The sequence below is a fragment of the Pseudochaenichthys georgianus genome, chromosome 24 (assembly GCF_902827115.2).
Source record: "Pseudochaenichthys georgianus chromosome 24, fPseGeo1.2, whole genome shotgun sequence".
NCBI classification, from domain to species: domain Eukaryota; kingdom Metazoa; phylum Chordata; class Actinopteri; order Perciformes; family Channichthyidae; genus Pseudochaenichthys; species Pseudochaenichthys georgianus.
In genome coordinates, this window is record NC_047526.1 from 34815838 (window position 1) to 34886952 (window position 71115).

Here is a 71115-nt window from a genome sequence, read left to right on the forward strand (position 1 = left end):
AAATAAATGAACGCCGTTAAGTGCTGCGTGTTTGGTGTGTTTTGATGTTATGTTGCGGCTCTCCCCACGAGCCACGAGCACGAGGGCGGGTCGTAACCTTTATATACAGTCTATGGTCGTAGCCTTTATATACAGTCTATGGTCGTAGCCTTTATATACAGTCTATGGTCGTAGCCTTTATATACAGTCTATGGTCGTAGCCTTTATATACAGTCTATGGTCGTAGCCTTTATATACAGTCTATGGTCGTAGCCTTTATATACAGTCTATGGTCGTAGCCTTTATATACAGTCTATGGTCGTAGCCTTTATATACAGTCTATGGTCGTAGCCTTTATATACAGTCTATGGTCGGAACAGGTGGGTTTGAGGGATTTTGACCGCATGCTTTGTTGCCGCCTGAACTGTTCTGCATGTAAAGCACTTTGTGACGTTGTTTGGAAAAGTGCTGTATAAATAAAAGTTAGTATTATTATTTAAAACAATAGATCTCCTTTCTCTTTTACTGGCATTGTTTTCTTTCTGTTGCTTTTCAATCCACCAAATTGCATTAAAGTCTACAGACGTGTTTTTTTATAGCCTTTCCAAATCTGTTTCTCGACACAATCCGGCCACCGAGCTCTGTACAAAGTTTCTTCCACCCCGTAATATGCCATTGGTTACAAAGACTGGTTTAAAAATCCCTCGAACTCAATTTCATCGCGGGCCACGCGCATTATGGTTGCACTCAAAGGGCCGGTTGTAACTTTAAGACGATATAAATATATAAAATAATGTATTATATTACATTACTGCCTCTGCATTGGATGATTATCGGATAGGGTAATAACTTCATAATTAACTACGTCTGAAAGCTGAAGTCTAGGGCAAATAATTGCAAGTCTCTTCAGTGCGCATGTCACAAAATGAGATGCATTGTGGGAAAGATTGTTTATTGGCATTGTGGTTCTGTAAAACGGCATGTAACCGTATAATAAACATATTATATTCTTTGCAAGCTCTTACGGGCCACATAAAATGAAGTCGCGGGCCGGATTTGGCCCCCGGGCCTTGAGTTTGACACCCCTGATTTACACAGTCTGACTCAAAGCAAGAGAACTTGGAGGCACCCAAGCAACATTTCAAGCATCGTAGCAAAGTGTGAATCCTATAATGTTATTTCTTTTGAATACATTTGCAAAATAAACTGCCTTACTAAATCCCTGTTTTCAAAAAGGCTGAAACATTAAGTAGTGAGGAGGCGTGTGGTGCAGTGGGTTGAGCGTTGGTGTTGGGGTCAGGGGAGCACAGGTTCAAACCCCACTGCAGTCAGCATGTTGTCATGTCCGTGAAAAGCGACGAACAAGTGAACTGTGGAGGTCTGAATGCAATGCACCTTTCAGGGGAGTTTTCGGCATCTTCCTCATTTCATCTGACCTTCTCTCTTCTGTCTGGGTGTTTGAGTTCATCCGCGTTGGAGATGTGTGGAGAGTCCAGCAGGGCTCTGAGACAGAAGATGGAAACGCATTCAAATGTAATAAATGCATATAAATATGATGGTGAAAAAAGACTAGGACTAATCAATACTCTAAAACTACACATCTTAAAATACTCTATGTTTTAACAATGCTTCTAGACTCGGTCCCAATTAAAACACTATATGGTGAATCAGTGTTAGAAGTAATACTCCGATCCTTTCAGCACCCCCATGTGGACAAATACTGCACTGCAAGTAAAATAATACCATTAAAAGCCTAATTAGAGTTTTGTGTGTGAGTATTAACAGCAGCAAGTTTTCAAAGTAACAAGTGAGTGCTTCAAATATTTTATGACTCACATCCGGTTTAGCTTTTTTCATTTTGTATATATTTTTTAACTTAAATATACCTTTGTGCTACTACAGCATATATATGTATATTATATGTTTTATAAAGCGCTTCGCTCTCCTTATGGTTGAAAAGTGCAATGTAAATAAACTTACCTTGCCTCATGGTAGCCAACATCAGTTGATTCTCGCTAAGTAGCCAATGTAAGGCTTAGTCATCTTGCCAAATAGTGAGCCCACATGTATCTGTACTGCTAAGCCTTATGTTGGCTACCTAGCTTACTTCGTCTCCTTCATCAGCCAGCATCCTTGGTATGTGTTGCTCACTGAGTTGATTCTCGCTAAGTAGCCAATATAAGGATTAGTCGTCTTGCCAAATAGTGAGCCTGTGTTGATGTATGATGTTAGAACGGGTTTAAAAACGGTTCTTAATGATTAATAAAGTGTTTACAACCTAGCTATGATCCGTTATGAGGGTAGTCTTATAGTAAAGTGGTACCGAGTAGTTGAGCTCTGAAGACGATGCTGCTAATGACGTTAACACATTTGGGTGAAAGTGAATTAATTTACCAACAAAATAGGATTGTGTTAATCTTTTTGAGACATGGTGCTAAATCATGCAGCGACCTCTCATACGGAGTTATTACTCGGCATATTGTTGATTTATTTAGGAAGTAGACATTAGGGCTGAACGATTAATCGATTTTAAATCGAAATCGCGATTCGAGATGATGCAATTATCAAATCGCAAAGCCTGCGATTTTTTGTAACTTTTTTTTTTACACATTTGTTTTCTTCTTGTGTATCAGTCATCCACACCAATCAGAAGTGCTGTGCTCCACATGTACCAGCCATTGTTAACCAATCAGAAGTGCTGTGCTCCACATGTACCAGCCATTGTTAACCAATCAGAAGTGCTGTGCTCCACATGTACCAGCCATTGTTAACCAATCAGAAGTGCTGTGCTCCACATGTACCAGCCATTGTTAACCAATCAGAAGTGGCCCATGATAGCAGGTGATAGACAGATTGATCCGATCACCTGCCAAGTATCTTTGAAGGTGCCTGCCCTTTCCAGATGGCTTCCAATGGAGCTTTATATGGCTTGGTGAAAGCATCTGAGTCAGGTTAGTAATGCTCCATCACGTGTTTCTATTACAGGGTGAGTCTGAAACTGAAGCTCGACTTTAAAGCAACGGAAGTTTCATGTAAGTTTAGTTCTTTCACTCGTAGCTCGGGCTGCGGGGTGCTAGAGACGGGAGCACGTTGATGCGACCTTCCTAGCCGGAGATATGGCCGCATTTTACAATGAACTTCAGTTGGGTCGCTTAAAAACAAATATCGCAAATCGAATCGCAATATGTCAGAAAAATCGCAATTAGATTTTTTCCCAAAAGCGTGCAGCCCTACGTGTGACATGGAATAAGCGGGATAATGTCCTAATGTTCGTTAAGCCAATCAGCTGCGTTTTGCATGCACATCCTTTCAGCCAGTAAAGTGATATTTAACCCTGGCTACACAGTAGAGAACATTCCACATATCATACACATTAACATATATATTATGTTTTATTATCAAAATGCAATCAACTCTAACAAAATTATTGCAGGAAAAACTTTACATTTAAAGATATTAATAATGAACTCTGATGGATATTCTGCTTATGGTTTATTTCGTCAAACAAATGCCAATATCGCGCACACACACACACACACACCACATGCTCTAATCCAGTTTATTTTCCTTATCAGAAAATGGAACACGATCAAATTAAAAAGGAGAAAATAGGACAGAATTATGGTCTTTTTTTATACATTTAACTAAATATGCCACTCTATGCTAGGGTGTAAGTAACTCAAACTGATATAAGGTTAAATAATTTGTCTCTAAAAAAGGTAAAGAAAGATATTCCATTTCTCATCAGCCCTCAAAACGATATCAAAATAAGAACGAGCCGGTCTCCCTTTATCCCTCACTGCGTTCTCATGGGACAAAAGGCGAGGCGGAACAATAAGGTGTGCATGAGGATTAGCATAGTTAAGTTAAGTGGTGTCTGGGTTAAGGGCTTTCCACCTGAATCAACTTTTCCTTAAGTTAATTTGCAAAATCAAAAAAGGATGCATTCAAGGACATCTACCGCCTTGAGAAACCGAAAGTACACAACGTCACCTTGCCTTTAAGGATATTCCGTACCTGCGTTTAAATGCGTCGACAACGTGCGCGAAATGCCAAACTATAGGCGAACATTTGAAGAAGGAAAAAAAGTTCAGTTACGAACAAACAAAAAGTTGATTTCGGTGGAAAACCCCTGAGGCGTGAACGTGAACAATATGCACAGCACAAAGTCCAGCACTCAGACTGACGAGCGGGAACACAGCGGTCACATATGAGCAAAGGGAAAACCAATCGATATAAGAATTTACTTTCGGCATCATTACTGGTTTGAATCTGTGATGTCAGATGAACCACCTCGACAGCGCCCGACAAAATCTAAACATCCCGGGGACGGCTGTCACGGTTCCTTTTAGACCCGGATGAGGTTAATTAATCAATAGCGAAACGTAACTGAAAAGAACCAAAAAAATTGTTGATTCTGTCTTAAGTGGAGATTTAAGAGTCACACTCTTTATCTTAACTTTAAGTGTAAAACATCTCCCGTTTAACCGGCTTTGGGTTAATTGCATTCGCCTAAAACAAAAGCGTATCAATATGACATCACTGATTTAAACTCCATTCGGCCGAAATGACGCCTCTGGGAGGGATTATGAAATAAAGTTAAAAAGGAAATTACATTTTTTTTTAAGAATCATTTTTCCCCTAAAAATTAAAAGACAAAACAAGAAATAAATTAGAGAATAATTACAGGGGCGATTCATGCATTCCATTTAGCTCTCTTTGACGGATCGTCCCCAACCCCAGAGACGCTCGGGGTGACCGGCGTTTTCCTAAATGAACATCTTGGAGAAGAACTCTTAGTTTTTAATACAAAACAATTCAGCCGATTCCCCGTTATGTAAAACAGGACTACTCCGGGAAAAAAAGGAAGGGGAGGAAGATCTGCTACACCGAGGATGCATCCTTGTCCATTAGTGTGGTTCTTCTTCTTCTTCTTATTATTATTGACAATCCATGTGAGCAGAGGCAGGGACCGGCTGTATCGTCCTCCACGACGTCAGAGCGGGAAAAAAAAAAATCAAACCATGACAGCCTCCTTGGACTGCGTCACTTTAACACACACTCACACACACTGTCGCCGGCACCATGCGCCAGCAGTTAGTGGCGCTGCGCATGGACCGTAATGTTGGTGGAAGAAAGGAGGAAGAGGAGGAGGAAGAGGAAGAGGAGGAGGAGGAAGGCGGGGTTTGATCCTCCGACCCCCTTTTTTACAACGACCTGAGGAGTCATCGTGGGATAGAGCTCCACCGCGACCACAACAATTAAAAATCCAGCTACAACTTTCCGTATCTTCCTGTCCTGGGGGAAAAATTAAAAGGAGGAAACGGTGGCGAGGCGTGCGTAATGTAACCGGATCGGTTAAGGCCGTGTGTGTGAACATTTGGAACGCACCCCTATTTTCCTCCCATTGGTCGAGAAAGGAGTCCAAAACACACTCCTCGCAGGAAACCAGGGCAATAACAGAATACCGAGTTCACACACGAGATGTTACAACCTCCTCCTCCCTTATTCTTCCTCTTCCATCCCCCACCCTTATCTCCATTTGTCCTCTTCCTCCTCCTCATCCTCTCTTCCTAAGTGCCTCCTCCTGTCCTCCTCTTCATGGCGGCTGGTTGTTAGGAGCACTCCTCTCCGATGCGTTGGCACGATCGCCCCACCTTGCGGTCCAGCTTCACCATCTTGAGCACGGCCTCCTCTCGCCCGCGGCCCAGATGGTCGAACAGACAGTCGTGCTGCTCGGGGAGGCGGTGCAGCATACAGAACACATAGCCTGGGGAGGAAGACGAGGAGGAGGAAGAGTTAGTGAGGAAAGAAGTGACCCAAATATCGGTGCCGTTTTGTACTGGGGAAAATGTAAAAAATGGTTTTAGCGAAAAAGCATCAGAAAAATGTATTGAAAGCAAGCCTCTTACGTCTTCTCCCTCTGACTTGCACTGCTTTACTAGTTCATTGTGAAAGCACCAAAACTAAAATATATAAATATTGTCCGACTGCGTGTGTATAGTATATGGATGGTATACATCAGGGTTCATACACTTTTTCATCAATGACTTCTCCATGACCTTTACCTAATTTTCCATGACCAAAAAAATTACTCTTTCTCAGCGGTGCCACTGAACCAATAAAACAAACACTCGCGGACCACCTAACTCCACACATACCCAAATACACAGTTTTCCTATTACAGTTTCCAAATCGCCTGAAAATGGTACAAACAAGTAGCAACATGTGTGACGAAGGTGTTGCGCTGGGCTATGTCATGCAATCGAAAGTGAAACTTAAGCTCGCTCCATCGCGGAGATATTCCCGCGAGAGTGCAGAAAACTTAAATGTATTTATTAATTTCAAATGTGAAATTTTAGCAATATACTCACGGACCACTAGGGGGCGCTCGCGGACCACACTTTGAGAAGCACTGTTCTACAGGATAAGCAACTAAAATCTCTCACCAGCAAAACACCTCGACAGTTAAATGCCATTTCATTACTATACGGTATGTATTATCATTATAGTATTACTATTTCGGCGATTAGATAAAATATAAATTATATTTGATGCAACTTTAGTTACATTTCCATGACTTCTCCAGGTTGTTAATGACCGTAAGAACCCCGATACATGTCCACCTTCGTAATGTGTAAATACAATCATGATACTTGATTTAATGTAATTGTAAAGTTTGATGTCAGCACTTTGTTTGAGTCACAGTGCAAATCAATTATTTAAAATACTAATAGCACACATAATAAAATACATCTGGGTTTAAGAGGTTATCTAGAGGTTTGTAACGACTTTCGTAGTTTCATTTCAAACGATAAAGTAACACTGAAAGGTTGTTTTATACACTTGGTGTATTATCTGTTTAACTTTAGATTCCAGTGATTGAAACAAGCAGGAACAATTACTCAAGATAAATACTATGTAGAATCTGGACTTTTAACATTTGGGTTTTACGCCTATGCCTTGAATCAAACACGAATTATCTCGATGTCAGAATAAAGCTGAAGGCTGGCACGCTGTTTTTATCGAATGGTTTACGTAGCGTCTGTTTTTCACGTCAAACAAAAACAAGTATCTTAGCCAACTTTGTTCGGGTAGCCGTGGATATTAATAGGTACTTTTCCCAGAAATAGTTCCGATAGTTCCTGGGATGCTGTGTTCACACCAAAAATATCAATTTTTTTCGGGAACCTTTTCACCCCCTGCTAGAGAGGGACTTTCCTGGGAAGGAAAAGGTTCCAATTTCTGATTGGCTGGGCGAATTGCAAACCACGCCCCTTAAAAAAAATAAAGTTTTTGTGAAGCCGCCATTTTATTTCCTCGCATTAGCATTATTAGCATTAGCCCCGCGCACCAACGGAGAGAGACTAACTTATGGCAACACAAAATATAACGTGGGAGCGGTGGAGATGAGGAGGTGTCGGTGTTCTGGCGATTTACTCGGGGCTTCGGTTGGCGATTTACTGCCACCCGAAGCCCCGGAGTCCGGGGGGCCTCGGGTGGCAGTATACGCCGTGAAGTTGTTTGCGGCCTACCAGTAAACCCAAAGCAGAAGAAGAAGTGACGTCAGAGGTTCCCTCAGGGACTTATTCCGGTGTGAACGCGACCTACTAGATAGTTCCGGGGAAATAAAAGTTCCGGGGACGATTCCTGGGAAAGGTACTTGGTGTGAAAGCGCCTATCGACAGTGAATGTCAGTATTAACGCAGAGCTTTGCAGCGTGTTGGTACTGACCGCAGCGACAGGATCCCAGTTCCTGCTGCACCAGCTCTAGTTTGGTTTGGCAGCGGTAGCAGCGTCGGCGGTTCTTCTGCTTGGGCGTCCCGCGGGCCTCCTCTCCTCCTCCTCCATCTTTCTCCTCCGCACGGGGCCGCTTCTCCGGCGTCGCCTCGCTCTCAGAGCCCGACGCTGAGGAACACAAACAAAAAACAGCAGCATTAATATATGGCGGCGGTATTTGTGTTCAACATGTAAGAAGTAGAAAGTACAGGTATTTGTGTTCAACATGTAAGAAGTAGAAAGTACAGGTATTTGAGTTCAACATGTAAGAAGTAGAAAGTACAGGTATTTGTGTTCAACATGTGAGAAGTAGAAAGTACAGGTATTTGTGTTCAACATGTGAGAAGTAGAAAGTACAGGTATTTGAGTTCAACATGTAAGAAGTAGAAAGTACAGGTATTTGAGTTCAACATGTGAGAAGTAGAAAGTACAGGTATTTGTGTTCAACATGTGAGAAGTAGAAAGTACAGGTATTTGTGTTCAACATGTGAGAAGTAGAAAGTACAGGTATTTGAGTTCAACATGTAAGAAGTAGAAAGTACAGGTATTTGTGTTCAACATGTAAGAAGTAGAAAGTACAGGTATTTGGGTTCAACATGTAAGAAGTAGAAAGTACAGGTATTTGAGTTCAACATGTAAGAAGTAGAAAGTACAGGTATTTGAGTTCAACATGTAAGAAGTAGAAAGTACGGGTATTTGTGTTCAACATGTAAGAAGTAGAAAGTACGGGTATTTGGGTTCAACATGTAAGAAGTAGAAAGTACGGGTATTTGAGTTCAACATGTAAGAAGTAGAAAGTACAGGTATTTGTGTTCAACATGTAAGAAGTAGAAAGTACAGGTATTTGTGTTCAACATGTAAGAAGTAGAAAGTACAGGTATTTGTGTTCAACATGTAAGAAGTAGAAAGTACAGGTATTTGTGTTCAACATGTGAGAAGTAGAAAGTACAGGTATTTGTGTTCAACATGTGAGAAGTAGAAAGTACAGGTATTTGTGTTCAACATGTGAGAAGTAGAAAGTACAGGTATTTGTGTTCAACATGTGAGAAGTAGAAAGTACAGGTATTTGTGTTCAACATGTAAGAAGTAGAAAGTACAGGTATTTGTGTTCAACATGTGAGAAGTAGAAAGTACAGGTATTTGGGTTCAACATGTAAGAAGTAGAAAGTACAGGTATTTGAGTTCAACATGTAAGAAGTAGAAAGTACAGGTATTTGAGTTCAACATGTAAGAAGTAGAAAGTACAGGTATTTGTGTTCAACATGTAAGAAGTAGAAAGTACAGGTATTTCAGTTCAACATGTGAGAAGTAGAAAGTACAAGTATTTGAGTTCAACATGTGAGAAGTAGAAAGTACAGGTATTTGAGTTCAACATGTAAGAAGTAGAAAGTACAAGTATTTGAGTTCAACATGTGAGAAGTAGAAAGTACAGGTATTTGTGTTCAACATGTAAGAAGTAGAAAGTACAGGTATTTGGGTTCAACATGTAAGAAGTAGAAAGTACAGGTATTTGTGTTCAACATGTAAGAAGTAGAAAGTACAGGTATTTGAGTTCAACATGTGAGAAGTAGAAAGTACAAGTATTTGAGTTCAACATGTGAGAAGTAGAAAGTACAGGTATTTGAGTTCAACATGTAAGAAGTAGAAAGTACAAGTATTTGAGTTCAACATGTGAGAAGTAGAAAGTACAGGTATTTGTGTTCAACATGTAAGAAGTAGAAAGTACAGGTATTTGGGTTCAACATGTGAGAAGTAGAAAGTACAGGTATTTGTGTTCAACATGTGAGAAGTAGAAAGTACAAGTATTTGAGTTCAACATGTGAGAAGTAGAAAGTACAGGTATTTGAGTTCAACATGTAAGAAGTAGAAAGTACAAGTATTTGAGTTCAACATGTGAGAAGTAGAAAGTACAGGTATTTGAGTTCAACATGTAAGAAGTAGAAAGTACAGGTATTTGAGTACAACATGTAAGAAGTAGAAAGTACAGGTATTTGAGTACAACATGTAAGAAGTAGAAAGTACAGGTATTTGAGTTCAACATGTAAGAAGTAGAAAGTACAGGTATTTGGGTTCAACATGTAAGAAGTAGTAAGTACAGGTATTTGGGTTCAACATGTAAGAAGTAGAAAGTACAGCTATTTGAGTTCAACATGTAAGAAGTAGAAAGTACAGCTATTTGAGTTCAACATGTAAGAAGTAGAAAGTACAGGTATTTGTGTTCAACATGTAAGAAGTAGAAAGTAAAAAGTAATCAGAAAGATAAGTAGTGGAGTAAAGTACTGATACCAGAAACATGTTCTTAAGTACAGTAACAAAGTATTTGTACTCCACTACTTCCCAGCTCTGTAGGACGGGTTAAGAGAGCAGGAGGAAGAGGGCGTACCTGATTCCCGAGGACGTTTTGTGGGCGTGAGCAGCGTGCCGTGGGCGGTTTCTGTGGACGACATGCCTGCAGAGGGAAAACATGACAAGTGTGAGAAATAAAAAAAGTAGTTAAAGCGCCCCACCTGACTGAATATAGACTATGGCTGCACCATTTTTAAATAAATAATAGGCTGGTTTTTGACAGCATCATAAAAAAGTCAATTGTCCCATCTCACCTTCCCTCGAGCTGCTAAACGAGTGCGAGGGCTCTTCGGCCGACGGCTGCTCGGAGCTGCAGGGCGGCAACGAAAGCGACGACAGTGATTGTGATTGGCTGCTGCTGCTGCTGCTCGTCTCGCTACTGAAGACTGCTGATTGGCTGCTGACAGAGCTTTGGAGGGGCTTAGAGTCGCAGTCCTCCCCCGGCTTCTTCTCGATGTCTGGGGGCAAAGACAGAAGGTACGTTAGCTAGTAAGTAGGAGGAGGAAATATCAACGATACGACGGGATGACGGACAGATACAGAGAGGGAAATGTTGTCAATCTGTAAAGTCCACTGAGGTGTGATATTGGGTTATACAAATAAAGTTTGATTTGATATAAAAGAGAGAATAGAGACCACACAGAAACTTGCTGTATAACCTGGACCTTTTGGGTAACTTGTGTGCTTTTATTGTGGCTTGTGTGGTCACTTAATTTTTAAGATTCATATGATGTTTTAATGCTTTGTGATCATGTCTGGGAATAGCGCTTTATAAATACATTTTACTAACTCGTATGGTGTGTAGTACAGAAATACAGCCACACAACCTCAACAAGATGTATGATTGCTTAATAAAGATGCATCTAGCAAGAAGAGGACGTGAAAGATGTGTCCTCTCTTTGATGATAATGTCAGACGCTATCGATCCATGAGGTCATCGTCTCCTCTTTCCCCGCAGGGAGGTCAGCAGATATTTTTTCTTCTCCTCGTGCGGACTAACCCACTTCTGCTCTCCATCACTCTTGTGTTTCGAGTCTATTCTGAGCATCGCCGCCGCCTCCCAGACTCAGAGCCCTGAGGTGTCTACTGTCCTCGCCGGTTGCCATAGCCACAGACGAGGATGTCATTGAGAAAACTTTATGCATAGCCTGACAATGTCAAACTTTAAATTGGGCGTTTTTTGATTCTGCCCTTAAAAATATGACTGCTCTCCACAATAGGGCTGCAGGGTTTAAACCTACAAAATGGATATCAGAAATATTGTGATATATTATTTTCTCCTTATGACACGGCTTAGTTGAATACTTGATTCTCATTGGTCCATGTGGACATTCAGAGGTTGTTAATACTCGATAACACACCGCTGCTAGGCAAAATGATGACTGTTGCTAAGGAGGATCAAGGGAGAGAAGGAAAGAGGTTAAAAGACGGAGCGTTTAATGTCAAAGAAAATCAACAGAAGAAGACCGACAGGAAGTAAACACTAGCAGGAACAGCAGAAGAAGACAGACAGGAAGTAAACACTAGCGGGAACAGCAGAAGAAGACAGACAGGAAGTAAACACTAGCGGGAACAGCAGAAGAAGACCGACAGGAACACAGTATGGGCTCTAGCAGTGTTTAAGGACATATTAGTGGAAAAGAAACTAAACTTGCCGAGTTATAGAAAACCTTGATCAGTGCTGCCGTCATTTTAAGTTTTGTTGTTTTTAAATCGCAGTTCTAGTCGTTGGCACGTTGTTCTTAGCGAAGCAATACGATCAGTTTTAAGTCAATAAACTCATATTTGTAAGTCAAGTTCTTGGTTATTTAGTGTGTAATAAGCGGTAACAAACTTAGCCTTAAATTAAATCCTTTCTTCCTCTCAACTTGAGTGTTTTCCTTTAAATGGTGGATGCATCATTTTGGAGTGAGACGTCTTTCCATTTTCCAAGAATGCCTTCATAGCATAGTTAGCATTCCTCACGGTATCAGCTGGCACACCTAGCCTGAAGCTCCTGATCTCCGAGTCTCTGCTGTAAGAGAGAACAGCTCCGCATGCCAAGAAGAAACTCAAGAACAAAACAAACCAATGTGGAACCTGTTCCGCTGTTTGGATGTGACGCATAACCAGCTGACAGTAAGACAGTGGCAGCAGGGGGGAGAATATCAATGTCCTCTTCTGGTTGTTCTCAAAGGCCTGCATTAAGTAACTCTGTAGTCGAGAAGAAGTGTACATTTCACGTGATGCAGAATCATCTACGTAGCTAACTCTAAATAGCTTATAGGCCTCACATAGAGACGTGCAGGAATACTGACACGAGTTAGCATTTAGAGTTTTTGGTTAGATTCCCAAAATAAGGTTAGTGGTTAACACAAGATTAAGAGATTTATTTTTGTTCATGTGTCATGTGACCGTGCTGTAGTTCCTTTATAGCCCAATATTAGCCTCCTTTAGCTTAGCGGTGGTGACGTGAAGTCATGTGACCGTGCTGTAGTTCCTTTATAGCCCAACATTAGCCGCCTTTAGCTTAGCGGTGGTGACGTGAAGTCATGTGACCGTGCTGTAGTTCCTTTATAGCCCAATATTAGCCACCTTTAGCTTAGCGGTGGTGACGTGAAGTCATGTGACCGTGCTGTAGTTCCTTTATAGCCCAACATTAGCCTCCTTTAGCTTAGCGGTGGTGACGTGAAGTCATGTGACTGTGCTGTAGTTCCTTTATAGCCCAACATTAGCCGCCTTTAGCGTAGCGGTGGTGACGTGAAGTCATGTGACCGTGCTGTAGTTCCTTTATAGCCCGACATTAGCCGCCTTTAGCTTAGCGGTGGTGACTTGAACTCATGTGACCGTGCTGTAGTTCCTTTATAGCCCAACATTAGCCGCCTTTAGCTTAGCGGTGGTGACGTGAAGTCATGTGACCGTGCCGTAGTTCCTTTATAGCCCAACATTAGCCGCCTTTAGCTTAGCGGTGGTGATGTGAAGTCATGTGACCTTGCCGTAGTTCCTTGATAGCCCAACATTAGCCGCCTTTAGCTTAGCGGTGGTGACATGAAGTCATGTGACCGTGCTGTAGTTCCTTTATAGCCCAACATTAGCCGCTTTTAGCTTAGCGGTGTTGACGTGAAGTCATGTGACCGTGCTGTAGTTCCTTTATAGCCCAACATTAGCCACCTTTAGCTTAGTGGTGGTGACGTGAAGTCATGTGACCGTGCTGTAGTTCATTTATAGCCCAACATTAGCCGCCTTTAGCTTAGGGGTGGTGACGTGAAGTCATGTGACCGTGCTGTAGTTCCTTTATTGCCCAACATTAGCCTCCTTTAGCTTAGCGGTGGTGACGTGAAGTCATGTGACCGTGCTGTAGTTCCTTTAAAGCCCAACATTAGCCTCCTTTAGCTTAGCGGTGGTGACGTGAAGTCATGTGACCGTGCTGTAGTTCCTTTATAGCCCAACATTAGCCGCCTTTAGCTTAGCGGTGGTGACGTGAAGTCATGTGACCGTGCTGTAGTTCCTTTATAGCCCAACTTTAGCCTCCTTTAGCTTAGCGGTGGTGACGTGAAGTCATGAGTCATAAAGTGGTGTGAATATGTGGAGATTATCCAGCTGACCAAAACGTGTAAGTATCATAAACATTTAGATTTTTTTCTGCAATTATCCAAAAGCCAGTAGAAAAATGTCATTGGCTTTAAGTCGAGCAAGTCTCGTTTGAAAACCATTCATCTGCCGGTGAACAAGGGATGGGAGAACATTTCCAAAGACAGTATTTGTTTGTCATTAAATAAATACTTACCATCAAAGCATTTGGAGCAGAGGTTCATGGTTTCACTGGACCTGAAGACGCAGAAGAAAAGACATTAACGTCAATAACCTCCTCAGACATCCACCCGCACCGAGTCTGTACTTATTACTCCATGTGATGCACACCTAAAAGTGAAATGTGTTTAATCTGAAGACAACACCACGGCATCAAGGACAAAAGAGATGATTAAACAAGACTGTACAGAAATGAAACACATGGTTATGGTAATAAAGTATTTAGTTTCCCCCTTCCAACAATACCTGCGTCACATTTACGCAGTGTGGCTAAACATAAATGTGTGGAAGACTGACATGTGGTTCTGGATCCGTAAACACCGTTCCCAACACCTCAAATGACAATTATATCACATCCTGAACATCTTTCATAATCACTCAGGAAATCAGAGGGTTGGGAAGCAATTATATAGCGTTATAGAGACTTACAGGAGTAGCATGGTTAGTAGTTAGATAATTGAACAGTTGTACCATTGTTATCGACTTATTTTCTGTAAATACACTGATTAGTTCAACACTACTAGTTTCCTGCGAGCATGGAGACACATTTCAGGCCATTTCCCGTGACGTATTTTCACGGAGAATTGGATCTTTCTGCAGTCAAACAAGGGAACATTAAGCTATTCAGTCACGATTAGTGGGCTTAGCTCAAACCGACACCAGGTACCCTAACGACATTTTAACACCCATACAACACCTTTGAATATGCAAACAATGCTTGAAATGAATTGATAGGCCTAAATCTAATCAATCAGCGAGAACTTGATTTAGTTTCATGTAAGCATGGAGACACATTTCTGGAAAACTAAAGCCAGGGCTGCGTTTCACTTCTCTTATTTTCCATTTCCTCGCTCCTCGGGCTCTGGATCACCGGAAGTTGATTTGTCTGCGCCATCTTGGGTAGCGTCCCAGTGGCCTTATTTTTGCCGGAGGATCGAGGAACTACGAGACCATCCTCCGGTGAAATCCTTTTTTTTTTTTAAGTCAATTTATTGAACATGTCAGAAACAAAAACATACAACAATAATATATATATATATATTTGTTTCTTCTCACTCAAATTAATAATTATAAAAAAGTACAACAAAAAAACAACAATAATTCTCAAATAGTCATCACAAACGGACGTCGCTTCACGTGACGCCCCGGAGGAACGGACGTCCCATTGCTCTTAAAACTCATATCCCTGCTTCTCGTGGTTTCCTTGCGTCTCTCCTTGCTTCCTTGGTGGGAGGGACTAGTCGCAGGGAAACGACGCAAGTGAGGGACGCAAGGAATCAATTTAACCGAAGTGAAACGCACCCCATGTCTCGTTTACATTTGCATCGATGACTGGATCTTTCTGCAGTCAAGCGAAGAGTCACACATTAAGATATACAGTCCCGATTAGTGGGTTTAGCTCAAACCGACACCAGCTCTCCTACCCGTATGACGTTTTAACAATACATTTGAATATGCAAACAATGCATATAGATAAATTGATAGGCTTCAATTAGTCCAGAACTGTCTCCAAAGCATGCTAAGCTCAAAGTACAACTGACATGTGGAGGGGGATGTGCATCTTAGTCTGATGAAAGAAAGTCAACGAGCTGAGCCTCACAAGTCGAGTTTGGCATGTCCTACAGAGGCCACCGTACTTTCGCTTTTTGGCTACACTGTACTGGAAAGCGCTCCCAGCTGCCTGGAGGATTGGGGGGGGGGGGGGCAGGGGGTGTAAGGGATGCAGGTTTCACTTACAGAGTTCGGTCCTGCAAAAGCCTCTGTGTCAGTCACCTGTTTGGGTCGTGGCTGCAGTGAGCCAGCCTACTTTCCAACAAAGACAAGAGGGGTTTTAAACTTTCAGCCGCCATTTTACTGCGGCAGAAACCACAGGGACAGCATTTTGTTACACACTTTATTACTAGAATACTAAGATCTAAGCTTACTGTAATATGTTCCGTGTATTATACACATTTTTACAGATTGATTGTAGTTTTATTTTGTACAATATCTTTTTTCTTTACTTAAATGTTTATGTTCATAGACATATTTGTATTTTATCCTTTTCCTGCATATCCTTAAAATGTACTTCTCTATTTGAATAGAAATATTTTATTTTTAAATAAGGAGTAACTTTTACAAAACCCAATTTTCACAACTCAAACTTTAGACTCTAGTTTGATGTAGCTTTGCTGCGACTCAACTCGTCAATCGTCATTAGGTTTAGTCGTTCTCTGTAGAGGCATGATGGCGGTCGACAAATAAGTTTACTTAGTGAATTTAAGGTATTCATGGAGTGAGTAATTGATATAAATATGATAATTCCGAAGGTGAAATATTCCTTTAAAGTTCACGTAACGCACTTTAAAATCACAAAGACGATGGGCAGTTCTACAAACTGGCAAACCTCGGCTGGTTTTAGTCCTCAACTCGGATTTTTGTGCATATAGACCAGGGGTGTCAAACTCGAGGCCCGGGGGCCAAATCCGGCTCGTGACTTCATTTTCTGTGGCCCCACAAGAGCTTGCAAAGAATATAATATGTTTATTATACGGTTACATGATTATTTATAGAAGCACGTTGCCCATAAACTACATGTCCCACAATGCATCTCAAATTTGACTTTCTCAGAATTTGACTTTTTTTCTTCTAAATGTTACTTTTTTTTTTTAATGTCACTTCTGTTTTTTTATTTTGATTCCAGAATTTGGCTTTTCTTTTTAAATCATTTTGTGACATTCTCACTGAAGAGACTTGCAATTATTTGCCCCAGACTTTCAGACGTAGTTAATTATGAAGTTATTAGCCTATCCAATAATAATCCAATGCAGAGGCAATGATGTAATATAATACATTATTTTATATATATATATATTTATATGTATTCTTATATAGTCTTAAAGTTACAACCGGCCCTTTAAGTGCAGCCATAATGCTGATGTGGCCTGCGATTACATTGAGTTTGACCCCCCTGATATAGACCCTTCTTTCTCCTTGTTTTCTTATCTTTTTGTCGTACCTGTTCCTACTCTCCGTCATGTCTTTCTTCTCCCCTTCTCTTTAATGTGCATTCCCCCCACAATGCAGCCATTTCTGTCAGCTAGGAGAGCTGTCAATGGCGCACAGGCTCTGGAGGTTCTTCACATCATTGTTCCTACAGATCCAGGATCCAAACCTGCACTGAGGTCGAGGAAGAGAGGCTTGTTCCCCGGCTGGAGACACCTGAACGTCTACAAGAGATCTCACCGCCTATCCCTGCATTCCTGCTAGAGAAAGGGCCTCGGGCAAAGTAACAAGTGGACTTTGGTAGTGATCCCTCAGTACTAAGTATATACACTTCAGACACAGGCTTCTGGCTTTCTGTCCAGCACCACGAGGCAGACCAACTATAATCCAATCCACTGGAACAGCGCTAAGCACGGCCTCATCCACAAACTCTCCGACACAAGGTCACCAGAAACTGAAAATGAGACTTCGGGAAGATAGCAGATTTTTTCCTGGACGTTTAGACTGTACCAGAGCGCCTTATAAAAGTGGAACAGTGGTTTCATTCCTGGCCAATAAAAAGCATGAAGGACGATAACTCTGTGAAGCTTTGAAATGTTTAAACTATCAAATAAAAAAAGGCAATCTCGAGCAATTCAAACCGATTATATCAGCACTCGTGAAAAATGTATTTGATATGTATTTCATCTTATTCTAAATTGCATGTGTATGGTTTACTTAATCACTATTGTATTTCCATTTAGCACTAGTTGGAGGAGCCGAGGACTTGGTCAGCTACTCCTTAGTCAAAACTACTCACCTCGGGACCACACACACACACACACACACACACACACACACACACACACACACACACACACACACACACACACACACACACACACACACACACACACACACACACACACACACACACACACACACACACACACACACACACACACACACACACACACACACACACACACACACACACACACACACACACACACACACACACACACACACACACACACACACACACACACACAGAGAGAGAGCGAGAGTTCCTGATGTGTGCCACAGCTCAGAATTACTTATTTATAGGGCTGCTCAATTAATCGTATTTTAATCGCAATTACGATTATTACGAAAGCAACGTAATCGAAATAAAACGAGTTAAAGTTCAGGGTAATCAACTGTTAAAAACATACTGTTCAAATTAGTTCTCTCCAATAAATTGATGTTTTCAAAGTAAATCGTTTTTAATAATCGTGATATCAATTATCGACCCAAATAATCGAGATTATGACTTTTGCCGTAATCGAGCAGCCCTAGTTATTTATGTGCCAGATTTCAAAATGTTTAATTCTGTTAAACCCTTCTCCTTTGCTTCTAAACATTCACGTACAACTTGGGATCATTCTCTGGATTTGTTGCATGAGAGTCTTTGTGTTTCATTCCATTGATTTCTAGCTTCAAATCAAGTTGTAAAATGTGGCTAAAATACAACCAAAATCAGACTTTAACCTTATTTAAAGAATCCATTTATTGAATAGAGGATTCTTTTTGTTTCCAATAAGGATCTCCTAGAAAACAAAGTGATTTATTATTCGGAGATTTTTTCAGGAAACTCAAAACCCAATTGTTTCCATATGTCGCGTCCAGAGAGAGAAAAACATAAAATGTCTGCCATAAAAAGGGACTTAATAACCCGAACATAAACTAACATTTAGAAGGTAGACTTCTCAATATCCACATGACGACGTGCTGCTAAAAAGTGTTCCACATAAGAGGACCAAAGAAAATACCTATAATTATACAAAATGTACGCACTTTACAGAAGACAGACCCCCACTCCATCCTGCGGTACAGGTACGACGAGATGAGAATATTTGGATACCAACAGAAACGCTGCTTAAAACACCTCTAGTTAGGGCTGTGCAATTAATCGTATTTTAAATCGCAATTACGATTTTGGCCTGCCACAATTACGACGACAACATAATCGAAAAAAACGATTATTTTGCTTTGCTTGGTTGTGACAGCATATTTGATCTAATTTATTTTAATCTAATTTATTTGTATTTATCATATGTTTAGTAGCTTGTTGACGTGCGCTCCAAAATGTTGATCTTGTTTATTGGTATTTATTATTTTGATGTTATTTATTTAAATGTAAATATAAATGTATAATTTATTTTTTCATTGGTTTTTCAGTTGAATTATACGTTCAGGGTAATCAACAGTTAAAAAGATACTGTTCAAATTATTATTTGTTTTAAAGTTCAATAAATGGATGTTTTCAAAGTCAATGAATAATCGTATTTAATAATCGTGATATCAATTATTGACCAAAATAATCGCGATTATGATTGTTACCATAATCGCACAGCCCTACCTCTCGTTCATCAGGTGGCAGCATGCCGAGTGGAAGGAACAAACCCAGATGTCGGCCTTTAACCTTCAACGCTGTAAAAAGGACTGAATACAGACTGCACGTATTTTCAGCATTTCTCACATATTGCTCGATATTAGCCGAGAGGAACCAATAGAAGGGCAGAAATATGGGCCAATATGATGATATACTGCCGTGCCCCAACAACCAATGATCTTCTTCACACAGTTTTAGTTTCTGATAATGCTCGACTTGGTCTACGAACACTACAACAAAGCGCTTCTAATAATGATGGGGGGGTACTTTTACATCGAATGCTTCTCCTACATTTAGCTGATTTGACTGGAAATATTTCCAATGCAGGATTTACAACGTTATTCTGTTTTATATCGTTATACAAGTAATGTCTTGAGTTTCTGAATCATCGGTAAGAAAAGCAAATATCACCTTGGATTCGTGAAACTTGTAATTGGACATATGTCACTATTCTTTTTACCGTAGATCTGAAAACATCTTCCACCACGGGTTACAAATAACCCATGCTTTAAAAGCTCTCCATACTGAATTTTAAACCCTTAACAAAGATGAAGATAACCATATTCAAGCAGCTCTTTAAGAGGCCTTTGTTTCAGTGACATGTGTGGAGTGTGTGTGTGTGTGTGTGTGTGTGTGTGTGTGTACTTTTTACACTGCTATGGTCAATATTGCACTAATGTACATTCCCAAAGATATTGAAGTGACTGTTATTTTGTAAATATATTGATTGTGGTGCTTTTATCTTGATGTGTGCTTATGTATAAATGTGTCTGTTGATTGTGTGTGTGTGTGTACGGATGTATGTATATATAGGACATACATATATTTGTATTCGGGATTGTGGTAAACGGTATTTCGATATCTGTCTGTACACACAAACTGAAAGATTACAATCTAGTTGACTTTGACTTGACTGACGTATGTATGTATGTATGTATGTATGTATGTATGTGTGTGTGTATGTAGTGTGTGTGTGTGTGTGTGTGTGTATGTGTGTGTCAGCCAGGTGTCATTCTGAACAGAGGAGCAGGGCTGTAAATCACACATTGCTGCCATTTGTGTCACCTAACAATTGACAGGTGGGTTGCTGGTTCCAGTTTGCTTACTGGGCACCACAAGGCAAATGGGGCTGAGGGGAGGCTGAGGGGAGGGGGAGCTTAAGGGAGGTAACAAAATGACAAGTCATATGACAATGTACTGTAAAGATAATACCTCTAAACAAGGGGCTATTGTCTCACTGCTGCTATGTCACAGTATAGAAGTAGGTTTCCACAATAGAATCACCCATATGTTAGTATAATGGAAGTATTACAGGGGTTAGTGGTGGTTAGCATGACATGACAGTATCTTATGTGCTGCTGCTGCTGCTAGGCAATGTTACAACAGACACTTATAAAATGGAGAAGTCACGTTAGTATTCCGAGTAAAAATAAAAAAAAAGTTATATAAAGCAATGTTTCCTATGGGGTAACACATCAGACATCATTGAATCACATCCGGTATGCAACACACATCCACTGTTTGACAATGTAAAAGGGCTGTCAAATAATCCTTAAAGAGGTTTATAACCACTGCTATGTCAGAGGATTTAACCACAGGGGCTTGTTAATGCTTCAAATTGCGCTTTTCTTCGATGGGATTAAAGAAAACAGGGCAGGTTTTTTAAAGGAACCTGCTGGCAATAAATCATGCTGTATCTACGTGACGTCATCTCCTGCTTTACAAAGCGCCTTTAAAACACGATTTAAGACGATTAAAATACACATACGGTGTTTCAAATGATAAAGCGGGGTTATAAACTTAAAAACAATTAGACGTATAGCTAGTTTTTAAGATAGGAGATGTATTTATAAGCTAACTTCCCAACCCCCCACCCTCGGCCTGTACAACAGAACAACAACAATGGGACTAGTTGAACCCGTTGAGCGTATTTCATCCGGATTTACCTTTAAAAGCAAAGAAAGAGGGTTAAATCGTCTTTGTATTTGGTTAGAAATCTTACCCCCAAAAGCCACAGGGACACCGGGGAGGAAGAGTCGCCGGTTTGCTTCGTTCACTTGTGTCTCCCATGACTTCCAACAAAAAAAAAAAGCCGATATGGGAACGCGAGGCTGGGGGATGAGGCCTGGTTCTTCTTCAGTGAGGAGAACGAAAACGGCCCAAGTTAGAGAAAAATTAAAATAAGTCCTGTTTCTTGTTTTAAATCCACAATTAGGGTGAAAAAAGGTGGCGAACTCGGCCCCTTTTGGCGACAAAAACCATCCGTTAAGTCAAACAAAACGGCTCAGTTTAAACTGGAATAATTGAAGCAATCAGCTGGACGTTTGGGCGTTTCGACCGGGGGAAGAAAAGAGGGGTGTCGTGGTTTTACTCGACACTAAAAAGCGTATAAATCCCACAAAATGTCCATAAATGTAGATGAAACCCACTTGTGGTGGAGTTACATACCTCTAAAGGTACGCGAAAATAAAAGATACATGCATTGAGGAAGGCCTTCCCCTTTTAACTGTCAATCACCACCCCTATTTTACACGTCGCTGCTACGAAGGCCGGAAACGCGTCCATCAAACCAGAAATGTCAATATTGCCCAACGAGAGGAAAAACTGTGTAAAATACCTGGCATTTTTAATGCATATTCACATAATTAAAGAAAACTATAAGTCCTAAATGTTACATTTGATGTCGATGTGTAAACTTAAAATGTGTAACGGTTTTGACTGGCTTTCAAAATCCTCACTGTAATCTGGTAAACAGATTACAGTGAGGATTTTACTCTAATACATTTGCAATTACAAGAAACGTGAAACAGGATAACATCGTGGGCTGATATGCAATACATATGTTTGTGGTTTGTTAAAGTTAACCTTAAACGACAGCATGTAAATACTGTACATATATGTGTTGATTAAATTGTATTTAAAACAGCATTAACACTTCTAGATCAATGTTATAGAATTGTGGATGGATCAGCAACTATCTGGTGTCTTCCAGTTTTATTTAACCCACATTTATTGACTTTTTTGAGCAGCATAACACGCTGTAAACAGTCACACATTCTATCTTTGTGCTTTTGTGGTGGTGGAAAAGTAGTGCACTAGGGTTTATTGGAGTTTTAAAAAGGGGAAACTATGTGCTGAAAGATGCTAAATAATCTAAATAAAGAGAATTTAGTCAATACAAGCAACATCATTTAGATCACACATTGTCATCTGACCCATCTGTGTTTTAAACAAAATCACAAGTCAGAGATAAGTTAGCCATTTCCTGATTGATTAAAAGCTTTGGGGTAACAATTCTTCCATTGATCAGTGCCTTTATCTGAGATACATCCCACAAAGGTGCATCAAAGCTCTCTAAACTGTGAATCTATCCATATATATATATAAATATAATGCTCATCAGTTCTACAGGTAATCGTTTCATCCTTGCTTCTTAATTGTTCTGTCATGTGTGTTGGGCTTACACTGCTCGACGGCTTTCCTTCCCATCCATCCATTCATTGAGAAACAGAAACAAGACAATAGATCTTCAAAATTAGATGTTTTTTTAAATGTTTCATGACAGTAAAACAGCTCCTCAGCCAGCATTACACATCACATGTTCTAGAGAGCTGCCGGGGCATCAGTGCCTATAGCACGATGAACACGTGTCGACTGATCCCTGTTGGTCTGTAACAGAAGATACACATCAATGTATTGCTTGTATCAAAGAGCTCCGCTGAGGTTAACAGCAGGAACAAGCAGACGGGTGTCAGCGATGAACAATGTCAGTTGTTTCCATAATCACATTTTTGACAGGCAATGTATTGAACAAGAGGCAGTGAAATGCAATCACACGTCAACAGTCAAAACTAATATATATTAAGTAAAACTATACACAGACATAAAAGGTAGATGGGGGGTGGGGAGTGTGTTTTTCTACATGAACCTGAACAAACCCTTTTTCAGTTCTCGGGTCGGTTATTAAGGAAGACTTTATCAAACTACGGGTGCGCTTCTAAAATGTAGATGGCGATGATTTAAGAAGGCGTGTAGAAACATCGGCGGGACAGGCTATTCACATCCGATAAAAGAGTTCTGCAAGACGAACAACTCATAAGTGCAACATCAGGACACACAATAAACAAACCACAGCACTGATCGCTTAATTTAAAAACAAAACTCAAGAAAACACACACAAAAGACAGCGAGTGTTTAAATAAAATCAACATACAAACAGAAATCCAGCACTGAGCGTCAGTCGGAGGAGCCAAGCTGCAACCTTTATTTCTGAGTACTCGAGTAAAATAAAGTGCCGATAGCAGCTGCTCGTGTGTCCACTGAATAGAAACCTTCTTCCTAGCAGCACTACACAATTTGGTCCGAACCACTCAAACCCAATTTTTGCAGGCTAATTAATGTCCTAATCATTTGTGCTAAGCTATTCCAAGTGCTTCAAATACTAAATCCAGAACGCTGAACTCAATCTAGTTCAAGTGAGGTTTTTCTTCACGTATGCATTTTAATTATCAAAAGAGTCACACCAGATCAGGACCAGACTTTGTGTCCGGGTGTGAAAGCCTTTCAGCAAATACTTAACAGTGATTACTTACTATGCAAATGCATAATTGGATTAAGTGCAAATTGCATACAAATGCCGCAGGGTGCATTAGCTCCAAAGCTTTGGCAAACATTCGAACGATTTCATTCCAAACTTTGAAAAATACTCGACTGCTACTCTGTTCGCTCGATGGTATGCAAAGTGAGTCGTCGCTTTAAGACAGTTTTCTTAAAAAAATAGCTTGTTTATGGAAAAAAAAATCCATCTCTTTTGGGGAATATTTGCTCGTAAAATTCAGATAGCGACGCTTCCCTTCCGATACGGCTCCGACGCTCTTTGGTGGAGCAGAACGACCGCGTCTCCGTGAGGTCTTTGGAGAAGTACAAGATCTCACTTTTTCAAGGGAAGAATTTGCAGCTACAGAGTACCTTCACGAAAATGTTGGAGCAAAGATGTAACGCCTAACCTTCCGTTTCAGAACTGGGACGACTGGAGCCCTAAACGCTGCCGCTGCTACACCAGTCTCTAATGTTGCACTAATGACAGAAGTATCACAGGTGATGACAATGAGACGGTCGCCTTTAGCAGCGCTGTAGCAGTGCAGTCTGGGTGATGAAGGCTGTGCAAAAATGGCATTCTGAGGTGAGCGTTTTTCTCCCGTCCTCTCAACCCTTTCCCGACGATAGGCCCAGGTTTTAATGGTGGGACTGGGAAGAAGATGAGGAGGAGGAAGAGGGATGGGAGGGCTGGGAGAGATGGGAGGGCTGGGAGAGATGGGAGGGCTGGGAGGGCTGCAGGCTGTGTGTGCGTGAAGGTCGCTGGGGTCGCTTCTGCGGAGAGGCGGAGTCAGGATCCGAGGCGTCCAAACCCGGGCTGCCTTCATTCACGTCTGTGTCCAACTGGGCCGGAGACTCAAAGTGAACGCAGTGGAACACCTGAGGAGAGAAAGACCTGCGTGAGTCTGGTGAGAAATGTGAAGTCTTCTCATCATTATTAGCTTGTAGCAGAATTTGACTAGATTGCAAATGAGATAAGATAAAACAAGATGGGCCTTTACTGATCCCTGTTGGGAAATCCAGGTGTTGTAGCAGCAACCGAATAAGACAGAAACACAGATAGTACACATGGGATAATAACAATACAAATACAATAGGAATAAACATGTAGTAATAGTACGAGAGAAATATATAAAAGGTTAAATACATCAGGGTATATGCAGGAATCCTGAAGTCAGATGTAAGACCTTTTAAGACCCTTTCCATACATTTTAAGACCTCATCGCCACTTTGAGTTTTAACCGGTTACCTTGGCGACACACTTTACCTCACATTGACTATATACAGTATTGATTGTTCTTCCTCCTTATCTTCCAACCATTTGCGGTATTTTTGGAAGTTTAAGTATATTTGGATCTTTAAGTATATTTGGACCTTTAAGTATTTTTGGAACTTTAAGTATAATTGGAACTTTAAGTATATTTGGGTCTTTAAGTATTTTTGGAATTTGCAGTATTTTTGGATCTTTAAGTATATTTGGAACTTTAAGTATTTTTGGAACTTTAAGTATTTTTGGATCTTTGGACCCTTTCCATACATTTTAAGACCTCATCACCACTTTGAGTTCTAACCGGTTACCATGGCGACACACTTTACCTCACATTAACTATATACAGTATTGATTGTCCTTCCTCCTTATCTTACAACCATTTGCGGTCTTTTTGGAAGTTTAAGTATATTTGGATCTTTAAGTATATTTGGAAGTTTAAGTATGTTTGGAAGTTTAAGTATATTTGGAACTTTAAGTATATTTGGATCTTTAAGTATTTTTGGAATTTACGGTATTTTTGGAACTTTAAGTATTTTTGGAATTTGCAGTATTTTTGGATCTTTAAGTATATTTGGAACTTTAAGTATTTTTGGAACTTTAAGTATTTTTGGATCTTTGGACCCTTTCCATACATTTTAAGACCTCATCACCACTTTGAGTTCTAACCGGTTACCATGGCGACACACTTTACCTCACATTGACTATATACAGTATTGATTGTCCTTCCTCCTTATCTTACAACCATTTGCGGTCTTTTTGGAAGTTTAAGTATATTTGGATCTTTAAGTATATTTGGAAGTTTAAGTATGTTTGGAAGTTTAAGTATATTTGGAACTTTAAGTATATTTGGATCTTTAAGTATTTTTGGAATGTACGGTATTTTTGGAACTTTAAGTATTTTTGGAATTAGCGGTATTTTTGGATCTTTAAGTATATTTGGAACTTTAAGTATTTTTGGAACTTTAAGTATTTTTGGATCTTTGGACCCTTTCCATACATTTTAAGACCTTATCGCCACTTGGAGTTCTAACCAGTTACCATGGCGACACACTTTACCTCACATTGACTATAATGCAGTATTGATTGTCCTTCCTCCTTATCTTCCAACCATTTGGACGCAGACTTGCATTTCCCCATAACGATGTTGCTTAGCAACCGGCGTAAACGGACCTTCGCGCGCTATCGAGCAGTGAGCGTGATACGTCCGGTTCAGATGACGTCACACCCAACGGGATGCCATCAATAAACTACAGAATCACACGACACACCTACGCCATGATTACATTCAGGAAAATGCCGTTTCATACTTTTTAATAGCCTTCATTTTCGCTAAATTGATTTATCAACTTTTAATACTTTTTAAGACCCCGCGGACCCCCTGGATATACATTTATATTGCAGATAGCAGTGCAGGGTAAGTTCTGAGTGTATATATGACGCCCCCATCGTCCTCCATTTGGCTTAAAGACCTGGTATTCTTTAGAACACGTACCATCAGGGGATCTATAGACCGTTTAAGTGTCAGCGCGTGATGGATCATTTCAACAACCTCCTAACACTCAAAAACGAATAGCCGGAAAGCGACTTAATGTTATTTATTTACAACACCTTAATATTTGCTTTACTTTTTTTGTTATTCTCCCACTTATTCATCTATTTATTTACTTATACGTCTTTTCTTTTATTTATTTATTTGTTTTTTAACATGGAACCGTGCTCCTTTGATTAAACTTGTATCTCTAGGGGTTTCAGGGTAGGGGTGCACCGCTCGAGTTTTGCCTTTCTGAATGCAAACAGTTATAAACTGTACTGGCTCTTTGAGCAGGTTTTCTCTCACCGATCGTACGGTTAAATGTTTGTTGTTTGTTTTTCATGTATCGTGTCTTGATATTTGTCTGTTGACGTTACACATGGAGCTGCTGTGATGCAAGTCACATTTCAGACTTGATCTGACCATGAAAGTATTATCGTATCGTACACAATGTCCCATCTTTGCACTGGTTGGGTTCAGGAGGAACCACGAGGCACTTAGTTAAACATGTTTCCGTTTCCTTTCCCATTAGTAGACACAAAAAGAAGCCTGTGTGTGTGTGTGTGTGTGTGTGTGTGTGTCACCTCGTTAGCAGTGTTGTGAGTCCCGACAATACGGATGAAGGAAGCCGGCTGCTTATCAAACTTCAACGTCTGCCATGACCTGAGAGAGGGCGGTGAATAAACAAAACAAAATATGAAACCTTGTGATTGTATATCAGTTAACATACACGGATACGCTGGGGTAAAGACAGGAGAGGAGCCTCACCGACATGCCGCCCTGGTTCGATCCACCACCTTGGTCCACTGCTGCTGGGTGGCGGAGACCTCGATGTAATAACTGTAGGAGCGCTCGTCACAGTCCCACAGCAGCAGCCTGGACAGGAAGTGAAGGAACAATAAACACTACTGATCTCTTTCAAAGTAAACGTCTTATGACTTTGCTATCCATCTATCAATCCATCTATCAATCCATCTATCAATCCATCTATCTATCTATCTATCTATCTATCTACCTACCTACCCGTCTGTCTGTCTACCTACCTACCTACCTACCCGTCTGTCTACCTACCTACCTACCCGTCTGTCTACCTACTCGTCTACCTACCCGTCTGTCTACCTACCTACCCGTCTGTCTACCTACCTACCCGTCTGTCTACCTACCTACCCGTCTGTCTACCTACCTACCTACCCGTCTGTCTACCTACCTACCTACCCGTCTGTCTACCTACCTACCTACCTACCCACCCGTCTGTCTACCTACCCGTCTGTCTACCTACCCGTCTGTCTGTCTACCTACCCGTCTGTCTACCTACCTACCTACCCGTCTGTCTACCTACCTACCCGTCTGTCTACCTACCTACCCGTCTGTCTACCTACCTACCTACCCGTCTGTCTACCTACCTACCCGTCTGTCTACCTACCTACCTACCCATCCGTCTACCTACCCGTCTGTCTACCTACCTACCTACCCGTCTGTCTACCTACCCGTCTGTCTACCTACCTACCTACCCGTCTGTCTACCTACCTACCCGTCTGTCTACCTACCTACCCGTCTGTCTACCTACCTACCTACCTACCCGTCTGTCTACCTACCCGTCTGTCTACCTACCCGTCTGTCTACCTACCCGTCTGTCTACCTACCCGTCTGTCTACCTACCCGTCTGTCTGTCTGTCTGTCTGTCTGTCTACCTACCTACACTACTTCCTCTTTGTAAATCTGCACAGCTCTGCACTTTAATATAGTATTTGATTTAGATTGTGATGGATTGATGGATGTACCTGAGTGATCCGATGCTATAGGGCTGAGCGAGTTGGATGACGATGGCTCCGGAGCCCAGCTGGTGGCAGGTGTAGCCCGAGTCCCAGTCGTAGTTGTGCGTGTCGCCGTTGAGCAAGGCATTTCTGCTGCGGCTCACTCCCTCGATGACGCTGGCACACGATGCGATGGTCGCCACGTTCTCACTCGGCACTGCGGACAGGAGGTCGTGACATTGACTTGGGGGAAACCGGTCTTGCCAACATGAGTTTTACTGTCCTTTGAGATGTTCGTTCAGATTAATTACCGACAGTGAAGAATACATATATGTGTAACTAGTTTAGCTTGTTCCAGAGAAACTGAAACTGGACCAACAACCAATCACATGGATCTCCCTCCCCGGACACACAAGCACGCGGTTTGATTGGCGAGAGCTTGTACTGGCATATGATTCGATTGGCTGACGCTTCCGCCGAAGCTTCAAAAGTTGAACATTGCTCAACTTTCGTCGCGAGCAAATCTACGCTTCGCTCCCACAATGATGGATAGATAGATCTTTTATTTGTCATTGTACCGGTACAACGACATTACAACAGACTCAAGGTGCCAACACGCAACAACAAGACACTATAAACACAACAAGACACCATAAAAACAACAAGACAACATAAAAACAACAAGACAATAAATGGGACTTAAAAAAGACATGATCGGGAATATGTACATAAATAAATAATAAATAAATTAGATTGCACGATTCCCCTCGTATTGCTGAAAACTGAACTCGAGTCTGTTTGAAGGGAAGACATGGTACGGAAGCGCCTGCCTGAGCGCAGCCGTACGAAGTGCTCGTTACCCGGGTGGTGTGGGTCCTTGAGGATCTTGACTGCCTTCTTAAGGCAACGAGGTACCTCCAGGGAGGGGAGGGGGCACCCGACGATCTTCTGGGCCGAGTTGACGACCCTTTGGAGCGCACCCCTCTCTGCGGCCGTGCAGCTGAGGAACCGCACGCAGATGCAGTCGGTGAGGATGCAGTCGGTGAGGATGCTCTCCACGGCGCAGCGGGAGAAGGACAGAAGCAGCTCCTGTCTGAGGTGGTCCCTGCTGTGCCCTCTTGACGGTTGCCGTGGTGTCGGTCCTCCAGGACAGGTCCTCCGCCAGGTGAACGCCCAGGAGTTTGATCACCGAGACTCTCTCCACACAGCCTCCATCAATGTACAGGGGCTGCGTGACAGTTCGGCGAAACGTGACGTCACCCCATTCAAAGTGAATGGGCAGAAGCGGTGAAGCTTCAACGCACGCCGCCGTGTGGACGGGCCGTTAGTGTGTGTCGCTCACCGGTCCGTCACCGCGGGCGGAGCTGCAGGGTTTCTGCTTCACACACGTTGCATCCCGCTATCTTACTGTCTTTTTCGGACACCTTAAAATACTGCCAGACCGGTGAAGCCATGTTGGCGAGCTCGTTTAGCCGCGCGCAGAGAAAAGTGTCATGTATTTTACGTCATGTGATCGCCTCTCCTGACCGGCCTCGATAGAGAGCACCGATCACACTATTAAGAGTGAGCATCCCTAATTATTTGTTTTACTATGTGTTCTCCTTTAATTTAGTTTCATATGAACTTTGCCACTTCCTATTATTACATCATCAACTCATTTAAAATGTGACTTGTACCTGCATGCTGTAACAATGTAACACCTCCCCACTGTTGCACACGACACAATGGATTTCTGATATGTGGCAAGGGCCGTGTCTGAAACTTACCCAGAAGGCCGTTATCCAGGGTAAATGATCGGTTGGTGAACATGCACTCAAAAGCCACGAGGTGGAAGACCTTGTTGACCGTGTTGTGAGTTCCCACGATGCGAACGTACCTGAGACACAAAGAAGGCAGCATGTGATTGAGCAACACTATTTGATAAGACTGCTTTAGTTGAACCTCGTAGTGCCAAATGAACACGGTACCTAAAGTAGGGTTGCCAGAAACTGACCATGATCACAATCGATTATTCGGCAGCCCTGGCGAATAATAATCGAGGCTTCCTCCAAGTTTACAGTAAAACAAACTGGTGGTGTGACCAATGACCATTTACAATTTGTAATACTATTATTAGCATATATATATATATATTTTGGTTGAAACTAAGCCATACAAAAAAAAAAAAAAAAAAAACATAAAAAAAATAAAATCGATTTTTAAAAATAATAATCGATTATGGAGACTGGAGCGAATATTCGAATAATCGCTGGCATCCCTAACCTAAAAAGGTATATTCATTGTTTTAGGGGTAAAATTGTGTTAGAATTTGCATTAACGCTATGGCTGGCTGGTTGTGTTCGTGTGTTGCGAGATTCAATCTCAAAGGAAACAACTTGATCGATGTTCTGATTTGTTGGGACTCTTATCTGGAACCACACATGCCCATCTAACACCTGGCGTGTCTCCGCTTCACCTTGATTTGTCTAACAAGGTGAAAACAAGGCTATTAGAACTCTCAAGGCACCGAAACAAGGGACTGACTTGCTTTCCGATGTGGTCTTATGTCCTCTCTGAAGCAATTATAACGTAGTTTGTAAACACTGGGAATACAATGTAAATAGAGTACAGTCAACCTGCTCAGAACTCACTGTAGTTGCCATGGACAACTGATATGGCAGTTAGGGTTCATTTCTCGTGTGTGAGCCCTTGTTTATGGTAAGAAGGCAGGTAGAACATGTAGGAAATGCTACAGCTTGGGTAAAGGGATGATAACTTCACTAGAAGGCAAATGTTTTACCTGCAAACTCGTGGCGTGAAGAACAGATTCTGCCAGGAGCGACAGAGGAACTTTGAATGATCGACAACACGAACCCAGTCCAGCTCATCCATAGACACCTCGATGTAGTAGGAGTAGGACCTAAAACACACACACACACACGTTTATATATAATTTATAAGTCAATAGCGAGGCGAAGTCCCTCCCTTTCCGGGGGAGCTCCGAAGATTATCTTTCGATCCCGTTTGAATTGAGCCACGAATTACACACATGATGTTTGTCAATTTAAAAGATAAGTAAAAAAAATACAAATGTGTCGTAAAACTGAAGTAACACTTTCTTTGTGTGAAACCGCTCAATGAACTACATCTCCCGCCTCGCACCACACACCAAGACGGCCGTCACGTTGAAACATTTCACTTCTTTCTCTCAGAATGAGGCGGAAAGTATTAAAAGAGGTGGAAATCACTGCAAGTCTGGGCGCGTTGAGAGCTGTGCATACACACAAGGGGAGTTAGTCGGTTCCGTAGAGCCAGCATGCGGGACTGGGACTCTGGGATTTGTAGTCTTTCTAGTTGCGTATTTCTCATAGTCTTATATTTCAACAGTTTTACGACAAACTGTGACTCTTTTTACATGGAAATGATTTTTTAAGATTGACAAACATCATATGTGTAATTCGTGGCACAATTCAAACGGGATTGAAAGATACGTTCTCTCTCCGTTGACTTCAATGCATACTTTTTCAGAAATAAGGTCCAACAGGAAGGGGAGGGACTTCGCCTCTCAATGGTATTTTTGTTTATCAATTTGACACTGCTTAAGATTGTACAGTATCCTAATTCTATTGTTTCGTTTCATTATTATTATTTTTTTATTATTGTTTTACACGTTCGAAATAAATCAAATCAAAAAATCAAACTAGTGAGTGCATGCTTTTAGAAGAAGCCTGAACACATAAAATAAAAATGGTCTATATAAAAAGGTAATCCTACATCCTGTCATGTACACAGCTACAGTTGGGATACCTCTGTTATCATGTTACGGCCCGTCTACACAGCAGCGTTAAAAAAATCTTCCAACGCTTCTCTGCCCGTTGACTTTGAATGGGGTGACGTCACATTGCCTCGCTTTTCGCCGAACTGCATTGTGGGGGAGCGAAGCGAAGATTTCCAGGATTTTCAGGATTCCAAAGTTGAGCAATGTTCAACTTTTGAAGCTGAGCTGGAAGCGTCAGCCAATCAAACACGTGTATGCAAATCTGACAGTAGAAGCGCTAGCCAATCAAACCGCGTGTACGCAGGGAGAGCCAGACCGCAGTTCATTTCCTCATATTCCAAACGAGAAGTTACGGTAGCAAATCACCCGGTTCTTTACGACCAGAACTATTACCGGGATACAAACCGGAGGAACCAGGCGTGGAGGGAGGTGGCAGAGGCAGTGGGTGAAACTGGTAGGGTTTCGCCTGTTTGGGGAGTTTATATCCAGTTTACTTTGTTTTAACATTGCTATTGCTTTGTATGTCGGGGGCGGGAGATTCCTGATTGGGTGTTGGTCGCAAAAAATCCCCAAGCGTTTCAGACACGCCCAGCTCCAAGATTTTCAAGATTTTTTCAAAGCTGCTGTGTGGACGGGCCGTTCCTCTCCTGATTGGAAGAGTACATTCAGTATCTTCCCAACACTAACAGTGCAGTCAAAAGAGCTAATTAAATAAGCAACAAGCGTGACTCACCGGCTGTCTCGGTCCCACAGCAGCAGGCGCATGTGGTTGACGATGGACGACTGGCCCAGTTTGACCTGGATCCCGGCGCGGCAGTCGTCCTCGATGGGATGTCTGGAGAAGCCGTGGTCCAGGTCGTAGTTCTGGGTGTCTCCGTCCAGCAGAGCGGACTTCAGCTCGCCTTTCACCACCTGAGCGCCGTACTTCATGGTGGCTATGTTCTCCTCGGGGACTGAAAACCATTGAAGAAGAAGAAGAAATGATTAATGGATGAGGTAATCAGGAAGTGAGGTAGACGTTGAAGCAAGTTTTCATAGTGGCCAAACGGCGGTACTACAGAATCAGAATACCTTTATTCTTCCCACAGACGGGACATTTCCATTTGTTACGGCCCGTCTACACTACAGCGTCGAAAGCTCCCATCTGCTCCGATCTGCCCATTCACTTTCAATGGGGTGACGTCACGTAGCCGCGCTTTTTCGCCGAACTGAATTGTGGGTAGCAGAGCGAGGCGTCTCAGGCGACAGAAGTTGAACAATGTTCAACTTCTGGTCGCCTGAGACGCCGGAGTAGCCAGCGCCAGCCAATCAAATCCTGTTTCCCAAAATCTGACAGCTGAAGCCGTAGCCAATCAAACCGCGTCTAAGCTGGGAGAGATATCCCGCCGTTCATTTCTATATTTCAAAAAAAGTCAGAGGAGAAACTAATTATCGCCGTAGCAAATCACCCGGTTTTGTATGACCAGACCCTCTTCACCTCCCGGGACACAAACCGGAGGAACCAGGCATGGAGGGAGGTGGCAGAGACAGTGGGGGAAACTGGTAGGTTTCGCCTGTTTGGGGAGTTTATATATATATATATATTGCTCCCATAAAATCCCCGGGGGTTTTTGCTTTGTATGTCGGGGGCGGGAGATTCATGTGATTGGTTGTTGGTCGTGTTGCTTGAATAAAATCCCCAAGCTCCAGACACGCCCAGCTCCAAGCTATTTTTGGAGCTGTAGTGTGGACGCTCCGTTACAGCAGAGAAGAGCCAAAGACAGCTTAGTGTTAACTAAGAAGCATGCATACAACAAGTATTAAAGATGACAAAATTAAATAAAATTACACAATTTACAAAATACCCATCTGTAACAGTTCTGAAGATGTAGCAGCCAGGTATATATTGCACAGGAATTAACGGCATATATATATATATATTGCACATCGTGGGTGTTTAACAACAAGGGCTGTTATAGTCTGTGTCGTCTGTCTGTGTGAAGAAGAATACATTATTAATGGAGGAAGTAATAAGCCCCCAGGAAGTGCGGCGGACGTTGAAGCAAGTTTTCATAGTGGCCAAACGGCGGTACTACAACTCCCGTGCCAAAAAGACTTCTTCCCATTGACTAACATTGGGAAAGAGACGTCTGTAAATCAGTGGATACTTTTTTGTAAGCTAAATAAACTACAGAGTATGAACTATTGTTTTGCCTTTATTAGAATCATCAGGTCCTAAAAGGCACTCAACTCAACTGCGCATGCTCGATGAGCTACATACGAGTACCCGATACATGTATATGGAGAAACAGATTTGAGGAGAACTCACTGAGCATGCCGCGGTAGTTCAGGTCCATGTTGCGGCTCTCCGACCGGGTCTTGATGGCGTCCAGCAGGTCGTCGGGGGTCAACAGACCCGACGGTCGCACCGTGTTCAGCATCTCAGTCAGAGTCATGAGCGGCAGCCGCACCGCCGCCATCACTTCCTGGGTGTCTGCGCCCTCCTCGTGCTGCCGGCACCACCGACTCAACGCCTGGAAGATCTCCTTCTCTGTGGCAGCGAACGAGTCCCGGCTCACCACCGTCAGCAGGGCCGCCTGCGGACAGAGACGCTTACTGAAAGGTCACCTGTTATACAAAATCCACTTTGTCTCTTCTACATCAACACGTGTCCCCTCCTCTTCATGTCTCTTCTACATCAACACGTGTCCCCTCCTCTTCATGTCTCTTCTACATCAACACGTGTCCCCTCCTCTTCATGTCTCTTCTACATCAACACGTGTCCCCTCTTCTTCATGTCTCTTCTACATCAACATGTGTCCCCTCTTCTCCATGTCTCTTCTACATCAACATGTGTCCCCTCTTCCTCATGTCTCTTCTACATCAACATGTGTCCCCTCTTCTACATCAACATGTGTCCCCTCTTCTTCATGTCTCTTCTACATCACCATGTGTCCCCTCTTCTTCATGTCTCTTCTACATCAACATGTGTCCCCTCTTCTTCATGTCTCTTCACATCAACATGTGTCCCCTCTTCTTCATGTCTCTTCTACATCAACATGTGTCCCCTCTTCTTCATGTCTCTTCACATCAACATGTGTCCCCTCTTCTCATGTCTCTTCTACATCAACATGTGTCCCTCTTCTCATGTCTCTTCTACATCAACATGTGTCCCCTCTTCTCAATGTCTCTTCTACATCAACATGTGTCCCCTCTTCTTCATGTCTCTTCACATCAACATGTGTCCCCTCTTCTTCATGTCTCTTCTACATCAACATGTGTCCCCTCTTCTTCATGTCTCTTCTACATCAACATGTGTCCCCTCTTCTTCATGTCTCTTCACATCAACATGTGTCCCCTCTTCTTCATGTCTCTTCTACATCAACATGTGTCCCCTCTTCTTCATGTCTCTTCTACATCAACATGTGTCCCCTCTTCTTCAATGTCTCTTCTACATCAACATGTGTCCCCTCTTCTTCATGTCTCTTCTACATCAACATGTGTCCCCTCTTCTTCATGTCTCTTCTACATCAACATGTGTCCCCTCTTCTCATGTCTCTTCTACATCAACATGTGTCCCCTCTTCTTCATGTCTCTTCTACATCAACATGTGTCCCCTCTTCTTCATGTCTCTTCACATCAACATGTGTCCCCTCTTCTTCATGTCTCTTCTACATCAACATGTGTCCCCTCTTCTCAATGTCTCTTCTACATCAACATGTGTCCCCTCTTCTTCATGTCTCTTCTACATCAACATGTGTCCCCTCTTCTTCATGTCTCTTCTACATCAACATGTGTCCCCTCTTCTTCATGTCTCTTCTACATCAACATGTGTCCCCTCTTCTTCATGTCTCTACTACATCAACATGTGTCCCCTCTTCTTCATGTCTGTACTCAACGATCGTTTCAAAAGTCAAAAATACTAAAAATGTTGAGCGTCTTAGTTTTGATTGTGTCTTTGTTTTCTTGCATTTAATTACTGTACATAAAATACTTTGGGTACTTTTTTTTTAAAATGTCTAATTCTTCTTTTGAGTGTTGGTTTAAGAAGGTAAGAATTTGTCAATCCATGGTGCGTTTCCTCACACGTCAACATACATTTCTGCGATTCGAGGCAACAATAGTAGTTCTCCGTGTAATGAAATATAACAAAAAGATTGTGGTCCAAAGACTATACCGCTTCCCTGTCGAATCACCCCCTGTTGTCCTGCCATATAAAGACAGTGTTTCCCACAGAATTTCATTCTATTGGTGGGGGCACCGCACCCCCCCACTGCAAGAAAAGCCAAACGCCCCTTAACCTATTCGGGTGGTCCACGCATCCACCCCCCCCTCGAATAAGAAAATACATGCGAGTTCATGGCTACTGTAGACTACGTTCTTGTTGTGTTGTTAATGAGTGAGACACACCGGAGTTGAGGGTCTGTGGGGTTTATTCTCCCAGAAATATAATTTACAATTTAGCAGACGCCTTATTCCAAAGCGACTTACAATGACCGACTACAGGGACATTCTCCCTGGAGTAACTGAGGGCTAAGTGCCTTACTCAAGGGCACACTGGTGGTGGTGTTCTAGGCGGGATTTGAACTGGCAACCTTCCGATCATCAGCCCACCTCACTATCCATTCACAACATTTAAATAAAAATATATTATTATTTTTTTCATTTTTTTACGATATTTATTTGTGGCGGCCCGTCAGAAATAAATCAATGTATGGGAAACACTGAAGACATGTCTGGCACGTCCTCCCTCACGGCACATCTTTTAAACCCTATTGTAATTCACAAAAACGAAAAGTTAAGTAATTTAAATCTAAATGCATTTAACAAATATTCAAACAATAATAAATTGAAGTAAAATGGCAGGAATAATTAGGGTCAATCCGAATGATGCCACCTCTCAGCTTGGAGAGTAGGAGGAACATGATTTATCTACTATCCAGATTACTGTAATATTTCAAACCAAATGTCAGGATCATTCCCCCAATGAGAGCATGAACCTCTCACCTTGGACAGCAGGAGGAAGCTGTCAGAGTTCAGCACTTCGGGCGCGTGTCGGTCCATGAAGGCGCAGCAGGCGGCACTGAGAGCGCTCAGAGAGTAAAGGCTGGCCACATCGAACACCGGGCAGACGTTGTTGATGTGCAGGATGGTGCGGAGGAACTCGGAGGTGGAGTCCTCTAGTGGCTGGAGGCCGTAGCGGTGCGCCAGGCCCAGGAAGTCCAGCAGAACCTCCTCGCGGGCCGAGCTGAGGCTGGCCCGGCCCGTGTACAGGTAGTGGAGCAGCATGGAGAAGGCTTCGGTGCACGTCTCCTCCAGACACACCTCCGCCTGGGGCTGGGACTCTTTCATCCCGCCGTACAGCAGGGCCCTGAAGCAGACACAAGAAGAACCAAGTGTTAATATTTTCATCAGTGGTCATTCATTTTCTAAAAAAACGTTTTACAGAGTAAATCTTTAGCTATGGAGCTCAAAGGCTTTCTCTCTTGCCGGTTACACCACAAGGTGAGTTCCTTTTTACTTCCTGCTTCTTCACACACATGCTCTCCAGCACAGGTTAGCTCTGAGTGTTATCGATGCTAATGTAAACACCGACCATATTACATCCAAAACAGTCGGGCATTGTTTCTGACAGCAACGTTTCTGATTGGCCCGTGGGTCCACATTTCAGATATTACGTCATGTCGGACGCAACTCTGGATCAGCTCCGTTGTTCCCCGTTTTTAGAGATGTGGGTACGGAGGAAAAGAGAGAGGGTTTTATTTACTGACGCTTTGTGAGTTCCCTGACACACCGGGGAAACGTATCTATAAAATATGTATAAAAAGACGTTAAAAAGTGCATTTTGTATGATAGGAGACCTTTAAAAAAGGATGTGTAGGATTGACAGAAGACAACCAGTGCCAGACGCTATGTTTGTTTTGTAATATGCACTTGCCTGAAGTAGTGGCATCGAGCAGCCAGGATGACCCTGTGTGCCGGGAAGCGCTTCCCCTCCACGATGAAGGTGACATCGCTGTACTCCTCTCCGAGCACCAGGGCGCCCAGCTGCTCCGACAACAGGTGGATGTGGTCGATCTCCGACACGGAGGCCAGTGGACGCAGAGGGTGGCTGTTACTCATGGTGGACAGCTGCCAGACTCACATCTAGAACAGGAGGAAACGTGTCAAACTGAAAGTAAACCAGGCCTTTGGAAAAAACCCAGAGGCACAGCATTTAACTTCACTATTTGTAGCTCATCTAAATCTATTTTACTTGTAACTTCTCCTGCACTTTCAACATTATTTTAAACAGTTGTATTTATACTCTATTTCTTGCACTATTTTTTATAGTTTTTTCTACAGTTTTATGTCTTTATGTTGCATCGTTGTAGGAGCCAGGGATACTCTTGTCATTGCCATATCTACACTGTGACTGTGCATATGACAATAAAGCCTTTGCACTATCCTATGTAATGTAATGTAATGTACATACCATCCTATGTACTTTGCACACATTTAATGTACATACTATCCTATTTACTTAGCTCAAATGTTATATGTATATTATCCTATGTACTTTGCACATCTTAAATGTATATCCTATCATATGCATTTAAGTTTCTGCTACTGTAGTATACGTCTATATTCCTGTGCCAAGTTATTTGTGATATATGTATTTTCCACTGTAGATATTATGTATATGTTTTCTGTTTATGTTCATACTTTATTCCACCTTTTTAAATATGTGTATGCTTGAACACATTGCTGCAGTAACAAATGAATTTCCCAATTATCAATAAAGGGATAAATAAAGTATCTATCAACAGTAGTTAGCTTAATGCTAACTAGAATACCATAACGGCAGGTGTAAACACGTGTAGCTAACTTAACGTCACAAACCGAATATAAGACAGTGTCTGTTCTTATTTAATAGCGAGATAACGGCATTTGGCAGGTTATATAAAGAGTAATTTAGCTGATAGTGGGATTTTTCTTGTTTACAGTCGCTGTCATCTGACACCCGAACAGATGCTAAGCTAAGCTAACAGATTCATATATATCTAGTTTATGATAACAGCGTGCTTTAATCTCATTTTCTGTCTTCTTTCTGAGTTTCAAACTCACCGAGCTGCACACGGTCACTCCTGTGTTGAAGTTTAGAGGATTTAAACGAGGATGTTTGTCCAAAATATGAGAAAATTCAGCACCAAATTCACAATCCTTCCAACATCACACCAACCGGAAACCACTTCTGGGTCAACAATCAAGCACTTCCGGTTCGCGAGACAGTTTTCAAAATAACGGTCCCTTAGAATCGGCTAAGAATAGATAAGCAAGGCAAGGCGGGTTTATTTATAGCGCCTTTCAACACAAGGCAATTCAAAGTGCTTTACAAAGATTAAAAACCGTAAGAGCCTTCAGAACATAAGATAATGGACCTTTATCTCAAAACTGTAACTGGTACTCGATGTGTATTTTGTGAAATGTAATTTGTACAGTTGTATCTTTAATATTCTGTTATGAATGTTTCTTTATTAATATTAAGCTATCTTTGGCTCTTTACTTGCTGTAACAAATGTACATTTTGATCTGATTCTGACGAATTTTGGTCACCATAAATCAGATTTAAACATTAAATCCGTGCGCCAAAGCCTAATTATATTTTTTATTTCAAACCTTTATTTAACCATGTGAATCCCAATGAGATCATCAATCTCTTTTTCAAGGGAGACCTGCAGCAAGTAGGTTACACATGAAAACAAAAAAAGACATCATAGCCTACAACATATTTACAGGACTACATTTACATACCTATCGACAATGACTGAAAAAATTAAATAGCATCTATCCGAGCTTTAAAAACATGCAGTGGAACCAAATAGCTCAGTTTCAATTATTTTTGGAGACTGTCAAGCAAGAGGAGCTGCACACATAAGAGCTTTCGTAAGTCAGTCCTTGCACTTGGCACATGTAACAAACCACATCATGTGATCTCAGGCAATAGCTGCCTGTAACTCTCTGTGTGATCAGAGAGCAGATATAAGATGGTAGTTTACCCGACATGGCTTTGTAGATGAACATGTACCAATGACTGAGCCTCCGTACAGTAAGTGAAGGCAAACCCGCCCTGGTGTACAGGGTACAGGGTACAGTGATGAGTAAGTGCTTAATTCATAACAAATCTCAGTGCACTGTGATAGGCGGCATCTAACCAGAGGCGTAACAAGGTTGTGAATGGCCCCGGTGCAAATATTGTTTTGGGGCCCCAAAAACAATATTTGTTGTTTGTCTCTGGGGAATGGGCCGGAAGGCCTACATGGACCGGTTGCTATAATATAGCTTTTGATCTTGGCGTCGGGGGTCTCAATAGCGCCATAGAGTCCCCTGTCGGTTGGGGCCCTTGGGGGAACTGTTGGACCATCGCCAAATCCAGCCTCTCTCCCTGGCTGGCTGGAGAAGAAGGTTGCACAGCCACGGATACAGCTTCATTTGTGGAGCTAGATGACAATGATGGTGGTGAGGCAGGTGAGCTATCGTTAGCCTCCGGCTGCCGCTGCACATCAACATTGCTAACGTTAGCGCTCGATTTCGGGGACGATGTATGACACAAAAAGGGTCTATTTTTGTCAGTTTAGCTGTTACATCTCCTTGTTCTCTCTTGTCCTTTCTCTTTTGAACGCTGCTCTTGTGCTTTGGTTTGATGTACATTATAAATGCAAGCTATTACATTTTTTATAATGCTACCGAACTTGCTGCTGCTAGCTACAGCACAGTTCAGGTTGATTAAACGGTTCGCTCGTCATGCAAGGTATCACATGACATGAAAGGGAGCAAGGTCATTGGACAGACAAATTACTAATTAATTTAGTTGGTTACTTTACTTTACTTTGAAGACTGTGTGAACCACTCAATGCCAACAAATAAATAATATATATATCTTTTTTTTTGCATGGGCTCCTGGCTGGCTCTGCGTTGCACCGGCTGCACCGGCGATAGTTACGCCACTGCATCTAACTTGATCAGGTAATGGCCAGGTGCATTCATATAGATCAGATCACCATAGTCCAGCACAGGTAAAAAGGTCACAGAGACTAGCCTTTTCCTGTCCTCACGTGAGATATATGATGATAAATACACAACAATGTTTCTCACTTTAAGGTTCAAGGCTTTTATTGGTCATGCTTACATAGCTACAGCGTAGATATGACAATGGAAATCTGAGGTCACAGGCTCCTCCTCCAACAGTGCAACACAATAAAACAGAAAACATAGTGCAAGTAAATACAAAAAGAAAATAGTAGAAAAGTGGAATAAGAGCATTTCTGCTTCTCTTTCCTTTGTGTGCTCAATCTTTAAGAGTCTCAAAATAAACGCATTATCTACTTCTTGTGACGAGTCGCTTCCTCATTGTGACTTTCTTCCTCTATTCTTACTCTCAAGAGCTTCATTTCCTTTCCTAACTCCTACAGTACATGACAAAGTTACTTTAGGATGTCCACAGTGTGCACGCATCCAGCGGAATAACAGGTAATTCGATACTTTAATAACAATATAGGGAAAGCTAAATAAAACACACATGGTCAAATTATTGAATATCAAACCATTACAGATGAAACTAAAGAACAGATTCTGCATTTCTTTGCATATAACATAATTACTAAAATAACAATATGAAAACACATACATAGCATAAGATGAGGAAATCCATCACTGAGCACACAAGTATTACAGGAAGTCTATCCGTCACGTATTGAGGTCATTTATATATAAAGCAACCGCCAAAACATGCTAAGTATAACTCCCCCTTTTTCTTACATTGCGCCACTCGTCAAACTTTAAACAGAAATGAAGCTTTTTACATGAATCCATCCTGAAAATGATCATAAAACCATGAACAGAGGTTGTGATTGACGTTAGATGGTGTCATAGAGGCTGCTGGGTTATTTGGTGGAAGCTTTCACAGTCGAATAAGTCACTTCGTCACCTTCATCTGCGTCAGTCTCAATCTTAACCTGGAAGGAAATAGCACAATATAAATAACTGCAGGACTCTAGAAGACAGCGGCACGAAGAAACATCATTGATAGGCTACATGACACACACAGTGCACAACAAAAACAATGTGTTGTGTTTCTTTACAGACAGCGTACCTCAGCTTGTTTGTGGGTATTCTTGGTGTAGCTGATGGAGGCGTAACAAACTCCTTCTTCAGGATCAGCCTACACAGAAAGGACAAGATAATAAGCACCGTTTTGTTGTTGATTTGACTTCCCACTTCTGCTCTTACACTCATCCGCTCTTCCTGTGCAGTGCAGCAACACCGTCTAACTTCCCTCATGTATCTTTATTGCACATTCTCACACCCATAAGGCCGAACGACCAGAGAGAGATTTAAGACTTGTTTCAGTGAGTGAACTCACCGTGGCCGGGTTGGTCTCTGGAGAATTCACGGCAGGGGTTGAGGTCTGTCCCTGGACAACAAGCATTACACACTTCAGTTCATTCACATCGTGGAATAATACAAACAACATCAGCTGAACATGTACAATGCATCTTTGAACGTTTCAGAGATGTGTCTCTACTTTAAAGAGTCCTCTCCTGCTGATGTTCAGGTGTATATCAGTATGTAGTGTCTCTACTTTAAAGAGTCCTCTCCTGCTGATGTTCAGGTGTATATCAGTATGTAGTGGCTCTACTTTAAAGAGTCCTCTCCTGCTGATGTTCAGGTGTATATCAGTATGTAGTGTCTCTACTTTAAAGAGTCCTCTCCTGCTGATGTTCAGGTGTATATCAGTATGTAGTGTCTCTACTTTAAAGAGTCCTCTCCTGCTGATGTTCAGGTGTATATCAGTATGTAGTGTCTCTACTTTAAAGAGTCCTCTCCTGCTGATGTTCAGGTGTATATCAGTATGCAGTGTCTCTACTTTAAAGAGTCCTCTCCTGCTGATGTTCAGGTGTATATCAGTATGTAGTGTCTCTACTTTAAAGAGTCCTCTCCTGCTGATGTTCAGGTGTATATCAGTATGTAGTGTCTCTACTTTAAAGAGTCCTCTCCTGCTGATGTTCAGGTGTATATCAGTATGTAGTGTCTCTACTTTAAAGAGTCCTCTCCTGCTGATGTTCAGGTGTATATCAGTATGCAGTGTCTCTACTTTAAAGAGTCCTCTCCTGCTGATGTTCAGGTGTATATCAGTATGTAGTGTCTCTACTTTAAAGAGTCCTCTCCCGCTGATGTTCAGGTGTATATCAGTATGCAGTGTCTCTACTTTAAAGAGTCCTCTCCTGCTGATGTTCAGGTGTATATCAGTATGTAGTGTCTCTACTTTAAAGAGTCCTCTCCTGCTGATGTTCAGGTGTATATCAGTATGTAGTGTCTCTACTTTAAAGAGTCCTCTCCTGCTGATGTTCAGGTGTATATCAGTATGTAGTGTCTCTACTTTAAAGAGTCCTCTCCTGCTGATGTTCAGGTGTATATCAGTATGTAGTGTCTCTACTTTAAAGAGTCCTCTCCTGCTGATGTTCAGGTGTATATCAGTATGTAGTGTCTCTACTTTAAAGAGTCCTCTCCTGCTGATGTTCAGGTGTATATCAGTATGCAGTGTCTCTACTTTAAAGAGTCCTCTCCTGCTGATGTTCAGGTGTATATCAGTATGTAGTGTCTCTACTTTAAAGAGTCCTCTCCTGCTGATGTTCAGGTGTATATCAGTATGTAGTGTCTCTACTTTAAAGAGTCCTCTCCTGCTGATGTTCAGGTGTATATCAGTATGTAGTGTCTCTACTTTAAAGAGTCCTCTCCTGCTGATGTTCAGGTGTATATCAGTATGTAGTGTCTCTACTTTAAAGAGTCCTCTCCTGCTGATGTTCAGGTGTATATCAGTATGTAGTGTCTCTACTTTAAAGAGTCCTCTCCTGTTGATGTTCAGGTGTATATCAGTATGCAGTGTCTCTACTTTAAAGAGTCCTCTCCTGCTGATGTTCAGGTGTATATCAGTATGTAGTGTCTCTACTTTAAAGAGTCCTCTCCCGCTGATGTTCAGGTGTATATCAGTATGCAGTGTCTCTACTTTAAAGAGTCCTCTCCTGCTGATGTTCAGGTGTATATCAGTATGTAGTGTCTCAACTTTAAAGAGTCCTCTCCTGCTGATGTTCAGGTGTATATCAGTATGTAGTGTCTCTACTTTAAAGAGTCCTCTCCTGCTGAAGTTCAGGTGTATATCAGTATGTAGTGTCTCTACTTTAAAGAGTTCTCTCCTGCTGATGTTCAGGTGTATATCAGTATGTAGTGTCTCTACTTTAAAGAGTCCTCTCCTGCTGATGTTCAGGTGTATATCAGTATGTAGTGTCTCTACTTTAAAGAGTCCTCTCCTGCTGATGTTCAGGGTGTATATCAGTATGTAGTGGCTCTACTTTAAAGAGTCCTCTCCTGCTGATGTTCAGGTGTATATCAGTATGTAGTGTCTCTACTTTAAAGAGTCCTCTCCTGCTGATGTTCAGGTGTATATCAGTATGTAGTGTCTCTACTTTAAAGAGTCCTCTCCTGCTGATGTTCAGGTGTATATCAGTATGTAGTGTCTCTACTTTAAAGAGTCCTCTCCTGCTGTTGTTTCAGGTGTATATCAGTATGTAGTGTCTCTACTTTAAAGAGTCCTCTCCTGCTGATGATCAGGTGTATATCAGTATGTAGTGTCTCTACTTTAAAGAGTCCTCTCCTGCTGATGTTCAGGTGTATATCAGTATGTAGTGTCTCTACATGTCTCCATGCTTTAATGTTCAAAAAGCTCTTTATTGTTCTCATACTGCCTGTGCTGCAGCACCTCTTTTCACCCTCTGTCTGAAACCAGAGCCCAGTCTGCTCTGATTGGTTAGCTGGTCCGCTCTGTTGTGATTGGTCAACCGCTTAGAGATGTCCCGCCCATTAGCCTATTAGGTAAAATGTATTCCAGCGCAAGCCAATAGTAGCGCATGTGTTACATAGTGAGGTGAGGTGTGTGGGAAATAAAACTCCCTCTGAACGGAACACAGGGATTTTAGCCTTTGCAGACCATTTACATGCACTAAATCCTATATAACCCACTACAGGAAGGGATGATTATGATGTCCTGTATTCATTTATGAGGCTGTAATGTAAGGTGCTCATGTTAAACAAGCAAATCCCAAACATTAGTTTACGACCCTTCTTGCTTTTCCTCCTAATCACTTCCTTTACCTTAGCGAATGCAAGCCCTTTGTTTAATTAAGCACAGCCACTAACGGTTATGAAACACTTACTTTCTTTCAACTTTAAATAAAAAAATATATTTAAGAACTCACAACACTGTCACTTTCCCGTGCTTCCTTCCCTGAAAAGACAGACAAAACGGGGTTGACTTTAATTTCCACATTTGGTGATATAAAATAAATGATTGTTTAAAAAAAGTATATATTTTCTCACCTTTCATTTTCCTCCATGTGATGAAAGCCACGATGGTTATTAGAAGTGCTACGAGAACCAAAGCCAGAACCAGGTACAACCACCAATCTGAAACGATAATAAATGGGCGAAATTGGAGGTGAGGTGAATAGCGGAGATACTTACATTACATGAAGATGTTAAAACATGTATTTGTTACTTTATACCAAATCAAAATTACTTTTGGGACAAAAACTGCATCCAAAAAAACATTAATCTGCAACTAGTTTCACAAAATAAACCAAAAACACTTAATTAAAGGACCAAATACTAATTCTCTCCAGATATTTCCCTGAGGTGCCATAGAGTAGTTTTGTTTAAGATTGCTGAAACTGTCTAGTTTTTACCTGGTTTTTTTATGGTGAGAATTGATGTAACGGCTGCTGCTGTTGTTGTTGTTGTTGTTGTTTTTGTTGTTGTTGTTGTTGTTGTTGCTGCTGCTGCTGCTGCTGCTTCAAAAACATACAACATATTTGAACAAGATGAACACAACTCTTCAGAAGTAATATGTTTACCATATATTGCGATGTAATGTTTAAGCTTGATTAAATCAGATAAACACCCTTTTTATGTAATTTTTCGCGTAACTTTGAAGTGCCTTTAAACAGTCTGATCACAAATGTTCTCACCTGAGGACTGAGGCCTGAAGGTCTGCACGTTGTGACCATCAGCTGTTACTTCACAAGTAAACAACTCAGACCTTTGTGTGAAACCATATTGAGAAGTCGGAAATGTCACAAAAGCAGAGCAGTCAGACGCTGATGTCTTTATATCCTTGTTATCTTTGTCCACATCTCGACCCGGAAGCAGCCACTTCACTGAGAGTCTACAACCTACACGTGTCGTCACAGAGCAGCGTAACGTCACCTCATCGTTGACCTGATGCTCAGTCACTGAAGATGGAGATATGTGAGAGAAAGATAATAATTAACTTCATCACTGTAATAATAATAATTGTAATGTTTTAGTATTTTGCTCTACAGAGAAAGTTTGGAAACATTATGATGGAAATACTCACTGGTAACGACAGACACGTAAACCTGAGAGTCTGGACCTAGTTGTTGATCTGATCTGAACTGTCTGCAGAAGTAACCTCCAACATCCTCCTCTGTGACCTTCTTTACAACCAGAGAACAATTCTCCGTAAGTCTCAGTCTGTCTGATTTAGCTTTAGCTTCTTCACCAATCTGCCCACCACTAACCAGAATTACTGCTGCTGTGTGTTCTGAAACACTGAAGAGCCAGGTAGTACCATTACATTCACCCTGATCATGTCTGACACTGTTACACGGCAAAGTGGCTTCATCTCCAACTCTGACAGAGAGGTAGAGGAGATGCTGTCCAATTGCAGCCCCTGAATAAACGAGAGAGAAATATAAAGAATACAGAGAAATACAAATGTTCATTTACAACAAAAGTTCCCTATGTGTCTAAAAGTTGCCTTCCCCTCGTTGGAAGACAAACAGACCACTTCTCTGTCTTGGTTAAAATGAGGTTAGGTAATAAAGTAACATTCATGATGACTAAATTACCCTTTTTAATGTTTCTAAATAAATACATGTTGTAGGAATCCTTACCTGTAAACTGAAGCAGCAGAATGAGAAGTGAAGACTTTTTAATCCGTTTGAACTCGGCCATCGTGTCTCTTGTGTTCGTGTAAGTCTCTAGACCGGCTGCCTCTTAAAGAGAAATGTTGAATGTACTTCCTAATATTAAAAAAGTGTCACTTCCTCAAAGAAGCTCCGTCTTCTTTTCTCTTCTACTTTTTTTGTAAATTCTCCTCTCAGCAGAGACTCAGTCAAGATGAGCGCATGTCACTTCCTGTGGGTTTACTGTAATAACATTCATACAAAAAACACAACCATATAAGCACATTAGATACCAGCGGACGAATGATACCAAATACATTTTGTGAAGTAATCAGGTTAAAATGTAATAATTCACTTCCAGATTATAAATAACATCTCCTTCCTGTCCAGTGAAAACCACGTATTTCCTTATTGGTGATATATTTATTTTAAACTCATGAAAACTTGACTGTTTAGAGATACAGTACATGGTTGTCAAAGGACAAAGCTACCATGATGATTTCATAGAACAGTGTTTCTCAAACATTTTCATACCAAGGACCACTTAACCAATAAAAAAACACTCGCGGACCACATAACTCCACAATAATCCAAAATCACATCGTTTTTCTAGAACAGATTACAAATCGCCTGAAAATGGTACAAACAAGGGGCAACATGTGTGACGAAGGTGTTGCGCTGGTCCATATAATGACATCAAAAGTGAAACTTTAGCTAGCTCCATTGCGGAGATATTCCCGCGAGAGTGTGGAAAACTTAAATGTATTTATTTCAAATGTGAAATGTTACCAATATACTCGCGGACCACTAGGGGGCGCTCACGGACCACCAGTGGTTCGCGGACCACACTTTGAGAAGCACTGTCATAGAATATGATGCATTGCTGTAGATTAAATATCCAACAATGGCCCTTTCTCATTTCATCAAATCCCCCTCCTCGACTCCTCGACTCCTCGGTCCTCCGGTAGTGACCCGGAAATGAATTTCAGCGCGCCATGTTGAAGGACATCTCATTTCTCTAAATGCACACCGAGCATCGAGCATCGAGGAGGCTCTCTGGAGGAGCTCTAACCGAGGATACACTGATGGGTCCTCCACGGTCCTTCGCGGCTCCTTCGCGGATGCATTTCCGGGAACGTTGGGTAGAAAAGAGGCGTAACACACAGCTGGAATGATTTCAAAACCATGGCGGGAGCGATGCACAAATGTAAGTGTTGATAATGATTCGTTGTAGCCTATTAGTTATTTAAGAAGTGAAATGCGCGATCCAACTCCGCCCGTCTGTATGCAGTTAGAGCCCTCTAACCACATTCCTTATTGACATTGCACCTGATATTCTTTATGTTTTTATTCACATTTTAAATACACCCAATCCCGCTACAGCATGCCATGATGTTTAAAAGTGTAAACGTAATTTTTTTTGTAAAAGTGTTAAACTTTGTTTAGCATTCAGCACCATCATTTGGTTTGGGCTATGTTGTACACTAGAATCCATCGCACATTACAGTCTGTAAATCTTCCAACAGTTTTAAGCTACACCTTTCACTTTGTCTTTTCACAGGGACAGAGCAAGACACTCTGACCCTCATCAAAGTGAGGGTCAGAAAGACAACCTTTTTACTGGCCGAAGGCACACGGCCAAGAGAGCCTGGGAGTGAGTGACATGTTCCTGCTTGGGAACATATGATCCTTAGCATTCACGTATTGGTGGTTACAATTGGTATTTTAATATTGTCTGCTGAACCTGTGAGTTTAAATATCGATTGCTTTGTTAGATGCACCTGTTGCTGCAGACCTTATTAATTGCTGACCAGCTTGAAACATCTCTTGTATCACTCAGGGAAATTCTAAAGGCCCTTGGCTTGGGCGGTTCTGTAACCCCCACGCAGATCGGGAAAAAGTGGGATAACCTGAAACGGAAATACAAGGTAATGTGTTATCATTCTTTCGTTTACTCATGTGTGTCTGTGAAACCATGGTTGTGTCTGCTTGCTGCTCTTGTATAACTTTACCTCTCGTTTTTGTAGGAGTTGAGATGCCCCCCAACCGAGTCAGGGACCGACAGGGGAGAGGCCACAGCAGCCACATGGCCGTATTTTACGGCCATGCATGAGGCCATCGGTGGGAGGCCATCCATCGACCCTCCCACCCTGATGGACTCGGCCACTGCTGCTGTGGCTTCTGGCAGTGGCTCAACATCCACTGAGGCTGTCCAGAGCCAGGCCACAGTGGAGGATGAGGAGGCCACAGAGTCTGGCTCGGACAGCCAGGAGTGTGTTGAGCCATCCACCTCTGCCGCTCCCCCTCCCCGAAAAAAAAGGAAAAGCCCCTTACTACAGTTCCTGGAGGCAGAGGCGGTCAAGGAGGAGGACCGCTTCAACCGCATTCAGGCAGCCTCGGAGGAAGCCTCCGCCAAATTCATTAAGCTCTTTGAGGAACTAGTTAGGAAGGAATAGTGTCTGTTTTTTTCTTCTTTTTTCTGTACTTTGGATGTGTTAATTTATTCTTTATTTATATATGTTTAGTAAATATATAAATATATTTAAGTTTGACCTTAACTCTTGTGTGGTGTGTTCATATTTCTGTTATTCAGCCAGTGTTCGTGGGTCTGTTGGACCCGAACACCCTGTATGTAATATAAATGTGTGGGGGGTAAAGTGGGTGGTCACTAAAAATGTGTTCTAATATCTGTTCTTCACAGAAAATTCAATTCAAATCCTTTATTTATCCAGGTGAAATCCCATTAAGATCATTGACCTCTTTTTCAAGGGAGACCTGCAGAGCCAAGGCCATTGAGTGAGTTAGAGAAAATAAATTATCATTATTCTTTAGAAAAATAATAAACAGGTCCCACAGACCCGAACACCATACAAGGGTTACATCAAGCATGAAGCCTTCTTTACAATTAGACACACAGAAACAAACATGTTTACTGAAGATACAAGGAGATCTTTATTATATACAAAGCTGAATATACAGGTTATGATTGTGACCTGACTGAAAAGCCAACGTTTTTAAAGTATTTTTGCAACCCAAGCCATAACTGTCGATAGTCATACAGAAAGTGATGGCCACTGATTTCCGCTTTTTAGATCTCCACCTCAAATAATTCTGCGCATAAACCAACCGTGTGTAAAGTATCCAAATGCAATATCAGGGATGTTTTATTATAAATAATATATACATTAACATTGAGGCAAGTTACTGCATGTAGCTCAAACCCCACATAAGTAAAATTGCTAAAACATGTCTCTTCTTTCTTTTCAAGTTCAGTCAAAGCATAACATGTTATCACTGAACATGACTCGATTTCAACACTAAACGTAACACTTTCTGAAGAGATTGTGCGATGGCCTATTTCACATACAATTTGTAATAAAGACATGGGTCTGTAAAGTCTAAATAAATCTAAGTCTAAATAAACTTGAGCAAGGCGAAATTGGAAATAAGGCATATCAATGGACAAACAAAAGAACCGAGTAATGCATCTGGCCAGTAAATGCATTTTTCATCGGTGAAGAAAACAAACGGGTAACAAAAAAACTGGCCATAAATAAAAATCCTCAACAATAATCGTGGTCGTTCAGCTGGACCGGGTTGTGGTCAGGAGCCGAGATTTGGTCTGCCAGTCTGTCTCTCCTCCGGCCCTGTCCACCTCGCTCCCCCCTCACAGGACGAGGTGGAGACCTCTCTACCCCCTGCTGCTGCTCCTGCTCCTCCTCCTGCTCCTGCTCCTCCTCCTGCTCCTCCTCCTCCTCCTCCTCCTCCTCCTCCTCCTCCTCCTCCTCCTCCTCCTCCTCCTCCTCCTCCTCCAACAGGTGAATCATGTCTGCAGTAATGCTGAGATTGTGCAGTACACAGCAGGCAGTGACCACAGCAGGGACAAAGGTGTGTTTCACCTCCAAGGCCTTCGACAGGAGGCACCTCCATCGCCCCTTCAGTATCCCAAAAGCGCGCTCAATGATGCTGCGCGCTTTTGCATGGCAGCCGTTGAAGCGGCTCTGTACCCTCCCCTGTAGTGGCTCCCGATACGGTGTTACGATTGTTATGGGGTGTACAATGCACGGATAGCCACCATCTCCCACAATAAAGTACCCTGGTGTACAAGGTACTGTTTTTTAGTACACGCGTGTCGTGCACTGAGCCCGGAAATCCTACGAATGTTTGTAGGAATTTACCCTTCCCATCGCATACAGCCTGCAGCTGTATGGAAGGAAAGAGCTTCCGATTTATGTAGTCCTGGCCACTGGGTCCGGGTGGGGTCTTTATTCTAATGTGGCACCCATCAATGGCACCCACACATGAACTAAATGCCGGGCTATCGGCCAACTGCTGGAAGCCCTGCCCGACCTCCTCCAGCTCTGGACCAGCAGGCAGCCTGATCACAGACTGCCTGAGAGCAGCGATGTCCTCCACTCCCTGATGGACCAGTCTGTGGACCGTGGAGAGGGGTACCTGAAAGGCCCGGGACACCACACTGTATGACAACCCGTGTGCCAGCCAGTACACAGTTGTCAAGACAGTCATGTGGTGTCCCCAGGCCTGTCTCCTCTCAGGCCCCAGACACCGCATCAAGGCCTCCAGGGAGTCTCGGCTCATCCTGAAGTCCTTCAGCAGGCACCCATCTCCGAAGTACAGCTCCAGCACCGGGACACTGCTGTTCAAACGTTTGTATGAGTGTGGGTGAACCTGCAGGAAGAATAAAATGTACAGGTCAATAGCTTTATCCAGCAAACTAAACTGCACATACATATTCTGTCATAACAAATTAATCGAATGTTGTATTCCAATGAAAAAAGCCAGCTATTTTTCAACTATTTAAAACAATTGTAATCGAACACTCAAATACCTCAAGATGAAGCAGGATGGCTTTGCGCATTCTCGCTTGCCAGCGCTGGGATCGGCGTCTCTCCTGATTCCTGTTGTTGGTCAGAAGTTGTTGCCACTGCTGTAAGGCACGTGCTACAGCGGGTTTCATGACTCAATTTTTAATGTGGTGGTTTTTCGTTGTTGAGATTTAAATCACAGGTGTGCCTGGACCTTATATAGCCTGTTAGGTCCCTCATGATTCGTTAATTACTTGGATTACAAATTCATTGCAGGTGTTTTGTGAAAGAGGTGTGAGTTGATGATTTATCATGTTATTTAGCCTACTAGTATACAAAGGTTTTTTTTGGTGTGTTTTTATGTGTGCATGTGTGAATATATGAAACGTACATAAGCCTAATGTAGCCTATATGTCTAAGTAAATAGGCTATGTGGGAGAACAATGTTCAGCTGATCTGACAGAGATTACAAAATACAGCGCTCTCACAAAACACTCACAGCTGATGCAGCTGTTGCCACGTCATAATTAACGGACGGCGCTTTAATATGACCGCGCAGAGGAGAGGAGTTCTCATTTCTCTCACCGCCTGCTGCTTCCCCTCCTCTCTCCTCGGTTCCCCTCCTCGGCTCCTCGGCTCGCATCTCCTGTGGGCGGGACTAAGTATCGAGGATAGGAGTCGAGGAGGGGAGTTCGAGAAATGAGAAAGGGCCAATGTCAAAAAGGCGGGAAAACACAAAGACAGGAAGTGACATCAGAGATGACAAAAGGATAGTGTTTTTACAAAATAAAACAGGAAGTACAAAGAGCAACATCATGATAAAGACACTGTTAGTAGGAATCACAGGACACAGTGTAAAATGTAGATTAACATTTATTTATGTGCAGATTATATTGTTGCATCAAAGATAAATTGTACTTTCTACATTAAGGCTGAAAACCCGTTCAATGACATGGACATCAAAACGCATGTTGACAGCTAAGCTAAATGAAAGTGGATTAAAATAATGTTTTTATACACATAGATATTCAATTGAGCTCAAGCTGCTTTAGCTCTAATAGCAATCAGTACATCTTCAAAAAGCTCTGAGACTTTCAGCTGGAAGATAATAGAAGCTTCTCTCTGCTTCCTCTATCTCTTGTTCTGATGAAATGTTGATGAAATAGTTTGTTAGCTGAGAAGTGACGCTTCTACTTCCTCTCATAAGTATAATGTCAACTTCTCAAAGTGCCTTTAGACTATTTCCAAAAATAGTCAAACACAATTGTTGGATTTCTTTTTATTTGCAGATTCTGATGTCAACAGATATAACAAAGAGAAAACTTACTTTCTACATTAAAGCTGAATATCCATTCAATCAAATGGACATCAAAACACAAAGCAAAGCTCAATGAAAGTGAATGAAAGAAATAATTCTGAACACAGAGATGTTAAAATGAGCTCAAGAAGTCTCAAACAAACACTACATCTTGAAATCAGCTCTGAACCTTCAGCTGGAAGACAATATAAGGAAGGAAACAGGAGTTAAAAGCTGTTTATAGTGACATCCAGTGGTTTATTAGATCAAGACTAAAATGAAATTATATGTAATTCAGAATGATTGTTTAATCTTCCACTCCTGATGTGAAACATGATGATGGATGTAGACGTTGTTGATCAGTGGAGTCTGATGGAGGCAGAAGTGTTGCTCAAACTCCATCAGCAGGTCTGATGTTTTCATAGTTCACTGTACCATCATCTACATCACAATGCACCTGAGGAAAACAACAACAACAACAACAACAACAACAACACAACAACAACGAGTTGGTTACAAAGGATTTCAAAGTAAAACACAGTTCACAGTTGAGTCAGCAGACCCTGAACGCACCATCAGTTCCCGTCTGATCTGATTTAATCTTCTGACTTCTGCACAGTTTGCTTTGGAACTAGATTGTATCCTGCACGTTATTCACAGTAACAAACACATTGTTTTCTAAAACAACAGAACTATCAGCATTGCTGAAAGCCACTAGTGTGAAGGTGGGGAAATCCTCTGTGTGATGTAATTCAGGGGAATCAGCCCTTTAATCTGAACTCATCATGTTCAGTTGTTACTGACAGGTTCAAAGAGGTGTTGATTCAGATCTAGGGCCCTTTCTCATTTCATCAAATCCCCCTCCTCGACTCCTCGACTCCTCGGTCCTCCGGTAGTGACCCGGAAATGAATTTCAGCGCGCCATGTTGAAGGACATCTCATTTCTCTAAATGCACTTCGAGGATCGAGGATCGAGCGTCGAGGAGGCTCTCTGGAGGAGCTATAACCGAGGATACACTGATGGGTCCTCCACGGCTCCTTCGTGGATGCATTTCCGGGAACAGAGATGTTTCAAAGAGTCGTGACGCACGGCCGGAGTTATCTCAGCCAATGACAGCTCTGCATGCATCCCCTGGATATTATTTTATTAATTGCTTTCATCGCGACGCAATGTTTACAGTGAGAACAGCTGTGAGGTCCGTGCAGAAAGCAGAGCAGTGTGTATAATATATATCACTCAGTATAACAGGCCTACTCTCTTTGTTTGCTTTAGTTTAGTAGATATCTACAAAGAGTCGATATTTAAAAAAATTCTAAAACCATTTAGTGCTTCACATAATAAAATACACAACGGCTGTAGCCTGTTTTAGGAACTGTATGTGTGTGTGTGTGTGTGTGTGTGTGTGTGTGTGCGTGTGTGTGTGTGTGTGTGTGTGTGTGTTGTGTGTGGTACAGTCAGTGTGTGTGGTACAGTGTGTAGGTGTGTGTGTTTTACAGTGTGTGGATGCAGCGGACAGACAGGTCTCAGTTGGTTTGGTGTCCTCTGCTTACTTTTAATACTTGTAAATAAAACTTTTGGCCCGTAATTTATTTCCTCATTGTAGCGACCAGAGTCTCCGATAGTGTTACGTTATTATGAGAGTGCTCTGTTTGATTCTGAAATGGTATATATAAATATATATATGTGTGTGTGTGTGTGTGTGTGTGTGTGTCCGCATCTGTAGCCTGTTATTGTCTCATTATACCGCACTGTGAATGAATCAAAGTAAATATATAAGTCATCATGAACACATCTGTCCATCAGACAGAGGCTGCTGTGCCTCCTGTCATCATTAATGGACGTCTCTTTAAAATGACCGCTCAGAGGAGAGGAGTTCTCATTTCTCTAACCGCCTGGTGCTTCCCCTCCTCTCTCCTCGGTTCCCTTCCTCGGCTCCTCCGCTCGCATCTCCTGTGGGCGGGACTAAGTATCGAGGATAGGAGTCGAGGAGGGGAGTCGAGGAGGAGAGTTCGAGAAATGAGAAAGGGCCCAGGTCTCTGTGGAGGCTGCACTTTGTGTCTGTGTTTATCAGTTCATAATGAAGAGAGAGAAACAGTTCAGTATTTTGATGTAAAAACTCACATTGATTTCATCCATCTGTGTGAAAAAAAAGTCGACTTTACTTTCCACAATTCAAAAAAGCGTTGAAGTTTCATCTGTGAATGTTCTCACCTTTAGTTCTTGTCCATATGTTGACCGCCACGACAATCATTATGAGAGCGGCTAAACCCACAGACACGAGGACGAGCCTCAAGAGACCTGGAGAGAGAATATTATTGTTTTAAAGATATATATTTTGTACATTTTTTGTTTTTTTTAAAGAAACAGAGATGTTTTGAAATGTATCTACATTTAATCATGTTGAATGTCAATCAGTGCAAAGATGTGATGTTATTTCTTAACAAAATGTATATCATTCAGAAGAAAAAAAACCATCTTAAAACAAACGAGAATAGTTTTTGATTTTAGATAAAGATTTAAGCAATCTTCATATATGAACCAATAATAATTTACTACATCACTTTAAATGTTTTGCTTTTAACTTTACTGAATGGTTTTGTTTTAGAAAGTGAAGGCAAGGCAAGGCAAGTTTATTTATATAGCACTTTTCAACACAAGGCAATTCAAAGTGCTTTACAAAAAATTAAAGACATTAAGAAAATGGCATTTAAAATCAGTCATTAAAAAGAAAAGATAATTAAATAAACATTAAAAGAAAAAATACATGGATAAAAGTTACAGTGCAGTCTAAGATATGAACAGTTCAATTAAAAGCAGCGACAAAGAGAAAAGTCTTCTTGCTGGATTTAAAAGTAGTCAGAGTTGCAGTGGACCTGCAGGTTTCTGGGAGTTGGTTCCAGATATTCGGAGCATAATAACTGAACGCTGCTTCTCCATGTTTAGTTCTGACTCTGGGGACAGAAAGCTGACCAGTCCCTGAAGACCTGAGAGATCTGGATGGTTCATCATTTAGCAGGAGGTCAGAAATGTATTTTGGGCCTAAACCATTCAGTGCTTTATAAACCAGTAGCAGTATTTTGAAATCTATTCTTTGACACACAAGAAGCCAGTGTAAAGACTTCAGAACAGGAGTGATGTGATCCACTTGCTTAGTGTTAGTGAGGACTCGAGCAGCAGCGTTCTGTATCAGCTGCAGCTTCCTAATAGATGTTTTAGTGAGACCTGTGAAGACACCATTGCAGTAGTCCAGTCTACTGAAGATAAAGGCATGGACAAGTTTTTCCAAATCCTGCTGTGACATTAGTCTTTTAATCCTAGATATGTTCTTTAGGTGATAGTAGGCTGATTTAGTAACTGTTTTAATGTGACTGTTGAAACTCAGGTCAGAGTCCATGACTACACCTAGATTTCTGGCTTTATCTGTTGGTTTGAACATTGCAGACTGAAGCTCAGCGCTAACTTTTAAACGTTCTGCCTTGGCTCCAAAAACCATTACCTCAGTTTTATCTTTGTTTAATTGGAGAAAGTTCTGACACATCCAGTCATTGATTTGTTCAATGCCCTTACTCAGTGTTTGAATTGGAGCATAGTCTTCTGGTGAAATTGTTACGTAAATTTGTGTGTCATCCGCATAGCTATGGTAACTTATGTTGTTGTTCTTCATTATCTGAGCCAGTGGTAGCATGTAGATGTTAAAGAGAAGGGGCCCCACGATGGAGCCTTGAGGTACCTCACATGTCATATTTGTCAACTCAGATGTGTATTTACCTATAGAAACAACGTTATTTCTGTCCTTTAAGTAGGATTCAAACCAATTTAGAACTGTTTCCGAAAGTCCCACCCAGTTTTCCAGTCGGTCCAGTAATATGCTGTGGTCAACAGTGTCAAACGCAGCACTGAGATCTAATAATACTAACACTGAAGTTCTGCCACTGTCTGTGTTTAAGTGGATGTCATTAAAGACCTTTACAAGAGCAGTCTCAGTGCTGTGGTTTGGACGAAAGCCTGACTGGAACACATCGAAACAGTTATTTAAATGCAAGAAATTACTCAACTGTTGAAAAACAACTTTTTCAATGATTTTACCTAGAAATGGGAGGTTTGATATGGGCCTGTAATTGTTCATTACTGAAGCATCTAGATTATTCTTTTTTAAGAGCGGTTTAATGACTGCAGTTTTCAGGGCCTGTGGCAAAATACCTGAGTGAAGAGATTTGTTTACTATATGAAGTAGATCTGAGGCCATGCAAGGCAAAACATCTTTGAAAAATCCTGTTGGAATAATATCAAGGCAGCAGGAGGAGGATTTCAGAAGGTGAATAATGTCCTCTAGGTTTTTATCATTAATCTGATGGAATTGTGTCATGATGTCTGAATTGATGTTAAGTGGACACAGAGACAACACATGTGCTGTTCCTGATGCAGAGGCATTGACTGCTTGTCTGATTTTCTGAATTTTGTCAGTGAAGAAGGCAAAATCATGGCACGCCCTGGTGGATAGAAATTCAGAGGCTACTGACACTGGGGGGTTAGTTAGTCTGTCGACGGAAGCAAACAAGGCACGTGCGTTGTTTTTGTTTTTGGTAATGATGTCAGAGAAGAACGATTGTCGTGCGTTTTTCAATTCCAAATTATAAAGGCCAAGTCTCTCTTTATAGATTTCAAAGTGAACCTGGAGATTTGTTTTTCACCACCTACGTTCAGCTTTTCGACATTCTCTTTTTTCTGTTTTCACGGTCATGGCCTTTCTCCATGGAGATATTTTCTTCCCAGTCACTTCCTTTACCTTAATTGGAGCAATGGCATCTATAACATTTTTTAATTAAAATGATCTACTAGCTCATTTACTGAGACACATTTGAGAGAAATAGAGCTCTCAAAGGAAACACAGGAATGGTCAGAGAGTGCAACATCAGTCACCACAACCTCAGAGATATTCAGACCCTTTGAGATAATTAAGTCCAGAGTGTGCCCATTATTGTGCGTGGGCTCCGTCACATGCTGAGTCAGTCCATAGCTATCAAGAACACAACACAGTTCTTTAGCCCCTCTGTCCTGGGGGTTGTCAACATGGATGTTAAAATCACCAACAATGACTAGACGGTCAAAGTCAATACACACTATAGACAGCAGTTCAGTAAAGTCATCAAAAAAGCTTGCACAGTATTTGGGTGGTCTATAGATATTTAGGAACAGAGCTCGAGAGGAGCATTTCAGCTGAAGGGCCACATATTCAAAAGAAGCAAAGTTCCCATACGATGTCTTCCTGCATTGAAGGGAATCATTGAACAGAATAGCAACTCCACCCCCTTTCTTATGCATTCTTTCCTGACTCATAAAACTGAAGTTGGGAGGGGTTGATTCGATAAGAACAGCTGCACTGTTATTTTGTTCAATCCAAGTTTCTGTTAAAAACATAAAATCGAGATTGTGCTCAGTGATAAAATCATTCATTAAAAATGTTTTTCCTGTCAAAGACCTGACATTTAATAAAGCTAGTTTAAGTTCGTTAAACACACTATCAGTCAGGTTTTTTGTAACAAGCTGTGGCTGACATGGAATCACTGCTAAATTAGATAAACTCACACAAACGTTTGAGCGCTTCCTCTATCTAAGATGATTCACCGCTCTTAATCTATTACCTATCAACACAGATATCGGCAAACGCCCTTGAGCCTGGACCCAGCAGATATCAGTTTGCAGCGTTTTGTACACACACATCCCTATCAGGCTTTGAAGGGGAGGGAGGACCCACCACCCTGCTCCTCTCATCATAGGAGGACAGGGTGAGGGCTACACTGTAGAAAGGGGGGTTTGGAAATCTGCTTCCATCTTTCTTGTATTGTTTTGGTTTGGATGATTGTGGTAGGCATGGTGCAACCTGATCTCACCAGAATGCGTGACTCCACCACGACTCCTTAACACCACAATGCGTGGTGGAGTCACGAACTTTGTTACATTTGCGTGTCGGCACCACGCAAACAACCCCAATGTAAAGTGAATGAGGCTCCTTTGTCGTGGTGCACACACGCATTTCTACAACGTGCATTGTGTGTAATGCAACTGTTATTTTTATTAGATTAGTTTGTTTTTAAGGAAGGCCAGAGCTTCAGCTGTGTCAAATAGATTGTTCCCTTTAGTTAACGTTATTTAAAAGATAATGATCATGTCTTGTATTACGAGCGTCCATTCCCATTGGATAACGGAGAATTTTACACCCGGAAGTAAGTAGCCTATTCTCCTTACTGTCGATTGATTTTACAGTGATATCTGCACTACTCATCGACTAAAAAACACCAAATTGTCCTTGTTAATTACACAACATTGATTGGTTTGAATTGTGTGCAATGCTTTTGTATTTTCCCCCTTCGATTCGGAGAAACAAATATTCTTTCGGAGTTTTTGGACGGCAGAAGACACTACACTACCCAGAATCCTCAGCTATCGTTTGGGACTACACCATGAACCCCGTGATCAGTCCTCAAGCTCTTTGATTGGTTGATCTCCAACTGCATTCCATATGAAAAAAAACGTTTCGTAAAAGAGAAAATCATACTTTATTCAGCAGTGCTTGCTTTACTCTTTGATAGTCATCACATGAATGCATTGTAATAAATGGTTTGGCTGCATTAAATATTACACATCTGTCTTAGTTCTTTATTTATCTACAGAGATCGGGCATCAGAATACACCGGAAACTATTCTTTTACCGTTCTGTTTTAATTTCACAATAAAGTTAGTAGTAATATTTTGTTTTGATATTATTGTTTTTTATTAACTACTAGACGACTGGGTCATTTTAAGACCATCTTTTTTTGGTTGCTATGGGTTTTTTCCATCGCTTTTGTGTTACAAATATCAAAACAATAACAAAATAATATTCGTCGTAAACTAAACCAGAAACAGCAGTATATTTTATTTTGTTAACACTGTAAACTTGACAGCCTTTTAACCTATGCTTTTAACCCAAACCACCTACTGGTTAAAGCACGTTATTACACGTTTAGAGTAATTGCAATGCAGGAAGATTGTGTTGCTTTTTAATGACTGTTTAAAATGCCTTTTTCTTAATGTCTTTCATTTTTGTAACGCACTTTTGAATGTGTTATATTTTATGAAAACATTCAAATATTAAGAGTACATACAAAATAGCGGGAAAGTAGAAGGTCAATTATATAAATATAGAATAGAGAATATCAAGAAGATACTCAAATGATATCTAATAATAATAATAATAAATTGGATTTATATAGCGCTTTTATAGTACCCAAAGACGCTTTACAATATGAGGGGGGGGGGGGGGGGGGGGTAGATAGACTGGGGCAGGTAGACAACAGACTAAGAAAAAACAACAAAAACGACAAAACAAAACACAGTGGCAGTCAGGAGGAGGTCGAAAATGAGTGGGGGGGTGTTTTTACGGATAGAGAGAGGTGAAAAGATGGGTTTTGAGGCGGGACTGGAACAGAGTGAGGGACTCGGACTCACGGAGGTCTTGGGGTAGGGAGTTCCAGAGTTTTGGGGCGGCCACAGAGAAGGCTCTGTCTCCAAAGCTCCGGAGATTGGCAGTGGGGGTGGAAAGCAGGCCGGCCGAGTTGGATCTGAGGGTCCGGGGAGGATGGTAGGGGATGAGAAGGTCAGTGAGGTACGGGGGGGCCAGATGGTGGAGGGCTTTATAGGTAAGGACCAGGAGTTTGTAGTTGATGCGGTGAGTAACGGGAAGCCAGTGTAGTTCTTTGAGGACCGGGGTGATATGGTGCCATGATTTAGTGTGGGTGAGAAGTCTGGCGGCTGCGTTCTGAACACGCTGGAGTCTACTGAGGGAGGTGGAGCTGATGCCGTATAGGAGGGAGTTACAGTAGTCGAGGCGGGAGGAGATGAAGGCGTGAATGAGTCGCTCAGCTGCGGGGCGGGTGAGATAGGGACGGATTTTGGCAATGTTGCGGAGATGGAAAAATGAGATTTTGACAACTTGGCGGATGTGGGAGTCAAGGGAGAGGGTGGGATCGAATATAACCCCGAGGTTGCGTGCCTGGGTTGAGGGGGAAACAGGGGTGCCATCGATGGTCAGTGTGAGGTTGGGGGTTTTACTGAGGGTGGATTTGGAGCCGATGAAGAGGAGTTCAGTTTTATTGCTGTTGAGTTTAAGAAAGTTTTTTTGCATCCAGGATTTCAAGTCAGTCAGACAGGATTCAATGTGGGTGATGGGGGGGTTATGGAGGGATTTGGTGCTGAGGTAGATTTGAGTGTCATCGGCGTAGCAGTGGAAGTCCAGGTTGTAGTAGCGGAGAATCTGACCAAGGGGGAGGATGTAGATGATGAAGAGGAGGGGGCCGAGTACTGAGCCTTGGGGAACACCTTGGGTGACTGTAGCGGTGGCAGAGGAGTGATTGTTGAGGGAGATGAAGTGGGATCTGTCGGAGAGATATGACTGGAGCCACCTGAGTGCAGTACCTTCGATACCGATGTCTTGGAGTCGGGTGAGCAGGATGTTGTGGCTCACGGTATCAAAGGCTGCACTCAGGTCGAGGAGGATGAGGATGTTGAGGGAACCGGTGTCAGCAGAGGTGAGGAGGTCATTGAGGACCCTGACGAGTGCCGTTTCTGTGCTGTGATGGGGACGAAAACCAGACTGAAGGGGTCTTCAGTCTAGATCCAGGGATCTAGAGTAAAACAGTTTAGTGCCTGATAGGAGGATGTGCTAACTAATAAGGCTTTATTTAAAGAAATGTGCAGAATACGACAGTGTAATGGTGGAGGTATACACACATTGATAGATGTCTTGTAATGCACTGTTGATGAACCTGTGACCCAAGTTTGTCATTCATTGCATAACTACACTGTTGTGTATATGATATGTCAATAAACCTTAGAAAATCTTGAAATCTTGAAAGGGATGTGCAAAATAGCAATTATATACAGTCTTTAATGAACTATTAGAGAATAACGAGTAATGCATATGCTTTAAACGGATCTGCAGATAAATATTTAGTCTTCTCAAGCACCAACTATCAAATATCTCGCCTGATTGTTGGCACTTGACAATCACCTTCACTGAATTTAATTCAGGTGTAACTAAAGTCTGATTTAAGGGTTGTTTATATTTCACATCATTAATCCAAATCTGTAAAGTAACTAAAATAAATGTAGTGGATTAAAAATACCAGGTTAACCTTAAAGAAAGCCCTCAGGATTATAAAAGACCACCATCACCCCAGCCACAAACGGTTCTGGCTGCTGCAGTCTGGCAGGCGGTACCACAGCATTCGGACTAAAACCACCAGACACAGAGACAGCTTCATCCCACGGGCCAGAAGACTATTAAACACCTGAACTTAGAAATAACATTCATCTGGCTGCTACTTAGAAATTATGTATCTAATATATCATATTCCAATCACTTGTATATAGACTCTTATTGCACTATTTCACAATTTTTTCTGTGCATCTGTTTTATTGCGTAGCAATGTTGGAGGAGCCTGTGACCTAAGGGGGGGAGGGGGGTAGGACACGTTCGATTCCTGTTTTGAATAGTGTGCCGTAGATGGATTTCATTCCATTTCAAAGTCCTTTTGGACGCTCTGTGTAAACGTCGCGCATCCAATCACAGAGGTTGAGGACTGATCACGGGGTTTGTCAAGCTAAGCACATGGTGTAGTCCCAAACGATAGCTGAGGATTCTGGGTAGTGTAGTGTCTTCTGCCGTCCAAAAACTCCGAAAATATATTTGTTTCTCTGAATCGAAGGGGGAAAATACAAAAGCATTGTACACAATTCAAACCAATCAATGTTGTGTAATTTAGTCGATGAGTAGTGCAGATATCACTGTAAAATCAATCGACAGTAAGGAGAATAGGCTACTTACTTCCGGGTGTAAAATTCTCCGTTATCCAATGGGAATGGACGCTCGTAATACAATACAGGGGAGATGATCATTATCTTTTAAATAACGTTAACTGAAGGGAACAATCTATTTGACACAGCTGAAGCTCTGGCCTTCCTTAAAAACTAACTAATTTAATAAAAATAACAGTTGCATTACACACAATGCACGTTGTAGAAATGCGTGTGTGCACCACGACAAAGGAGCCTCATTCACTTTACATTGGGGTTGTTTGCGTGGTGCCGACACACGAGATAAACAATTTCACTCCTGACTTGTTCAGGAAAATTCCATTTGCCTTAAAAAGATGTCTGCGATCCCAGAAAAAGTTAAAATTGTCAATAAAATGGACAGAATGGTCAGTACAGGCAGGTGAAAGCCAGGTGTTCAGTGCAAACAATCTGCTGAATCTCTCCACTCCTCTTCTGACTGGCGGTAGAGGGCCACTGATGAACACATCTGCATTTAGAGTGCTGACAGTTTCCAACAAACATTTAAAGTCTTCTTTCAGCACTTCTGACTGTTGTTTCACAACATCATTTGTTCCAATGTGCAGAACCACATTCTTCACAGTCGGATGTTCAGACAGATAACGTACAGATGCTGAGACTCTTGTAGTTTAGCTGAACCTTCAGAGATGAGGTTAAAAGCGGAGATACTTACATTACATGTATGTTAAAACATGTATTTGTTACTTTATACCAAATCAAAGTTACTTTTGGTACAAAAACTGCATCCAAAAAAACTCCATCTGCAACGAGTTTGACAGAATAAACCAGAAACACTTGTTTAAAGGGAAATGGAAACACTTTTCAAACTGCTTTCCATGCGACAATATTCCCTTTAGGAAATGTATTTATCTAGTCTATTTCCAATGTAAACGATCGAGATACGCAAATTTATTTTTTGAAATACGTGCCTAATGACCATGGGCGCTTCCATTGCTCCGGGACTTTTCCAGTGACGTCACTGAGTGGGTACGGCTTCCTGGGCCAAAGCTCAATAACAAACAACATGGCGTGCAATGCACCAGTAGTTTACATTACAAGAAAACGGTCGTCGGCCGCGCAAGACAATGACAGTGTCAACAAACGTGAAGTTCGAGCCACCAAACGAGTTCACACGCTCATCTGTCGAAAACAGCCCTAAAAAGGCTAGTATTGCTGGACTAGGTGTTCAATGGATGGTATTGCAGGACCCAGAGCGCACAGAGCACAGAGCGGACAGCAGATAACGGAATTGCAGTTGTATTGCTTATAGATTATCAGAACATTTCAAAGGGGACACAGCCCCATTGGATATTAACCTATGGATTAACTACATCATCGTTTTTATCGTTGTAATGCCATTGAAGACCAGTTTAGACCAGACAATGAGGAAGGTAAGCCGTTAGCCTAGCGCATGTTAGTACCTAGTGCCACTTGTTTTGATGTAGGTTTTTGTTGATAACCTCGCGAGTTTGTATCTTTCAGTGTTGAGGTGAGATTCTGTGTCTTTACGATCATAAACAATGTGTTGGATGTGCAGCTAGGATAAGTAATAAGGGAGCTAGGAGTGATTTTTGGTGCAGTAATAGGTTAGCATTTTTCGCTCGGGGCTAATTCAGAGGCTCACTGTTAGCATTGTGTGTTTTGTTTGAAAAAATAAATGAAAAAGATCAGTTAAATTAGTTTTTTCCTGTTATATGGATATAAAATATTCATAGTTTATTAAATATTAAGGTTCCTTAGACGTTGTTTCCTGCAAATGACGCAATTTCGGTTCCGTGGGGCCTTAGAGGATAACAGAGTATGTTTTTTTTTTTTTGACATTTTCCGATGGCATCACCACACAATTGTTACATGTACACCAATCTGTGTTGTCCATTCGTCCCGGGTTTTGTGCAACATCTTCTTCCTCTGAGACCGAGTCGGTACTGGAACTGGTGGTCCCACTCAGCGAGTTCAGAACCGTCGGTACTTTCGGCGGATTCCGGATCGTATGCCACTCTATTCGACCGAATCGGTTCATAAGCATAGTCCATGGGATGCCTGGTAACTGTAGATGCTTCCACATCAATGTTATCTCCCGACGAATAGTCAAATTCATCGTTCAAAACGTCCATCTCATTGCAAAATTCCTCCATCGCTGCCATATCTGCTACATTGTGTTGACTTCCGGTATGGATACCCGGAGCGAAGACCCATCCAGTGACGTCACCATTTGGGACTCCCCTAATGGCGGCGGCCTGGTCCCGGAATTCCCCACCCGGCCGGCGGATAATTCATTTTCTTTTGGCGAGTAATATCATATACAATAAATATTACGATCAATATCCATTGTAAAATGAATAAACTACCGGAATATTATAGCTGTAATTGGTGTTTCCTTTCCCCTTTAAAGGACCAAATAATAATTCTCTCCAGAGATTTCAACCGCAGCTCAAAGTGGAGATGTGAAGCATCACAACAATACGAAATATTTGAGGTACTGTATACTGTATTTGTTTAAGATTGCTGATACTGTCTAGTTTTTACCTGTTTTTTTTATGGTGGGACTTGATGTAACGGCTGCTCTTGTTGTTGTTGATGTTGTTGTTGTTGTTGTTGCTGCTGCTTCAAAAACATACAAAATATTTGAACAAGATGAACACAACCATATATTGCGATGTAATGTTTAAACTTAATTAAATCAGATAAACACCCTTTTTATGTAATTTTTCGCGTAACTTTGAAGTGCCTTTAAACAGTCTGATCACAAATGTTCTCACCTGAGGACTGAGGCCTGAAGGTCTGCACGTTGTGACCATCAGCTGTTACTTCACAAGTAAACAACTCAGACCTTTGTGTGGAACCATAATGAGAAGTCGGAAATGTCACAGAAGCAGAGCAGTCAGACGCTGATGTCTTTATATCCTTGTTATCTTTGTCCACATCTCGACCCGGAAGCAGCCACTTCACTGTGTGTCTACAACCTAAACGTGTCATCACAGAGCAGCGTAACTTCACCTCATCGTTGACCTGATGCTCAGTCACTGAAGATGGAGATATGTGAGAGAAAGATAATAATTAACTTCATCACTGTAATAATAATAATTGTAATGTTTTAGTATTTTGCTCTACAGAGAAAGTTTGGAAACATTACGATGGAAATACTCACTGGTAACAACAGACACGTAAACCTGAGAGTCTGAACCTAGTTGTTGATCTGATCTGAACTGTCTGCAGAAGTAACCTCCAACATCCTCCTCTGTGACCTTCTTTACAACCAGAGAACAATTCTCCGTAAGTCTCAGTGTGTCTGAATGAGCATGGTTACTAATCTGCCCACCTTTAACCAGCTCTACTGTGCTTCCTGAAAAGAGCCAGGTAGTACCACCACATTCATCCTGATCATGAATCACATTACACGGCAAAGTGGCTTCATCTCCAGCTCTGACAGAGAGGAAGAGGAGACCCTGTCCAATTGCAGCCCCTGAATAAACGAGAGAGAAATATAAAGAATACAGAGAAATACAAATTTTCATTTAAGATACAACAAAAGTTTCCCGATGTGTCTAAAAGTTGCCTTCCCCTCGTTGGAAGACAAACAGACCACTTCTCTGTCTTGGTTAAAATGAGGTTAGGTAATAAAGTAACATTCATGATGAATAAATTACCTTTTTTAATGTTTCTAAATATATACGTTTTGTAGGAATCCTTACCTGCAAACTGAAGCAGCAGAATGAGAAGTGAAGACTTTTTAATCCGTTTGAACTCGTCCATCGTGTCTCTTGTATCCGTGTAAGTCTCTAGACCGGCTGCCTCTTAAAGAGAAATGTTGAATGTACTTCCTAATATTAAAAAAGTGTCACTTCCTCAAAGAAGCTCCGTCTTCTTTTCTCTTCTACTTTTTTTGTAAATTCTCCTCTCAGCAGAGACTCAGTCAAGATGAGCGCATGTCACTTCCTGTGGGTTTACTGTAATAACATTCATACAAAAAACACAACCATATAAGCACATTAGATACCAGCGGACGAATGATACCAAATACATTTTGTGAAGTAATCAGGTTAAAATGTAATAATTCACTTCCAGATTATAAATAACATCTCCTTCCTGTCCAGTGAAAACCACGTATTTCCTTATTGGTGATACATTTATTTTAAACTCATGAAAACTTGACTGTTTAGTGATACAGTACATGGTTGTCAAAGGACAAAGCTACCATGATGATTTCATAGAACAGTGTTTCTCAAACTTTTTCATACCAAGGACACTTAACCAATAAAAAAACACTCGCGGACCACCTAACTCCACAAATATCCAAAATCACATCGTTTTTCTAGAACAGATTATAAATCGCCTGAAAATGGTACAAACAAGTGGCAACATGTGTGACGAAGGTGTTGCGCTGGGCGATATCATTACATCAAACGTGAAACTTTAGCTCGCTCCATTGCGGAGATATTCCCGCGAGAGTGTGGAAAACTTAAATGTATTTATTTATTTCAAATGTGAAATGTTACCAATATATTCGCGGACCACTAGGGGGCGCTCACGGACCACCAGTGGTTCGCGGACCACACTTTGAGAAGCACTGTCATAGAATATGATGCATTGCTGTAGATTACATATCCAACAATGTCAAAAAGGCGGGAAAACACAAAGACAGGAAGTGACATCAGAGATGACAAAAGGACAGTGTTTTTACAAAATAAAACAGGAAGTACAAAGAGCAACATCATGATAAAGACACTGTTAGTAGGAATCACAGGACACAGTGTAAAATGTAGATTAACATGTATTTATGTGCAGATTATATTGTTGCATCAAAGATTAAATGTACTTTCTACATTAAGGCTGAAAACCCGTTCAATCACATGGACATCAAAACACATGTTGACAGCTAAGCTAAATGAAAGTGGATTAAAATAATGTTTTTATACACATAGATATTCAAATGAGCTCAAGCTGCTTTAGCTCTAATAGCAATCAGTACATCTTCAAAAAGCTCTGAGACTTTCAGCTGGAAGATAATAGAAGCTTCTCTCTGCTTCCTCTATCTCTTGTTCTGATGAAAAGTTTCCAAAATAGTTTGTTAGCTGAGAAGTGACGCTTCTACTTCCTCTCATAAGTATAATGTCAACTTCTCAAAGTGACTTTAGACTATTTCCAAAAATAGTCAAACACAATTGTTGGATTTCTTTTTATTTGCAGATTCTGATGTCAACAGATATAACAAAGAGAAAACTTACTTTCTACATTAAGGCTGAAAATCCATTCAATCAAATGGACATCAAAACACAAAGCAAAGCTCAATGAAAGTGAATGAAAGAAATAATTCTGAACACAGAGATATTAAAATGAGCTCAAGCTGTCTCAAGCAATCAGTACATCTTGAAATCAGCTCTGAACCTTCAGCTGGAAGACAATATAAGGAAGGAAACAGGAGTTAAAAGCTGTTTACAATGACATCCAGTGGTTTATTAGATCAAGACTAAAATGAAATAATATGTAATTCAGAATGATTGTTTAATCTTCCACTCCTGATGTGAAACATGATGATGGATGTAGACGTTGTTGATCAGTGGAGTCTGATGGAGGCAGAAGTGTTGCTCAAACTCCATCAGCAGGTCTGATGTTTTCATAGTTCACTGTACCATCATCTACATCACAACGCATCTGAGGAAAACAACAACAACAACAACACAACAACAACAACAACAACAACAACAACAACAACAACAACAACGAGTTGGTTACAAAGGATTTCAAAGTAAAACACAGTTCACAGTTGAGTCAGCAGACCCTGAACGCACCATCAGTTCCCGTCTGATCTGATTTAATCTTCTGACTTCTGCACAGTTTGCTTTGGAACTAGATTGTATCCTGCACGTTATTCACAGTAACAAACACATTGTTTTCTAAAACAACAGAACTATCAGCATTGCTGAAAGCCACTAGTGTGAAGGTGGGGAAATCCTCTGTGTGATGTAATTCAGGGGAATCAGCCCTTTAATCTGAACTCATCATGTTCAGTTGTTACTGACAGGTTCAAAGAGGTGTTGATTCAGATCTAGGGCCCTTTCTCATTTCATCAAATCCCCCTCCTCGACTCCTCGACTCCTCGGTCCTCCGGTAGTGACCCGGAAATGAATTTCAGCGCGCCATGTTGAAGGACATCTCATTTCTCTAAATGCACTTCGAGGATCGAGGATCGAGCGTCGAGGAGGCTCTCTGGAGGAGCTATAACCGAGGATACACTGATGGGTCCTCCACGGTCCTCCACGGCTCCTTCGTGGATGCATTTCCGGGAACAGAGATGTGACGCACGGCCGGACTTATCTCAGCCAATGACAGCTCTGCATGCATCCCCTGGATATTATTTTATTAACTGCTTTCATCGCGACGCAATGTTTACAGTGAGAACAGCTGTGAGGTCCGTGCAGAAAGCAGAGCAGTGTGTATAATATATATCACTCAGTATAACAGGCCTACTCTCTTTGTTTGCTTTAGTTTAGTAGATATCTACAAAGAGTCGATATTTAAAAAAATTCTAAAACCATTTAGTGCTTCACATAATAAAATACACAACGGCTGTAGCCTGTTTTAGGAACTGTATGTGTGTGTGTGTGTGTGTGTGTGTGTGTGTGTGTGCGTGTGTGTGTGTGTGTGTGTTGTGTGTGGTACAGTCAGTGTGTGTGGTACAGTGTGTAGGTGTGTGTGTTTTACAGTGTGTGGATGCAGCGGACAGACAGGTCTCAGTTGGTTTGGTGTCCTCTGCTTACTTTTAATACTTGTAAATAAAACTTTTGGCCCGTAATTTATTTCCTCATTGTAGCGACCAGAGTCTCCGATAGTGTTACGTTATTATGAGAGTGCTCTGTTTGATTCTGAAATTGTATATATAAATATATATATGTGTGTGTGTGTGTGTGTGTGTCCGCATCTGTAGCCTGTTATTGTCTCATTATACCGCACTGTGAATGAATCAAAGTAAATATATAAGTCATCATGAACACATCTGTCCATCAGACAGAGGCTGCTGTGCCTCCTGTCATCATTAATGGACGTCTCTTTAAAATGACCGCTCAGAGGAGAGGAGTTCTCATTTCTCTAACCGCCTGGTGCTTCCCCTCCTCTCTCCTCGGTTCCCTTCCTCGGCTCCTCCGCTCGCATCTCCTGTGGGCGGGACTAAGTATCGAGGATAGGAGTCGAGGAGGGGAGTCGAGGAGGGGAGTCGAGGAGGAGAGTTCGAGAAATGAGAAAGGGCCCAGGTCTCTGTGGAGGCTGCACTTTGTGTCTGTGTTTATCAGTTCATAATGAAGAGAGAGAAACAGTTCAGTATTTTGATGTAAAAACTCACATTGATTTCATCCATCTGTGTGAAAAAAAAGTCGACTTTACTTTCCACAATTCAAAAAAGCGTTGAAGTTTCATCTGTGAATGTTCTCACCTTTAGTTCTTGTCCATATGTTGACCGCCACGACAATCATTATGAGAGCGGCTAAACCCACAGACACGAGGACGAGCCTCAAGAGACCTGGAGAGAGAATATTATTGTTTTAAAGATATATATTTTGTACATTTTTTTTTTTTTAAAGAAACAGAGATGTTTTGAAATGTATCTACATTTAATCATGTTGAATGTCAATCAGTGCAAAGATGTGATGTTATTTCTTAACAAAATGTATATCATTAAGAAGAAAAAAAACAATCTTAAAACAAACGAGAATAGTTTTTGATTTTAGATAAAGATTTAAGCAATCTTCATATATGAACCAATAATAATTTACTACATCACTTTAAATGTTTTGCTTTTAACTTTACTGAATGGTTTTGTTTTAGAAAGTGAAGGCAAGGCAAGGCAAGTTTATTTATATAGCACTTTTCAACACAAGGCAATTCAAAGTGCTTTACAAAAAATGAAAGACATTAAGAAAATGGCAT

General features: G+C 41.6%; 4 protein-coding genes across 10 annotated transcripts; all 4 read right to left on the minus strand.

Annotated features, from left to right (window-relative positions):
* Window positions 1-3456: 3456 nt before the first annotated feature.
* LOC117439946 (AN1-type zinc finger protein 3-like) lies at window positions 3457-21798 on the minus strand. 2 transcript variants are annotated; one of them, XM_034076091.1, is made up of 6 exons: window positions 21294-21798; window positions 13871-13911; window positions 10359-10562; window positions 10142-10207; window positions 7714-7887; window positions 3457-5749 (listed from the first exon to the last, which is right to left on the minus strand). In XM_034076091.1, exons 1-6 carry the CDS (start codon window positions 21359-21361, stop codon window positions 5595-5597), a joined length of 708 nt encoding a protein of 235 aa, XP_033931982.1. In that variant the 5' UTR covers window positions 21362-21798; the 3' UTR covers window positions 3457-5594. The 2 variants fall into 2 exon arrangements, with proteins under 2 accessions (XP_033931982.1, XP_033931983.1); XM_034076092.2 differs by lacking the exon at window positions 21294-21798 and adding an exon at window positions 15631-15700.
* A 1021-nt stretch (window positions 21799-22819) lies between these two features.
* Window positions 22820-39455, minus strand: btbd9 (BTB (POZ) domain containing 9). The gene is made up of 11 exons (XM_034076221.2): window positions 39286-39455; window positions 38117-38325; window positions 37186-37549; window positions 34508-34775; window positions 32933-33152; window positions 31222-31341; window positions 30209-30318; window positions 28470-28659; window positions 27457-27564; window positions 27273-27351; window positions 22820-24766 (listed from the first exon to the last, which is right to left on the minus strand). The coding sequence occupies exons 2-11, from the start codon at window positions 38299-38301 to the stop codon at window positions 24527-24529; spliced, it is 1884 nt and encodes a 627-aa protein (XP_033932112.1). The 5' UTR covers window positions 38302-38325; window positions 39286-39455; the 3' UTR covers window positions 22820-24526.
* A 1858-nt stretch (window positions 39456-41313) lies between these two features.
* LOC117440262 (uncharacterized) lies at window positions 41314-47297 on the minus strand. Of its 6 annotated transcripts, XM_034076564.1 has the most exons (10): window positions 47187-47297; window positions 46812-46963; window positions 46628-46727; window positions 46239-46502; window positions 45957-46061; window positions 45592-45678; window positions 45471-45499; window positions 42581-42631; window positions 42311-42379; window positions 41314-42173 (listed from the first exon to the last, which is right to left on the minus strand). In XM_034076564.1, the coding sequence occupies exons 1-10, from the start codon at window positions 47245-47247 to the stop codon at window positions 42102-42104; spliced, it is 990 nt and encodes a 329-aa protein (XP_033932455.1). In that variant the 5' UTR covers window positions 47248-47297; the 3' UTR covers window positions 41314-42101. The 6 variants fall into 6 exon arrangements, with proteins under 6 accessions (XP_033932455.1, XP_033932452.1, XP_033932451.1 ...); XM_034076561.1 differs by having other exon boundaries at window positions 45957-46049; window positions 46628-46963; XM_034076560.1 differs by having other exon boundaries at window positions 45957-46052; window positions 46628-46963.
* Window positions 47298-52918: 5621 nt separating this feature from the next.
* LOC117440263 (uncharacterized) lies at window positions 52919-66977 on the minus strand. The gene is made up of 6 exons (XM_034076565.1): window positions 66888-66977; window positions 66344-66658; window positions 65955-66218; window positions 65722-65799; window positions 55534-55620; window positions 52919-53778 (listed from the first exon to the last, which is right to left on the minus strand). Exons 1-6 carry the CDS (start codon window positions 66946-66948, stop codon window positions 53768-53770), a joined length of 816 nt encoding a protein of 271 aa, XP_033932456.1. The 5' UTR covers window positions 66949-66977; the 3' UTR covers window positions 52919-53767.
* Between the last annotated feature and the right edge of the window lie 4138 nt (window positions 66978-71115).

What these genes read in the sequence shown, in the direction of transcription:
- btbd9 (XM_034076221.2), bottom strand. Translation starts at nt 38,301, where the DNA reads ATGAGTAACAGCCACCCTCTGCGTCCACTGGCCTCCGTGTCGGAGATC. An exon ending in TTCACGCCACGAGTTTGCAG is followed by an intron (nt 30,319 to 31,221) that starts GTAAAACATTTG and finishes TTTGTGTCTCAG; the next exon opens with GTACGTTCGCATCGTGGGAA. An exon ending in CCTGGATAACGGCCTTCTGG is followed by an intron (nt 28,660 to 30,208) that starts GTAAGTTTCAGA and finishes TCCTGTCCGCAG; the next exon opens with TGCCGAGTGAGAACGTGGCG.
- LOC117440262 (XM_034076558.1), bottom strand. Translation starts at nt 47,247, where the DNA reads ATGGCCGAGTTCAAACGGATTAAAAAGTCTTCACTTCTCATTCTGCTG. An exon ending in TCTCACCATAAAAAAACCAG is followed by an intron (nt 45,679 to 45,956) that starts GTAAAAACTAGA and finishes TTATCGTTTCAG; the next exon opens with ATTGGTGGTTGTACCTGGTT. An exon ending in CACGGGAAAGTGACAGTGTT is followed by an intron (nt 42,632 to 45,470) that starts GTGAGTTCTTAA and finishes CTTGTTGTCCAG; the next exon opens with GGACAGACCTCAACCCCTGC.
- LOC117439946 (XM_034076091.1), bottom strand. Translation starts at nt 21,361, where the DNA reads ATGGGAGACACAAGTGAACGAAGCAAACCGGCGACTCTTCCTCCCCGG. An exon ending in TGTCCCTGTGGCTTTTGGGG is followed by an intron (nt 13,912 to 21,293) that starts GTAAGATTTCTA and finishes CTGCGTCTTCAG; the next exon opens with GTCCAGTGAAACCATGAACC. An exon ending in ACTGGGATCCTGTCGCTGCG is followed by an intron (nt 5,750 to 7,713) that starts GTCAGTACCAAC and finishes CTTCCTCCCCAG; the next exon opens with GCTATGTGTTCTGTATGCTG.
- LOC117440263 (XM_034076565.1), bottom strand. Translation starts at nt 66,948, where the DNA reads ATGGACGAGTTCAAACGGATTAAAAAGTCTTCACTTCTCATTCTGCTG. An exon ending in CTTCAGGCCTCAGTCCTCAG is followed by an intron (nt 65,800 to 65,954) that starts GTGAGAACATTT and finishes ATGTTTTTGAAG; the next exon opens with CAGCAGCAACAACAACAACA. An exon ending in TCCCACCATAAAAAAAACAG is followed by an intron (nt 55,621 to 65,721) that starts GTAAAAACTAGA and finishes TTCTCTCTCCAG; the next exon opens with GTCTCTTGAGGCTCGTCCTC.